Source organism: Xenopus tropicalis, chromosome 1, assembly GCF_000004195.4.
Source record: "Xenopus tropicalis strain Nigerian chromosome 1, UCB_Xtro_10.0, whole genome shotgun sequence".
NCBI classification, from domain to species: domain Eukaryota; kingdom Metazoa; phylum Chordata; class Amphibia; order Anura; family Pipidae; genus Xenopus; species Xenopus tropicalis.
Genome location: NC_030677.2, coordinates 142,067,316 through 142,138,257, shown reverse-complemented (window position 1 = coordinate 142,138,257; position 70,942 = coordinate 142,067,316). Strand labels below are relative to the sequence as shown.

The window sequence follows — 70,942 nt, the reverse complement described above, 5'->3', positions numbered from 1 at the left end:
CCACTGTATATGTAAAAACAAATGAGATACATTCATGCTTGCCTAGTGAAACGAAGAAAAGGTAAGGTAGGGTTTAAAGCCATAGGGGCACATTAACCCTATGGGTCCCTACATGACCTCTTACATGTAGATGTATAAAAGGCAAAGCCATGATTTCTGGAGGTTTCTGTAATATGTATGGCATGTTGTGTTACTGACATCAGGGTGGATGCAGCATCACTTCCTGTCTCCCAAGATGCAACAACTTCTACTTAGAGAATAGTTTATGGCTCACCAGCCAAGCAGCCACTCTCAGAATAATGAATGATTTGTGTGGCTGCCCCCCCCCCCCCATACATACCTTGTATAGAGCATTTCCCCAATTAAAGACAAAGGTCTTCCTATTGTTGGGGCTGAGTGTAACCCCCTTCTATACCCACAATTCAGGCTAAGGAAGGGACTATGGGGTGCCGTTTGTCCAAAGTACATTTTGTCTACATAAATACATTCTATAAACAAAGGACAATCCCCAGGACACAGAATAAATGTGTGGCCATATACACTGGTTACAAATATACAAAAGACATAGTTCTGCGAAAATAATGATTTTTTTGCACAAAAGAATATAATTATATTACAAACCCCATTCTGTAAATTTAAAAAAGCATTCTGTCTCACAAATGTATAACATCCATACAGCAGAACAAGTTTTTTACAGAATGAATTATGTAAAACAAAACTTTGCACAAAATATATAATGGTGTAACTGACTAGCTTATTCCAAGCTAGATTTTATGACAAAATAGATGCTTGTTACAAAAATGAAGATTCTATAGCACAAACATCATTCTATCAACAAAATGAATACTGAGTTCCACAAAACCAGGGATACCCAACCTTTTATACCCGTGAGCCACATTCAAATAGAAAAAGTGTTGGGGAGCAACACAAGCATGGAAAAAGGTCCTAGGGGTGCAAATAGGAGCTATAATCACTACACAAAACTGTTAAAATATCCATTCTGTGAAACAACACTGTCAGTCAAATTACTGAACCAATAGGAAGCAAGTATATTCATTATCCAATAACATGCAAGTTTTAATTGAAGTCCATTTACTGGTCTTTCTTCCTACTGTTTGAATTGTTTCTATAAAGTGTTGACCCTGCCCCCCCCCCCCCCCACATACACACAGACACACAGACACACAGACACACAGACACAAAGGAGAATTTGTTTGTAGGATTTATTTAACAAGGTAAAAAACTGCCAGCTCTGCCCCACATGGCTGCACCATCCACAGTGTATAGATGTGTGGCCTGATATAGAGGCGCCCTCTAATGGCTGCTGTGCTGCATAGCAATAACCATTAACAAAGAACAAACACTCTTAAAAGGGCAGCTGTTAAACTCTACAGGTTCTTAAATGGAATGTCTTACAGGGGGATGAGAACTATAAGGGTGAAGACACACAGAGCTTTTAGTAGATTTTTTGCCAAATTACCCCCAAAAAATGGGGGTAAATAGTTGGATGCTGCCCCCAGACTAGTGCATGTTGTTCCTTTTACTGATTTTAGTGAATTTGGAGGATTTTCCCCTGAAATGTGCTTTGGAGATGCCTTTAATCTTAGTGCTGGTCGGCAGGGCTGGATTTTATATCTGGTTGGGAGACACAGACCTAGGATTTGGCAGCTACTGTATGCAGGGCTGCCAGCAAATATACACTTTTCCCACTGGAAATCCCCATAAAAAGATTTGCCACACCAAAAAATACTTTAAAATACAATATTTACAGGCTTCATAGAATTTTGCCCCTTTGTCCCCAGGTACCTGCCCTGCTCTTATATACCAACCTTAACATATAACTGAATGTAATTGAATAAATACCAATAATTTGGTATGTTTTTTTCTATGTCCTTTCCCAGCATTAAATATTTCCTATGGCAGAGGGGCAATTATCAACACTGGGCAGTAATCTTTTAATGCTTTCCTATTGCCGGAACAACTGGAACAGCTAGAGAGGATTTATTATATCCTGTCCATCACAGCATCTCTATGTCTAGTAGGTGCCATTATTATCAAAGGTAAGGTAAGTAACAAAAATATAAAGTGCAGCAAGAGGATTTACCCACTAAGGTAAGTGACCAAAATGTTAAGTGCAGCAAGAGGATTTACCCACTAAGGTAAGTGACCAAAATGTTAAGTGCAGCAAGAGGATTTACCCACTAAGGTAAGTGACCAAAATGTAAAGTGCAGCAAGAGGAAAGAAGATTTACCCGGCCCCCCCCTCCTCACCAACACACCCACCCCCTCACGGACACAAGCTCCCACACACCCCGTCACGGACACACGCTCTCACCTACCCCCTCACCGACACATGCACCCACCCACCCCCTCACGACACACAACCACCTGCCCACGCCCTAACCGACACACAAACCTACCCACCCCCTGGCTGACACACGCACCCACCCCCTAGCCAACACACCCACTAGCCGACACACCCACACGCCCCCTGTCAGACACAAGCACACACCAACCTGCCCCCTGGCCCACACACCCACCCGCCCCTGGCCGACACGCGCACCCACCTACCCATCCACCCACCCCCTGACCGACACACGCACCCACCCCCTCACCGACACAAGCACCCACCCACCCCCTCACCGACACAAGCACCCCTCACCGACACAAGCATCCACCCACCCCCTCACCGACACAAGCAACCACCCACCCACCTCCTCACCGACACAAGCACCCACCCACTCACCCCCTCACCGACACACACACACCCTCACCGACACACCCACCCACACCCTAACCAACAAAGGCACCCACCCCCTGACCGACACACACCCACACACCCCATGACTGACGCGCAACAACCCACCCACCCCCTGAGCAACACACGCACCCAACCAACCACCCCCTGACCGACACACGCACCCAACCAACCACCCCTTCACCGACACATGCTCCCACCAACACCCTGACCGACCCCCTGGGTGGGTGCGTGTGTAGGGGGTGGGTCGGTGCGTGTGTAGGGGGTGGGGGGTGCGTGTGTAGGGTGTGGGTGGGTGCGTGTGTAGGTTGTGGGTGAGTGCGTGTGTAGGGGGTGGGTGCGTGTGTACGGGGTGGGTGCGTGTGAAGGGGTGCGTGTGTAGGGGGGTGGGTGCGTGTGTACGGGGTGAGTGCGTTGGTGCGTGTGTAGGGGTGGGTGCATGTGTAGGGGGTGGGGAGGTGGATGCATGTGTAGGGAGTGGATGTGTGTGTAGGGGTGGGAGGTGGGATCGTGTGTAGGAGTCGGGTGCGTGTGTAGGGGGTGGGTGGGTGAGAGCGTGTGTAGGGGGTGGGTGCGTGTGTAGGGGGTGGGTGCGTGTGTAGGGGGTGCATGTGTAGGGGGGAGGGGGTCCGTGTGTAGGGGGTGGGGGGGTGCATGTGTAAGGGGTGGGGGGTTCATGTGTAAGGGGTGGGGGGGTTCGTGTGTAAGGGGTGGGGGGGTTCGTGTGTAAGGGGTTGGGGGGATGGTGCATGTGTAGGGGGGGTGGGAGCGTGTGTAGGGGGTGGGTGCTTGTGTATGGGGGTGGGTGCGTGTGTATGGGGGTGGGTGCGTGTGTATGGGGGTGGGTGCGTGTGTATGGGGGTGGGTGGGTGCATGTGTAGGGGGTGGGGGGTGGGTGCATGTGTAGGGGGTGGGGGGTGGGTGCATGTGTAGGGGGTGGGGGGTGGGTGCGTGTGTATGGGGGTGGGTGCGTGTGTATGGGGGTGGGTGCGTGTGTATGGGGGTGGGGGGTGGGTGCGTGTGTATGGGGGTGGGGGTGGGTGCGTGTGTATGGGGGTGGGTGCGTGTGTATGGGGGTGGGGGGGTGGGTACGTGTGTACGGGGTGGGTGCGTGTGTACGGGGTGGGTGCGTGTGTAGGGGGTGGGTGCGTGTGTGGGGGTGGGTGCGTGTGTAGGGGGTAGGGTGGTGGGTGCGTGTGTAGGGGGGGTGGGTGCGTGTGTAGGGGGTGGGTGCGTGTGTATGGGGTGGGTGCGTGTGTAGGGGGGTGGGTGCGTGTGTAGGGAGTGGGTGCGTGTGTATGGGGGGTGGGTGCGTGTGTAGGGGGTGGGTGCGTGTGTAGGGGGTGGGTGCGTGTGTAGGGGGTGGGGGGGTGGGTGCGTGTGTAGGGGGTGGGTGTGTGTGTAGGGGGTGGGGGGTGGGTGTGTGTGTAGGGGGTGGGTGCGTGTGTATGGGGGTGGGGGGTGGGTGGGTGCGTGTGTATGGGGGTGGGTGGGTGCGTGTGTATGGGGGTGGGTGCGTGTGTATGGGGGTGGGTGCGTGTGTAGGGGGTGGGTGCGTGTTTAGGGGGTGGGTGCATGTGTGGGGGTGGGTGCATGTGTAGAGGGTGGATGCGTGTGTAGGGGGTGGGTGAGGGCGTGTGTAGGGAGTGGCTGGGTGTGTAGGGGGGTGGGTGCGTGGGTGGGTGCGTGTGTAGGGGGTGGGTGTGCGGGTGGGTGCGTGTGTAGGGGGTGGGTGGATGGTGCTTGTCTAGGGGGTAGGTGTGTGTGTAGGGGGGTGGGTGCGTGGGTGCATGTGTAGGGGGTGGGTGTGCGGGTGGGTGCGTGTGTAGGGGGTGGGTGCGTTTGTGGGTGCATGTGTAGGGGGTGGGGGGGTGGGTGCGTGTGTAGGGGGGGTGGGTGCGTGTGTAGGGGGTGGGTGCGTGTGTATGGGGGTGGGTGCATGTGTATGGGGGTTGGTTGCGTGTGTATGGGGGTGGGGGGGTGCATGTGTAGGGGGTGGGGGGGCGTGTGTAGGGGTGGGGGGGTGGGTGCGTGTGTAGGGGGTGGGGGGTGGGTGCGTGTGTAGGGGGTGGGGGGTGGGTGCGTGTGTAGGGGGTTGGGGGTGGGTGCGTGTGTAGGGGGTGGGTGCGTGTGTAGGGGGTGGGTGCGTGTGTATGGGGGTGGGGGGAGGGTGGGTGCGTGTGTATGGGGGTGGGTGGGTGCGTGTGTATGGGGGTGGGTGCGTGTGTATGGGGGTGGGTGCGTGTGTATGGGGGTGGGTGCGTGTGTACGGGGTGGGTGCGTGTGTAGGGGGTGGGTGCGTGTGTAGGGGGTGGGTGCGTGTGTGTGTGTGTGTGGGGGGGTGCGTGTGTAGGGGGGGGTGGGTGCGTGTGTAGGGGTTGGGTGCGTGTGTAGGGGGTGGGTGCATGTGTGGGGGTGGGTGCGTGTGTAGGGGGTGGATGCGTGTGTAGGGGGTGGGTGAGGGCGTGTGTAGGGAGTGGGTGGGTGTGTAGGGGGGTGGGTGCGTGGGTGGGTGCGTGTGTAGGGGGTGGGTGTGCGGGTGGGTGCGTGTGGGGGGGGTGCGTGTGTAGGGGGTGGGTGGATGGTGCTTGTGTAGGGGGTGGGTGCGTGTGTAGGGGGGTGGGTGCGTGGGTGGGTGCGTGTGTAGGGGGTGGGTGTGCGGGTGCGTGTGGGGGGGTGCGTGTGTAGGGGGTGGGTGCGTTTGTGGGTGGGTGGGTGCATGTGTAGGGGGTGGGGGGGGTGCGTGTGTAGGGGGGGTGGGTGCGTGTGTAGGGTGTGGGTGTGTGTGTATGGGGGTGGGTGCATGTGTATGGGGGTGGGGGGTGGGTGCGTGTGTATGGGGGTGGGGGGTGGGTGCGTGTGTATGGGGGTGGGGGGTGGGTGCGTGTGTATGGGGGTGGGGGGTGGGTGCGTGTGTATGGGGGTGGGGGGGTGCATGTGTAGGGGGTGGGGGGGTGGGTGCGTGTGTATGGGGGTGGGGGGTGGGTGCGTGTGTATGGGGGTGGGGGGTGGGTGCGAGTGTATGGGGGTGGGTGCGTGTGTATGGGGTGGGGGGGTGCGTGCGTGTGTATGGGGGTGGGGGGGTGGGTGCGTGTGTATGGGGGTGGGGGGGTGGTGCGTGTGTATGGGGGTGGGGGGGTGGGTGCGTGTGTATGGGGGTGGGGGGGTGGGTGCGTGTGTATGGGGGTGGGGGGGTGGGTGCGTGTGTATGGGGGTGGGGGGGTGGGTGCGTGTGTATGGGGGTGGGGGGGTGGGTGAGTGTGTATGGGGGTGGGGGGTGGTTGCGTGTCTATGGGGGTGGGGGGGGTGGTTCCGAGTGTATGGGGGTGGGGGGGTGGGTGCATGTGTAGGGGGGGTGGGTGCGTGTGTAGGGGGTGGGTACGTGTGTACGGGGTGGGTGCGTGTGTGGGGGGTGGGTGCGTGTGTAGGGGGTGGGGTGGTGGGTGTGTGTGTAGGGGGTGGGTGCGTGTGTATGGGGGTGGGTGGGTGCGTGTGTATGGGGGTGGGTGCGTGTGTATGGGGTGGGTGCGTGTGTATGGGGGTGGGTGCGTGTGTAGGGGGTGGGTGCGTGTTTAGGGGGTGGGTGCATGTGTGGGGGTGGGTGCATGTGTAGGGGGTGGATGCGTGTGTAGGGGGTGGGTGAGGGCGTGTGTAGGGAGTGGGTGGGGGTGTAGGGGGGTGGGTGCGTGTGTAGGGGGTGGGTGTGCGGGTGGGTGCGTGTGTAGGGGGTGGGTGGATGGTGCTTGTCTAGGGGGTGGGTGTGTGTGTAGGGGGGTGGGTGCGTGGGTGCATGTGTAGGGGGTGGGTGTGCGGGTGGGTGCGTGTGTAGGGGGTGGGTGCGTTTGTGGGTGGGTGCATGTGTAGGGGGTGGGGGGGTGGGTTCATGTGTAGGGGGGGTGGGTGCGTGTGTAGGGGGTGGGTGCGTGTGTATGGGGGTGGGTGCATGTGTATGGGGGTTGGTTGCGTGTGTATGGGGGTGTGCATGTGTAGGGGGTGGGGGGGGCGTGTGTAGGGGGTGGGGGGGTGGGTGCGTGTGTAGGGGGTGGGGGGGTGGGTGTGTGTGTAGGGGGTGGGTGCGTGTGTATGGGGGTGGGGGGAGGGTGGGTGCGTGTGTATGGGGGTGGGTGGGTGCGTGTGTATGGGGGTGGGAGCGTGTGTACGGGTGGGTGCGTGTGTAGGGGTGGGTGCGTGTGTAGGGGGTGGGTGCGTGTGTGTGGGGGGGGGGGTGCGTGTGTAGGGGTGGGTGGGTGCGTGTGTAGGGGTTGGGTGCGTGTGTAGGGGGTGGGTGCATGTGTGGGGGTGGGTGCGTGTGTAGGGGGTGGATGCGTGTGTAGGGGGTGGGTGAGGGCATGTGTAGGGAGTGGGTGGGTGTGTAGGGGGGTGGGTGCGTGGGTGGGTGCGTGTGTAGGGGGTGGGTGTGCGGGTGGGTGCGTGTGGGGGGGGTGCGTGTGTAGGGGGTGGGTGGATGATGCTTGTGTAGGGGGTGGGTGCGTGTGTAGGGGGGTGGGTGCGTGGGTGGGTGCGTGTGTAGGGGGTGGGTGTGCGGGTGCGTGTGGGGGGGTGCGTGTGTAGGGGTGGGTGCGTGTGTATGGGGTGTGCATGTGTAGGGGGTGGGGGGGGCGTGTGTAGGGGGTGGGGGGGTGGGTGCGTGTGTAGGGGGTGGGGGGGTGGGTGTGTGTGTAGGGGGTGGGTGCGTGTGTATGGGGGTGGGGGGAGGGTGGGTGCGTGTGTATGGGGGTGGGTGGGTGCGTGTGTATGGGGGTGGGAGCGTGTGTACGGGGTGGGTGCGTGTGTAGGGGGTGGGTGCGTGTGTAGGGGGTGGGTGCGTGTGTGTGGGGGGGGGGGTGCGTGTGTAGGGGTGGGTGGGTGCGTGTGTAGGGGTTGGGTGCGTGTGTAGGGGGTGGGGTGCATGTGTGGGGGTGGGTGCGTGTGTAGGGGGTGGATGCGTGTGTAGGGGGTGGGTGAGGGCATGTGTAGGGAGTGGGTGGGTGTGTAGGGGGGTGGGTGCGTGGTGGGTGCGTGTGTAGGGGGTGGGTGTGCGGGTGGGTGCGTGTGGGGGGGGGTGCGTGTGTAGGGGTGGGTGGATGATGCTTGTGTAGGGGGTGGGTGCGTGTGTAGGGGGGTGGGTGCGTGGGTGGGTGCGTGTGTAGGGGGTGGGTGTGCGGGTGCGTGTGGGGGGGTGCGTGTGTAGGGGGTGGGTGCGTTTGTGGGTGGGTGCATGTTGTAGGGGGTGGGGGGTGCGTGTGTAGGGGGGGTGGGTGCGTGTGTAGGGGGTGGGTGCGTGTGTATGGGGGTGGGTGCATGTGTATGGGGGGTGGGTGCATGTGTATTGGGGGTGGGGGTGGGTGCATGTGTATGGGGGTGGGGGGTGGGTGCATGTGTTATGGGGGTGGGGGGTGGGTGCGTGTGTATGGGGGTGGGGGGGTGCGTGTGTAGGGGGTGGGGGGGTGCATGTGTAGGGGTGGGGGGGTGGGTGCGTGTGTATGGGGTGGGTGCGTGTGTATGGGGGTGGGTGCGTGTGTATGGGGGGGTGTGGTGGTGGGTGCGTGTGTATGGGGGTGGGGGTTGCTGTGCGTATTCGTGTATGGGGTGGGGTGGTGCGTGTGGTATGGGGGCGGGGTGGTGGGCGGTGGGTTTGGTGCGTGTGTATGGGGATGGGTGCGTGGTATGGGTGGTGGGTGCGGGCGTTGTGTTAAATGGGCATTAGGGTGGGGTGGTGCTTGTATGGGGGTGGGGTGGGCGTGTGATGGGGGGGGGGTGGTGCGTGTGTATGGGGCGTGGGTGGTATTGCGTGTTCTATGGGGGTGGGGGGTGGTTGCGAGTTATGGTGGCGGGTGGGTTGCTGTTAGGGGGGTGGGGAGGTGTAGGGTGGGGGGTGGCGTGCGTATGTGTAGGGGGTGGTGCCTCAATCGTGTGTAGGGATGGGGGTTGGTGCGTTGTGTATGGTGGTGCGGTCTAGGGGGTTTGCGTGTCTAGGGTTGTGGGTATCGTGTCTAGGGGTGGGTGCGTGTGTAGCGGGGTGGGTGCGTGGTATGGTTCGTGTGTAGGGTGGGGGGTGGTGCTGTGCTTATGGGATTGGGGGGCGTGAGTATGGCGGGGGTGCGTGTTTAGGGTGGGTGGGTGCGTGTGTAGGGTTGGCCGTGCTGTGTAGGGTGGGTGCATGTGTGGGGTGGTGACGTGTTAGGCGGTGGATGCGTTTAGGGGTGGTGAGCGTTTGTGAGGGACGTGGACTCGTGTGTACGGTGGTGCGTGGATAGGGGGTGGGATGCGTGATGTTGTGTGGGATGTGCGGTAGGGGGGTGGTCCGTGCTTTAGGGGTTGGGTGCGTGTGTAGGGTGTGGTGCATGTGTCGGGAACTTCAGGGTGGGGCGGTTTAGGTGATGCGTGTGTTAGGGGTGGGTAGCGTGTGTAGACGTGGTTAGGCGTTGTAAGGGTCTGGGTGCGTGGGTGGGTGCGTGTGTTAGGTGGGGTGTGCCGGTGGGTGGCGGTGGCGGGTGCGTGTGTAGGGTGCGTGTTGTAGGGGTGGGTGGATTTGTGCTTTGTAGGGGTGGGTGCGTGTGTAGAGGGGGTGGGTGCGTGGGGTGCGTGTGTAGGGGGGTGTGCGGGGTGCGTGTGGGGGGTGCGTGTGCTAAGGGGTGGGTGCGTTTGTGGGTGCGTGGCTGCATGTGTAGGGGTGGGTGCGTGTGTAGGGGTCGGGTGCGGGTTGTAGGATGGCGTGCGTGTGTATGGGGGTGGTGCGGGATTAGGGGGGGTGCGTGTGTAGGGTGTGGGTGCGTGTGTAGGTGGGGGGTGAGGGCGTTAGGGTGGGTGGTGCTGTGTAGGGGTGGGTGTGTGTATGGGGTGGGGGGTGGTTGTTGTGTAGCGGGTGGTGCGTGTGTATGGGGATGGAGGTGGGGCGGTGTTATGCGGGTGGGTGAGTGCGTGATTATTGGTGGTGCGTTTGTATTGGGGGTGCGTGTGTGGGGGGGTGCGACATGTTTAGGGGTGGGTGCATGTGTGATCGGAGTGGGCATGTGTAGAGTTGGAGTGCGTTGTAGGGGGTGGGTATGGAGGCGTGTGTAGGGAGTGCTGGGTGTGTAGGGGTCGGTGCGTGGTGTTAGGGGGTGGGGTGCGGTGGGTGCGTGTGTACGGGTGGTGTGATGTGCTTGTCTAGGGTGGGTGGTAGGGCGTGTGTGCGTGGTGCATGTGTAGGGTGTGGTCGGGTGTGCGTACATGTTGTAGGGGGGGTGCGTTGTGGCGTGCATGTGCTAGGGGTGGGGGTGGTGCTGTGTAGGGGTGGCGCGCGTGTAGGGTGGGTGCGTGTGTATGGGGTGGCGTGCATTGTGTATGGGGTTGGTTCAGCTGTGTATGGGGTGGGGCGTGCATGTTAGGGGTGGGGGCGTGTGAGGGGTGGGTGGGCCTGTGTAGGGGGGTGGGGTGGTCGTGCTGTGTAGGGGGTGGGGGTGGTGCGTGTGGAGCGGGGTGCGGGGTGGGCCGTGTGTAGGCGGGTGGGGGGTAGGCGTGTTAGGGGTGGGTGCGTGTGTAGGGTGCGTGCGTGTGTATGGGGTGGCGCGGAGGGTGAGCGTGTGTATGGGGTGGTGAGTGCGGGTGTAGGGTGGTGGGTGCGTGTGTATGGGGGGTGGGTGCGTGTGTATGGGGTGGGTGCGTGTGTACGGGTGGGGGTGTGTAGGGGGTGGGTGCGTGTGTAGGGGGTGGGTGCGTGTGTGTGTGTGTGGGGGGGGGGGGGGTGCGTGTGTAGGGGGGGGTGGGTGCGTGTGTAGGGGTTGGGTGCGTGTGGTAGGGGGTGGGTGCATGTGTGGGGGTGGGTGCGTGTGTAGGGGGTGGATGCGTGTGTAGGGGGTGGGGTGAGGGCGTGTGTAGGGAGTGGGTGGGTGTGTAGGGGGGTGGGTGCGTGGGTGGGTGCGTGTTTAGGGGGGGTGGGTGGTGCGGGTGGGGGGTGCGTGTGGAGGGGGGGTGCGGTGTTGTAGGGGGTGGTGGATGGTGCTTGTGTAGGAGGGTGCGTGTGTAGGGGGTGGGTGCGTGGGTATGGTGCGTGTGATAGGGTGGGTTGCGCGTGCGTGTGGGGGGGCGTGTGTAGGGGTGGGTGCGTTTGTGGGTGTGGTGCATGTGGTTAGGGGTGGGGGTGCGTGTTAGGGGGGGTGCGTGTGTAGGGGTGGGTGTGTGTGTATGGGGGTGGGCATGTGTATGGGGTGGGTGGGGCGTGTATGGGGTGGTGCGTGCGTGTGTATGGGGTGGGGTGAAGGGGTGCGTGTGTATGGGGGGGGGTGCGTGTGTAATGGGGGGGGTGCGTGCGTGTGTAGTGTGTGTGGATGCGTGTGTATGGGGGTGGGGGTGGGTGCACGGTGTGTAGGGGTGGGGGCATGTGTAGGGTCAGGCGGGGGTGGGTGCCGTGTGTATGGGGTGGGGTTGGTGCGTTGTGTATGGTGGGGTGGTCCAGTATTGGGCTGGTGGTGTATGGGGGTGGGGGGGGTGGGGTGGGTGCGTGTGTATGGGGTGGGGGGTGCGTGGCGTGTGTATGGGGGTGGGGGGGTGGGTGCGTGTGTATGGGGGTGGGGGGTGGGTGCGTGTGTATGGGGGTGGGGGGTGGGTGCGTGTGTATGGGGGTGGGGGGTGGGTGCGTGTGTATGGGGGTGGGGGGGTGGGTGCGTGTGTATGGGGTGGGGGGGTGGGTGTGTGTGTATGGGGTGGGGGGGTGGGTGAGTGTGTATGGGGGTGGGGGGTGGTTGCGTGTCTATGGGGGTGGGGGGGTGGTTGCGAGTGTAATGGGGGTGGGGGGGTGGGTGCATGTGTAGGGGGGGTGGGTGCGTGTGTAGGGGGTGGGTACGTGTGTACGGGGTGGGTGCGTGTGTGGGGGGTGGGTGCGTGTGTAGGGGGTGGGGTGGTGGGTGTGTGTGTAGGGGTGGGTGCGTGTGTATGGGGGTGGTGGGTGCGTGTGTATGGGGGTGGGTGCGTGTGTATGGGGGGGTGCGTGTGTATGGGGGTGGGTGCGTGTGTAGGGGTGGGTGCGTGTTTAGGCGGTGGGTGCAATGTGTGGGGGTGGGTGCATGTGTAGGGGTGATGCGGTTAGGGGTGGGGAGGCCGTGTTGTCAAGGATGGGGGGGGTGTTGAGGGGTGGGTGCGTTGTGTAGGGTGGGTGTTCGGTGGCGTGCGTGTGTAGGGTGGGTGGATTGCTTGTTGGGGGTGGGTTGTGTGCTAGGGGTGGGTGCGTGGGTGCCATGTTGTAGGACTGGTGTCGGTGGTGCGTTTAGGGTGGTGCGTTTGTGGGATGGGTGCATGGAGGGGGTGGGTTCGTGTGTAGGGGGTGTCAGTTGTAGGGGTGCGTGTGTATGGCGGGTGGGTGCATTGTATGGGGGTTGGTTGCGTGTGTTGGGGTTGCATGTGTAGGGGTGGGGGCGGTGTAGGGTGGGGGTGGCTGCGTGTTAGGGGGTGGGGGTGGTGCGTGTGTATGGGGGTGGGGTGTGGGTGCGGGTGTAGGGGTGGGGGTGGGTGTGTTGTAGGGTGTGATGCGTGTTATGGGGGTGGGTGAGTGGGTGCGTGATGTTCCATGGGGGGGGGTGCGTAGGTATGTGGTGGTCTGGGCGGTGTACGGGTGGGTGCGTGTGTAGGGGTGGGTGCGTGTTAGGGTTGGGTGCTGTGTGTGTGGGGGGTGCGTTATTGTAGCGGGTGTGGGTAGCGTGTGTAGGGGTGCGTGTGTAGGGGGGTGGGTTGTCATGTTGTGCGGCGTGGGTGCGTGTGTAGGGTGGATGCGTGTGTAGGGGTGGGTGAGGGCATGTGAGGACGGGTGGTGTGTGGGGGTGGGTGCGTGGGCACTGGCGTGCTGTGTAGGGTGTGTGCTGCGAGGTGGTGCTGTTGGGGTGCGTGTTAGGGTGGGTGGATGAGCTTGGAGGTGGCGTTGTAGGGGTGTGCGTGGTGGCGCTGTGTAGGGGTGGGTGTGCGTGTGCGTTGGGGGGGTGCGTTGTGTAGGGGTGGGTCGTTTTGGTGGGTGCATGTTAGTGGGGTCGTTGTAGGGGTGGGTGCGTGTTGGGGGGTGGGTGCGTGTGTATGGGTGGTGCATGTTATGGGGTGGTGCATGTGTATGGGGGTGGGTGCATGTGTATGGGGTGGGTGGTCATGTGATGGGTTGGGGGGTGGTGCATTGTGTTATGGGAGTGGGGGTGGGGCTGTTGTATGGTGGGGGTGCATTGTAGTGGGTGGGGAGGTGGTCTTGTATGGGGTGGTAGCGGTGTATGGTGGGGGTGGGTGTTTGCGTGTATGGGGTGGGGGGTGGGTCGTGTGTATGGGGGTTGGGGGGGTGCGTGCGTGTGTATGGGGTGGGGTGGGTCGGTGTGTATATGGGGGTGGGGGTGGGTGGGGGTGGGGGTGGGGTGTGTATGGGATGGGTGCGTGTGTATGGGGGGTGGGGGGGTGGGTGCGTGTGTAGGGGGTGGGGGTGGGTGCGTGTGTATGGGGGTGGGGGGTGGTTGGTGTCTATGGGGGTGGGGGGTGTTGCGAGTGTATGGGGTGGGGGGGGTGCATGTGTAGGGGGGGTGGTGTGAGTGTGATAGGGGGTGGGGGGTGGTGCGTGTGTAGGTGGTGCGTGTGTATGCGGTGGGGGTGCGTGTGTATGGGTGGGGTTTGCGGTGTATGGGGTGGGTGCGTGGTCGAGGGGTTGGTGCGTGTTCTAGGGGTGGTGCGTGTCTAGGGGGTGGGTGCGTTCTAGGGGTGGGTCGTGTGTAGGGGTGCGTGCGTATGTGTATGGGGGTGGGCTGCGTGTTTATGGGGTGGTGGTGCGTTGTGAGTATGGGGGTGGGCGTGTGTTATGGAGGTGGGGGTGCGGTTAGTGGGTGGGTGCGTGTGTAGGGTGGGTGCGTGTTGTAGGGTGGTGATGTGTGGGTGGGTGCGTTGTAGGGTGGATGCGTCGTTAGGGGTGGTGAGCGCGTGTGTAGGATGGGTGCGTGTGTACGGTGTGTCGTGTTAGGAGGGTGGGTGTGTGTGTGTGGGGTGGGGGCGTGGTAGGGGTGTGGTGCGGTTAGGGTTGGTGGTGTGTAGGGGGTGGTGCCATGTTTGGGGTGGGTGCGTGTGTTAGGGGGTGGATGCGTGTGTAGGGGGTGGTGACGGGCGTGTGTAGGGAGTGGGTGGGTGTGTAGGGGGGTGGGTGCGTGGGTGGGTGCGTGTGTAGGGGGTGGGTGCTGGCGGGTGGGGTGCGTGTGGGGGGGTGCGTGTGGTAGGGGGTGGGTGGATGTGCTTTTGTAGGGGTGGGTGCGGGTGTAGGGGGGTGGGTGCGTGGGTGGGTGCGTGTGTAGGGGTGGGTGTGCGGGGTGCGTGTGGGGGGTGCGTGTGTAGGGGGGTGGGTGCGTTTGGTGGGTGGGTGGGTGCATGTGTAGGGGGTGGGTGCGTGTGTAGAGGGGTGGGTGCGTGTGTAGGGGGAGTGGGTGCGTGTGTATGGGGGTGGGGTGCATGTGTATGGGGGGTGGGTGCATGTGTATGGGGTGGGGGTGGGTGCATGTGTATGGGGGTGGGGGTGGGTGCATGTTATGGGGGGTGGGGTGTGTATGGGGGTGGGGGGGTGCATGTGTAGGGGGTGGGGGTGTGGGGGTTAGGGGGTGGTGCGTGTGAATGGGGATGGGGGGGGTGGTGACGGTGAATGGGTTGGGGTGGGTGCGTGCTGTATGGGGTGGTGCGTGTGCATGGGAGTGGGGGGGCGTGCGTGTGTAATTGGGGTGATGTGCGTGTTATGGGGGGGCTGTGTATGCGGGTGCGGGGTGGTGCGTGTTAAATGAGGGTGGGGGGGGTGGTGCGTGTGTTATGGGGTGGGGCGTGTTGCGTTGTCATGGGGTGGGTGGTGACGAGTTATGGTGGGGGTGGGTGCATGTTAAGCGGGGGTGGGTGCGTGTGTAGGGTGGGTGCGTGTGTTGGGGGTGGGTGCGTGTGTATGGGGTGGGGCGTGTGTTGGGTGTGGGGTGGTACGTGGGTACGGGTGGGTGCGTGGTTGGGGGTGGGTGCGTTGTGTTGCGGGTGTAGGGGTGGGTGGCGTGTGTAATGCGGGTTGGGGGGTGGGTGCGTTGTGGGGTAAATGCGGGTGGGGCGGTGGGTGCGTGTGTCATGCGGGTGGGGGGGTGGTGTTGCGGGTGGGGGGTCCTTGTATGGGGTGGGTGCGTGTCTAGGGGGGTGGGTGCGTGTGTAGGGGGTGGGTGCGTGGTTATGGGGTGGTGTGCGTGTGTATGGGGGTGGGTGCGTGTGTATGGGGTGGGGGGTGGGTGCGTGTAGTATGGGGGGGTGGGGGGTGGGTCGTGTGTATGGGGGTGGGTGCGTTGATGTAGCCGTGGGGGTGGGTGCGGTAGGGCGTGGGGGTGGGTGCGTTGTGTAGGGTGGTGCATAGTAATGGGGTGGGGGGTGTTGCTGTGTATGGGGTGGTGCTGTGTATGGGTGGGTGCTGTGTATGGGGTGGGTGCGTTATGGGGGTGGGGGGTGGGTAACGTGTGCTACGGTAGCCGTGTGAGGTGGGTCGTGTAGGGGTGGCGGTTGGGTGCGTGTGTAGGGGGGGTGCGTGTAAGGTGGGGTGCAATTGTAGAGTGGGTGGGTGCGTGTTTACTGAGGGTGGGGGGTGGTGCGTGTGTAGAGGGTGGTGCATGTGTAGGGGGTGGGAGGGTGGGTGCGTGGTGTAGGGGGGGGGGGGGTGGGTGCGTGTTGTAGGGGGTGGGGGGAGTGGGTGCGTGTGTAGGGGGTGGGGGGGTGGGTGCGTGTGTAGGGGGTGGGGTGTGCGTGTGTAGGGGGTGGGTGCGTGTGTAGGGGGTGGGTGCGTGTGATGGGGGTGGGGGGGGTGGGTGCGTGTTGTTATGGGGTGGGTGGTGCGTGGTATGGGGGTGCGTGTGTATGGGGGTGGGTGCGTGTGTATGGGGTGGGGTGCGTGTGTACGGGTGGCGTGCGTGGTGTAGGGGGTGGGTGCGTGTGATAGGGGCGTGGGTGCGTGTGTGTGGGGGGGTGCGTGTGTAGGGGGGTGGGTGCGTGTGTAGGGGTGGGTGCGTGTTTAGGGGTGGGTGCATGTGTGGGGTGGGTGCATGTGTAGGGGTGGATGCGTGTGTAGGGGGTGGGTGAGGGGCGTTTGTAGGGAGTGGGTGGTGTGTAGGGGGGTGGGTGCGTGGTTGGGTGCGTGTGTAGGGGGTGGGTGTGCGGGTGGGTGCATGTGTAGGGGGTGGGTGGATGGTGCTTGTCTAGGGGTGGGAGCGTGTGTAGGGGGTGGGTGCGTGGTGAGTGCATGTGTAGCGGGGGTGGGTGGCGGGTGGGTGCGTGTGTAGGGGGTGGGTGCGTTTGTGGGTGGGTGCATGTGTAGGGGGTGGGGGGTGGCTGCGTGTGTAGGGGGGTGGCTGCGTGTGTAGGGGGTGGGTGCGTGTGTATGGGGGGTGGGTGCATGTGTATGGGGGTGGGGGGTGGGGTGCATGTGTATGGGGTGGGGGTGGGTGCGTGTTGTATGGGGGGGGGGGTGCATGTGTAGGGGGTGGGGGGGCGGGTGCGTGTGTAGGGGGGTGGGTGCGTGTGTATGGGGTGGGGGGGTGGGTGCGTGTGTATGGGGTGGGGGGGTGGGTGCGTGTGTATGGGGGTGGGGGGGTGGTGCGTGTGTATGGGGGTGGGGGGGGTGTGCGTGTGTATGGGGTGGGGGGTGGGTGCTTGTGTATGGGGGTGGGGGGTGGTTGCGTGTGTATGGGTGGGGGGTGGTTGCGTGTGTATGGGGGGGGGTGGTTGCGGTGTATGGGGGGGGGGGTGGGTGCATGTGTAGGGGGGTGGGTGCGTGTGTAGGGGGTGGTGCGTTGGTATGGGGGTGGGTGCGTGTGTATGGGGTGGGTGCAAGTGTATGGGGGTGGGGGTGGGTGCGTGTGTATGGGGGTGGTGCGTGTGTATGGGGGTGGGTACGTGTGTACGGTGGTGGGTGCATGTGTGGGGGTGGGTGCGTGTGTAGGGGGTGGGGTGGTGGGTGCGTGTTGTAGGGGTGGGTGCGTGTGTATGCGGGTGGGGGTGCGTGGTATGGGGGTGGGGGTTCATGTGTAAGGGTGGGGGGGTGGTGCGTGTGTAGGGGGTGGGTGCGTGTGTACGGAGTGGGTGCGTGTGTAGGGGTGGGGGTGTGTATGGGGTGGGTGCGTGGTGTGGGGGGTGCGTGTGTAGGGGGGGTGGGTGCGGTGTGTTGGGGGTGGGTGCATGTTTAGGGGGTGGGTGCATGTGTGGGGGTGGGTGCATGTGTAGGGCGTGGATGCGTGTGTAGGGGGTGGGTTAGGGCGTGTGTAGGAGTGGGTGGGTGTGTAGGGGTGGGGTGGCGTGGGTGGGTGGGTGCGTGTGTAGGGGGTGGGTGTGCGGGTGGGTGCGTGTGGGGGGGTGCGTGTGTAGGGGGTGGGTGGATGGTGCTTGTGTAGGGGTGGGTGCGTGTGTAGGGGGTGGGTGTGCGGAGTGGGTGCGGGTGTAGGGGGTGGGTGCGTTTGTGGGTGGGTGCATGTGTAGGGGGTGGGGGTGGGTGCATGTGTAGGGGGTGGGGGGTGGGTGCATGTGTAGGGGGTGGGGGTGGGTGCATGTGTAGGGGGTGGGGGGGTGGGTGCGTGTGTAGGGGGGGTGGGCGTGCGTGTAGGGGGTGGGTGCGTTGTGTATGGGGTGGGTGCATGTGTATGGGGTGGGGGTGGGTGCATGTGTATGGGGGTGGGGGTGGGCGTGCATGTGTATGGGGGGGGTGGGTGCATGTGTAGGGGTGGGGGGCGGGTTGCATGTGTAGGGTGGGGGGCGGGGGCGTGTGTAGGGGGGTGGGTGCGTTTGTATGGGGGTGGGGGGTGGGTGCGTGTGTATGGGGGTGGGGGGCTGGTGCGTGTGTATTGGGGGTGGGGGTGGGTGCGTGTGTATGGGGGTGGGGGGTAAGTGCGTGTGTATGGGGGTGGGTGCGTGTGTATGGGGTGGGTGCGTGTGTACAGGGTGAGTGCGTTGGTGCGTGTGTAGGGGGTGGGGAGGTGGGTGCGTGTGTAGGGAGGGATGTGTGTGTAGCGGTGGGAGGTGGGAGCGTGTAGGGGTGGGGGGTCCGTGTGTAGGGGTGGGGGTGCGTGTGTAAGGGCGTGGGGTTCATGTGTAAGGGGTGGGGGGGTTCATGTGTAAGGGGTGGGGGGGTGGGTGCGTGTGTAGGTTGGTGGGGTGCGTGTGGTAGGGGTGGGGGGCGGGTGCGTGTGTAGGGGGTGGGGGGCGGGTGCGTGTGTAGGGGTGGGGGGGCGGGTGCGTGTGTAGGGGTGGGGGGGCGGGTGCGTGTGTAGGGGGGGGGGTGGGGGGGGGGGGCGGGTGCGTGTGTAGGGGGATGGGTGTGTTTGCAGGGGGTGGGCGGGTGGGTGCGTGTGTCGGGGTGCATTTGTCAGAGTAGGGGTGGGGGGTTTGATGCCTGTGTCGGTGTGGGGGGTGTGTGTGTCAGTTTAGGGGTGGGGGGTAGGTGCGTGTCGGTGGGGGTGCATGTGTCGGTGAGTGGGGTGGGTGTGTCGGCTAGGGGTGGGTGGATGCGTGTGTCGGTCAGGGGGTGGTTGCTTGTGTCGGTCAGGGGGGTGGTGCTTGTGTTGGTCAGGGGTGGGCGGGTGGGTGCTTGTGTCGGTCAGGGGTGGGCGGGTGGGTGCGTGTGTCGGTCAGGGGGTGGGTGGGTCAGGGAGTGGGTGCGTGTGTTGGCCAGGGGTTGGGTGCGTGTGTTAGCTAGGGGGTGGGTGGGTGGATGCGTGTGTCGGTCAGGGGGGTGGTTGCTTGTGTCGGTCAGGGGGGTGGGCAGGTGAGTGCTTGTGTCAGTCAGGGGGTGGGCGGGTGGGTGCTTGTGTCAGTCAGGGGGGTGGGCGGGTGGGTGCTTGTGTCAGTCAGGGGGTGGGCGGGTGGGTGCTTGTGTCAGTCAGGGGGGTGGGCGGGTGGGTGCTTGTGTCAGTCAGGGGGTGGGCGGGTGGGTGCTTGTGTCAGTCAGGGGGGTGGGCGGGTGGGTGCTTGTGTCAGTCAGGGGGGTGGGCGGGTGGGTGCTTGTGTCAGTCAGGGGGGTGGGCGGGTGGGTGCTTGTGTCAGTCAGGGGGTGGGCGGGTGGGTGCTTGTGTCAGTCAGGGGGTGGGCGGGTGGGTGCTTGTGTCGGTCAGGGGGGTGGGCGGGTGGGTGCTTGTGTCGGTCAGGGGGTGGGTGGGTGCTTGTGTCGGTCAGGGGGTGGGTGGGTGCTTGTGTCGGTCAAGGGGTGGGTGAGTCAGGGGGTGGGTGCGTGTGTCGGTCAGGGGTACGTGTGTCAGCCAGGGGGTGGGTGGGTGCGTGTGTCGGCCAGGAGATGGGTGGGTGCGTGTGTGGGTCAGGGGGCAGGTTGGTGTGTGCTTGTGTCTGCCAGGGGGCATGTGGGTGTGTCGGCTAGGGGGTGGGTGTGTCGGCTAGGGGGTGGGTGGGTGTGTCGGCTTGGGGGAGGGTGTCGGCTAGGGGGTGGGTGTGTCGGCTAGGGGTGGGTGTGTCGGATAGGGGGGGTGGTTGTGTCGGCTAGGGGGTGGGTGGTGGGTGTGTCGGCTAGGGGGTGGGTAGGTGGGTGTGTCGGCTAGGGGGTGGGTGGGTGGATGCGTGTGTCGGCCAGGGGGTGGGTGGGTTTGTGTGTAGGCTAGGGGGTGGGCGGGTGGTTGTGTGTGTCTGCCAGGGGGTGGGCGGGTGGGTGTGTGTGTCAGCCAGGGGGTGGGTGCATGTGTTGGACAGGGGGTGGGTGCATGAGTCGGTGAGTGGGTGGGTGGTTGCGTAAGTGGTTGAGTGAGTGGGTGCGTGTGTTGGTGAGTGGGTGTGTGTCGTGAGGGGGTGGGTGGGTGCGTGTGTCGGTGAGGGGGTGGGTGGGTGCGTCTGTCGGTGAGGGGGTGCGTGGGAGCGTGTGTCCGTGAGGGAGTGCGTGTGTCGGTGAGGTGGAGGGGGGTGGGTAAATCTTCTTTCCTCTTGCTGCACTTTAAATTTTGGTCACTTACCTTAGTGGGTAATTCCTCTTGCTGCACTTTACATTTTGGTCACTTACCTTAGTGGGTAAATCCTCTTGCTGCACTTTACATTTTGGTCACTTACCTTAGTGGGTAAATCCTCTTGCTGCACTTTACATTTTGGTCACTTACCTTAGTGGGTAAATCCTCTTGCTGCACTTTACATTTTCGTTACTTACCTTAACTTTGATAATAATGGCACCTACTGGACATAGAGATGCTGTGATGGACAGGATGTAATAAATCCTCTCCTGCTGTTCCAGTTTTTCCTGCAATAGGAAAGCATTAAAACTCAGTTAATACCATAAAATAAAAAGTAAGTTTGCTCACAGTTGCTGATCAGAATTGAACATTGGTACAGCTAGGGATATATATATATCATGCTGTGTAAAAAGTGGAGTGAAACATTACCAGTGATGTTGCCTAGAGCAACCGATCAGCAATTAGATTTCAACAGTTAGAAAACCAAAGCAAAGCATCTGATTGGCTGCTATGAGCAACATCACCGTTAATGTTTTGTTCCACTCTTTACACAGCATAATAAATATACTTCTTAGAATAAGGACAGGACACGGTGCACCCATCTATAGTGCATTGGTGCTATTCTCTTAGGAAGAAACCATTCTAAGATTAATAGTAATTTGACAGATAACAAAGCTTTGTTTCATGTTACCGGGGCTAATGACTATAGCAACCAGTTAATATTTTATATTTTTGCACCACAGGCACCTTAATACCAAAGTGATGTTGCCAGTAGCAATAAATCAGCATTTAGCTTTGATCAGTCCTCTAAGGGGCATCGCCATAATTTCTGATCCACTGATTGAGGAGGAAATAGTAAATTAGGCCCTGTGTCTATAATAAGTAAAAGTGCGTGTTGGAGGCAGAAAGGGAAAATACAGTTGGGCTCATTTATTAACACTGGGCATGATTGCCCCTGGGCAGAAGGTAGAACTATATAAATTTTACTGGTTGCCAAGCATTACTGCCCAGTGTTGATAATTGCCCCTCTGCCATAGGAAACATTTAATGCTGGGAAAGGACATAGAAAAAAACAGACCAAATTATTGCTATTTATTCAATTACATTCAGTTACATGTTAAGGTTGGTATATAAGAGCAGGGCAGGTACCTGGGGACAAAGGGGCAAAATTCTATGAAGCCTGTAAATATTGTATTTTAAAGTATTTTTTGGTGTGGCAAATCTTTTTATGGGGATTTCCAGTGGGAAAAGTGTATATTTGCTGGCAGCCCTGCATACAGTAGCTGCCAAATCCTAGGTCTGTGTCTCCCAACCAGATATAAAATCCAGCCCTGCCGACCAGCCCTAAGATTAAAGGCATCTCCAAAGCCCATTTCAGGGGAAAATGCTCCAAATTCACTAAAATCAGTAAAAGGAACAACATGCGCTAGTCTGGGGGCAGCATCCAACTATTTACCCCCATTTTTTTGGGGTGATTTGGCAAAAAATCTCTCAGAAGGGCTGTGCTCTTACCTCTCACCACTGTGACAACCAACGGACTGAACCAACTGTCACATCCCTAGGCTTGAAGTGACCTCTCATCACATGACAAGTGCTGCTATTAGAATATAAGTGCACCATGATGAGTCAGGTGTATATGGCATTTATTTGGCCGTAGATGTGCAGTACATACATAGCTTATTCTACACACAGAGCATTGCTTTGTATGTGTGGCCTATTGAGTAAGTGTCTCCCAACCAGATATAAAATCCAGCCCTGCTAATCAGCACTAAGATTAAAGGCATCTCCAAAGCACATTTCAAGAGAAAATTCTTCACATTCACTACAATCAGTAAAAGGAACAACATGCGCTAGTCTGGGGGCAGCATCCAACTCTTTACCCCCATTTTTAGGGGTTATTTGGCAAAAAATCTCTCAGAAGGCTGTGCTCTTACCTCTCACCACTGTGGCAACCAACGGACTGAACCAACTGTCACACCCCTAGGTTTGAAGTGACCTCTTATCACATGACAAGTGCTGCTATTGAAAGGGAAGTGTACCCTGATTAGTCAGGTGTATATGGCATTTATTTGGCCGTAGATGTGCAGTACACACATAGCTTATTCTGCACACAGAGCATTGCTGTGTATGTGTGGCCTATTGAGTAAGTGCAGTTACTGTGCTGCCATATCTCTTGGCAAGATCTGCTCATTCATCAGCCTTGGTTTCAGTCAGTGCTGTTGCTATTGTTAAGTCTGGTGAAAACAAAGGGGTCCTTAGCTTGTAGGGAGTCCCTTCCTTAGCCTAAATAGTGGGCAGAGAAGGGGGTTACACTCAGCCCCAACAATAGGAAGACCTTTGTCTTTAATTGGGGAAATGCTCTATACAAGGTATGTATGGGGGGGGGGGGGCGCAGCAGCACAAATCATTCATTACACTGACAGTGGCTGCTTGGCTGGTGAGCCATAAACTATTCTCTAAGTAGAAGTTGTTGCATCTTGGGAAACAGGAAGTGATGCTGCATCCACCCTGATGTCAGTAACACAACATGCCATACATATTACACTTAGATTGTAAGCTCTACGGGGCAGGGACCTCCTTCCTACTGTGTCTCATACCACATGGCACTTATATATATATATATATATATATCTATTGTATTTATTTATTATATCACTTGTCCTCCCTGTGTGTAATTTTGTATTCTGTAAGATTGTACAGCGCTGCGTACCCTTGTGGCGCTTTATAAATAAAGTTATACATACATACATACATTACAGAAACCTCCAGAAATCATGGCTTTGCCTTTTATAGGCATCTACGTGGGAGAGGTAAAGGGTCACTTGCCATTCCCCCCAAGTTCTCCCCACAAGTAGAGCAAGTGCCTCAGTCTCTGACAGCAGCTGCAGCCCCCATATTTGTTTCTTTTTACCTGGGCTGACTCACAGCCTGGTCACATGATGCTGCGTGTGAGAGGAGAGTGTTGTACAATATGGTTCTGCCTTAGTGTGGACAAATGGCTATTTGCACTTGTGTATATTTTAACCCAGTAGCATAACTTCTAGGGGTACAGTCGATGCAATTGCACCAGGGCCTGCAGGAGACGTGATTGGGGATCTCATTGTGGCCAAATCTGTGTATAAGTTTGCGCACCCTCCCATCAAAAGAAGATTGGGTGCTCTTCTGGAGGCGAGGGGGCTCAGGTTCATATCCTCCACCCAGCAGTAGTTTCGGTAACAGACTGGAGGAGAAATTGATGGGAGCCTGAGGTTTTATTAATGCAGGTATTAGTAATTATTTAAATTATGACACTACTTCCATTATATCTTAAACAAATGCTCAAGGTGGACTGAGAAATTGATTGGTCAAGGTCAATGCAGTTAACAAAATAGCAAAAAAAGGAGGTATGGGCTGACACCAGGATTACAGCAGGATAAGTGGCTAAGATTATACATAGGGGTCATTTATTACAAGGGCCAGAGCAGTGATGGATGCCCCTTTGTGCATGCCTTTTAAGTACCTTATAGTATAATGTAGACATTGATATTTTGAGACTAACTGTTTTTGTTCTATTTAACTTTTCAGTTTGGTATTTCAGCAGATGTCTGGTTGCTAGGATCATTTTACTATAGCAACCAAGCAGTGGTTTGGACAAGAAGCAGGATTATAAATAGGAGAGGGCCTGCATAATAATATTAGTATTAAAAGGTAACAATAACAATAAAATTATAGCCTTACAGAAAAATAGATTCTGGCTGCAGGGTTAGTAACCCCCATTTGAAACGCCCTTAAAAGAAATACTTTTGGGCATCACAAGCATGCATTAGGGGGTCAAAAATTAATGACTGCAGTTGTGTGCTTGTATTGCTCACTTGCAAGGTTACCAATTATGCGTTAATTGTAGAGTGAAAAGCCGAACTTTAACAGAAGAGTCGGCTTTTCACTCTACTGCGCATACGCTGACCGCTGGCATTTTAGGAAAAGGAAGCAGGAAGCGCTCCGCTACAGGTATCCCGGGCTTGTGCTGTTTTCTCCGAACAGGGGCACCAGCCTGGGGTTCAAGGTAAGCGATTAAAGTCACAAGGGGGTGCCTAACATTTTGGCACCCCCAAGTGACTTTGCCTTTCCTTCTCCTTTAAACATTAAATAAACCCAACAGGATTGTTTTGCCATTAATATGGATTCATGCAGTTTAGTTACCATCAAGTTCAAGCTACTGTTCATTATTACAGAGAAAAATTGCACTTTGCCCCATGCTTGAATGCATTTTGTGTGTTGCATCCTGATGTGTAACTTTTTACACAACTAGAACAGAGCACACCTGATTATAGCAGCCAGGGCTTCCTTGTGCCCTTATGATTTACACTCTGCATATTGTGTTATAATCCGGATGCAGATTGAGATTTACACCTGCCAATGCTACAGTCACAAGTGTTCCATGCATGGGCCCTGTAGCACACCAGCACTTGTGTAACTGTGGTAAATAAGGCCTATTATCTTGTCTGAAAACTTATTTTTCTTTTTTTTCTAATTAACCTTTTTTTCCAATACTCCTCAGTTTGGCATTAAATTATGATGGTGTGCTTATGTAACTTTCTACATAGTCTTTATTCTTATTTGTACTGTAATATTTATATTTGTAGGGTGGGTGCACTGTGTGTGCAGTTTAAGGCATCCAGTTTAATTGAGTTATTAACATTATATATGACTATGAATGCATCAGTGACAGGATTTGGCTCATCTCTGAGACAGGCTAATGCCCTCAGTAGATTGGCTAGTGTTCTTTTTTCAGCAGATGGGCCAAAGGATTAACAAGGGCTTAATGCAGCAGTGACAGGGAGGAAGGTGCAAGAAAGAACAGGAAGAGGAGCTTAGGCACATAAAACTCAGGGACTGAATACTAGAAGGAAGACAGAAGTCATACAATAAAGAGAGATCTGAAAAAGGGGAGCGCCATATCTGCCGGAAGGACAAGGTCAAAACTCAGATGTGTGTAAACCAACAGTATGTAAGATGCCAGCAATTGCCGGATCTTTGGACATTGGGACAAGTGCTGTAGCTTTCAGAAAACTGATTAAATGCTTTGTAGACTTTCTGGCAATGAATAAAAGCCTGGCATGATAGTGTTAGAGAAACCCCAGTTCCTTTGAATATATTACTATCGTATATGTTTGACCAAGAAACAGATTCAAGATGTCTGTGCTCCTGCTGGATGAGACGTGCTCAGATCTTCCTGTGAGGGACACAGACTGTAAACCAGCAGTGTTTAAAGCAATACAAGGTATTACTATTATTTACTCCCCCATATCCCCTTTATGACCTATCCCCCATCCTTTATGTTATCTGCTATCCTACCCAGTTTATTTGGGTTACTTATTAAGTGCTGCAATAATCCATAATTCTTTTGTAGATGTCATAGCTGGTCCCTATTCTCGGAAACAACATGGTCAGAGAACAATGAAAGTAAAAGGTAAGGAGTTTTCCACTATTTAGTATATTTTAGTATTTTAGCATAAATAAGCTTTATACTTGCTTTTTTGTCTGTAAATGATTAGTTAAACCTAATGGTATAAGTTATGCTGTACAGGCAGCCTTTTATTGTGTGTCTGTTTATGCTGAATTTAGCTGTCATACTGTTCCATACCAGAGCAAGTAGGTATTAAATGCATAGACTCCAGTGAGTAATTGGCTTCCATTGTCCAAACTGTAATAACAAAATGGAAGAATAATCACATAGCCCTTTCAAATTATCTAATTTTGAACACAGCACTTTTCTTCTTAAGAGAATACCCATATTGTACTCAAAAAGAAAATATACACTTGATTTCCTTTTTAATTGATCGGTGGGTCAAATCTTTTGGTTGCCAGTGTGAGGCAGCCAGCCAGGCGCCCATACAAAAGAGGTGGGAAGCATTAGATTGGGAGGCAGTGTGACGGAACCACCTAAAAAACTCAATGTGTCAGAAAGTAGCTTGGAGCATTTGGAGTAGACTAGCATCACAGCAACTTGTCCAGAGATGCCCAGAATACCTGAATGCCTATAGTTCAATAAGATAGCTCAGCTAGAGCAACCTCAGTCTGTAGAGGGACACTACTGGAACATTTTAAAGGAAATTACAGGTATTTGCATAGGGAAGCCTGCCCTTTTTGAGCATCATGATGAATGAAGGGAGAGTAAAGATCCTAAAATGCCAAGTGTCATTTTAATATTGTTCTTTCATTTCCTTAATTTTCAGGTAAATTGATATTTGGTTTGTACAATGCAGTATATTCTGTCTCAGGGATCCCCAACCTTTCATACCCGTGAGCCACATTTAAATTGAAAAAGTGTTGGGGAGCAACACAAGCATGAAGAAGGGTCCTGGGGGTAGAAATAAGGGCTTTAATTGGCTACTTAATAGCCCCTGTGTGAACTGGCAGCCTACAGAGTGCTCTGTTTGGCATTATTCTTGGTTTTTATGCAACCAAAACTTGTCTCCTTACCAGAAATTCAAAAATAAGCACCTGCTTTAAGGCCACGGGGAGCAAGATCCTAGGAGTTGGGAAGCAACATGTTGCTCATGAGCCACTAGTTGGGGATCACTGTTCTATCTGGTAGTTTAATTTTCCTCAGTGTATTACTAGAACCCACTAGATGGAGACTTAATGAATGTAAAGTATTGACTCTTTGGTTTAATATTATGATCAGAGCTGTTCCAGAAATTAGTATTTCCCATTCTCTCATATACTATCAGTAACTTTGTGTTCAGTGTTATGGGCTAATGCTCTCCTATTTTTACTTTTCAAACAGGAGAACTGCAGTTTATAGTTCTGGTATCTACTTCACTGATGTATATTGATCTAGTGGCTTTACTACAATAAAATGTAATTTATTATGTAATATTCATTTTAGAGAAGGATCTAAAGACACACCGAAGGGTCTCACATATCAGTCGAGAAGAACTAGAGGACAACTTCATTCGTATTCACGAGGAAAACATACTGCTTAAGGACCATGCAAGAAAAATGGAAGACAAAATAAAAAGGTTATAAGTGCATAAATATCAATATACATTTTTAGGATTATTAATAGAGAAAAAGGATACAGCACTTTTATCAATTTCTCCACCATTATGATGAAGCTGTTATCTTTTTGGAATGCTTCAACAAAACAGCTACATTTATTATTCTTATCCACATATATACATATATTATCCACATATATATAACTCCTCCCATGTAAGGACTGTTAATGCTTATGAGGAACGCATAAAGTGTAGGTCCTTTGGATGTACATATGCTTCATATGCTTCATTTTTATATTTTTTTACATTTTTCTCCTTGTGGTGCTCCGCTATATTTCGAATTCTCTTATTCTTATCCACAGAATGGGCACCAAACTGCTCCGGGTAACTTCAGATCTTGCGCAGACAGGAAAATCTTTTGGGGCGAGGCATGATGGGCGAGATTTAGAAGCCGAGGAGACTATAGAAGACTTACAGGATAGAGTTCGAGACCTAGAACATAAAAATGAATCCCTTAGGCACAAACTGGTTACATATAAGCAGCGGTTACAGGTACAAAATGGATGCAGGCATTGCCCCTACAGCACAGTGGCTGCACGAACAGACTCTGGAGTCAGAAAGAACATTGTTCTGCCACATAACATTAAAAGAGGTGAGGAGTTATTAAAGGACATAAATGTGCATGTGAACAACAGTTCAAAAATGGAAAGAGTTGGACACACAATAGGCTTGGGACTGATTTTAGCATTTCCAAGACCAATAGCTATATAGTATCTATTTTATCTACATTTATAGCATTATCTAAAGGCAAAAAGCCGAGCACTGAAATATAACGCTAGTTGAGCAAGTTAAGGAAATGGTGTGACCCTAAAGCTGACCCTTGCAAAAATTGTAGCTGTACTCCTACTTAATACACACAAACATGTTAATGCTGTATAGGATATACCTACGTGAAGGTGCGTATGATCAGGAATAACTTGCATAAATAGAACATTCAAAGAATCAGTGTTATTTGTAAATATCTGTATTTTAGTATAAAAATACTAAAGTTTCAAGTATCCATTTTACATTTCTGGCTGAGGCCACTCTGGAACCATTTTCACTGATCAGAAAAGAATGTAGAAAAATACAATCTATAAGGAGTTATTTACTATTAAGAAGGCAGCATGCAAAGATCTGAAATGGGTGCAGTGTGCACTACCTTCCATCTATAAAGAACCATATCACTAACCCCATGAATACAATGCTATATTCATTCCGCAGCACTGTATTCATGAGGAAAAAGCGGGGCCCCCTAGTTCGGGGGCAGCAGAGAACACAGGCACAACAGGGCCCTGTCCTTACTGTGCTACCTGAATGATCAAGCGCTTGCATCCCTTAGTACTTTTGCACTTCTTCATACAGTCTCTGTAAATGGCTTCTTATGTTTTTGCCAATCTACGTTGTTGGCAGGGAAAAGGTTCATAGATGAAAAATGTATTGTCTCTACTTGGCCTGCAGGCATTGGGTTCTCAAGAACAATAAGGCATGAGGTCTTCATGTTCTTATTGACAGCAATGCAACTTTGAATGATGAATCAATCAATGAATTTCTACAACACACAGGACAGCAATATTTTACATACAATTGGTCCTGCATTAGCCTCAAAAAGCATAATTAGGAACAAATTAGGAAAATGTGCTATTATTTCTAATGTATCATTTTAGGTCTGCGGGTGCAAAGTCTGGAAGCAAGGCCCCCCCAAGTATGCCAAGTCCAGGCATGTGGAGAGACTCTCAGTGATGAAGCCAGAGAAGAGATAGAGAGGCTGTATGTAACCTTTTTGTACTGTCACTAGGAAATATATTTATCAAACTGTGTAAAATTATGCACACCAAAAAATATGGTGCAATATTGTATATTTATAAATCAGCATAAATTTGCCTGATTTCACACTTAGCCTTTAGACAAAGATGTGGGATGTATCTGAATCACTGTTTCGTTATATACTTTGAGAAATAAGCCTCTTATGGTCATTTTCTTTGAACTATAAGACACCAGTTATAAGTAATTTTACAATGTCCTTTCCATCCTGTCTGTGTATTATCATCATGGTTAGTGATGAGCGAATCTGTCTCATTTCAAAACTGCTAAAAGATGGTTAAAAATCTGTCAAATGTGGCTACTGCACTACTTTTTTGATGCGACCGCAACTTTTCTGATGTGACCGTGATGTGTGAAACTTTTTTTCTCACGCGAAATAAATTAAAGTCAATGGGCGTCAATGTTTCACCCATCACTATTCATTGTGTATTTTTGTTTGGAAAACCTGATGTAAATCTTTTGCCCCTCAGATTCAATTTAATTGAAAGTCAGAATAATAGGGTTGATGATAAATCCACCGTTGTGTTAAAGAGTATGGAGTCCATGAGGTCAAAGGATGCAGAAATGATGCTTTACCTGCAAAAAATGCAGCAAGCTGAGAACCAAAGGTAAGTGTAGTGGCTTTGATCAAAAGAATATACAATGTGTGATCTGGTTATCATCAGGTTTTTCTTAATAGCAAACTTGGTAGTGCCCCCTGCTTAGCTCAGATAGGAATACTTGTATAGCCACACAAATAAAAGGAAGGAATGAAAGCACAGTGCACACAATAATCTGTACCCTTATACCCTTTTAAGAAAATAAATGATTGGAAATCTCTTTGAAATGCCAGGGCTTATTTTTTTAACCCCCGTTTGTCCATAGTAGCAAAGTACAGTTAATTAGTATTGATGTTGGTATATATGGTTTATGTATGTGAGTAAATAGATGGGTCATTATAGGTTTGTGTGTGTGCTGGGTTTACTTGGAAGGGTTGAACTTGATGGACTCTTTTTTCAACCCTATGCAACTATGTATGTACTTTAACCATTATATGTGCAGGAATTCTATCCAGGAGAATGTAATGCTGATTCGTCTTCAGAAAGAGCTGAGGGAAAAGAACACAACTCTTTGTGCTCTAAAGGAACAGTTCCACCAGCTAAAGGAAGTAAGGAATCTACATATGATTATGGTCTATTTGTACAAACTGCTTTGGCTGACAGTAGATTAGCATGGGAGTTTAGTTCTACATTTTGTTTGGTTCTAATGCTGGTTTATTGCTAAATGAGTTTGCAGTTATGTTTTTCATGTCTACTTCTAACTAAATAATGGTGCAGTGTTTATGGATCAGTACAATACTGGGGTTGCTTATTTCTTACTTTTCTATTTCAGTCCTATGAAACAGAACTACAGCAGGTAAGTGTAACTACTAGGCTTTTTTTTCTTTATTGCTTTAATTGAGACATGCTGAACATTAGAATTGAACATTAGCCTGTTATGTAAACAACTAAGGACCAAAGTTGCATGTGCGTGGTGGGTACTGATTGTGTGAGGTCTACACAACTGGCTGCCGTGTATCTCTCTATACTGCTGTTTCTGACATTTGATCACAATTTTAGAATCAGAAGTCCCTGACACTGAGTCATGAGGCTGTCCTGACCCAGCTGGAGGACCTCACATCTCAACTTAAAGCAGAAAGGGCAAAGGTGGTGGCAATGGAAATTGAACAGCAAAGTGTCCTCAACTTGCAGAGGTCATTACAAGAGGTAAGATCATAATGATACTGGTCCATATTTTAGCAAAATATTGACTGGACATCCTAACTCCAACTATGTTGCAGCTAGACTTCTCTTTGTGCGTGGTTTCAAAATAAAATACTGTGAACGTTTCTACTGAAGTCTTTTGCTCAGTGTGTACTGTAATTAGATAACTACCTCTAACTCTGAGCTTGTTCACAGCAACTACATTTAAAATAATGCTGTTTTTATCACTAAGTTAATACCAGATCACCAAAATGGGGAAAGGATGGGGAGGGTAGAATCTGTATAGGATCCTTTTGATTATGGGACTAACTCTGAAGTCTCAAAATGGGATGTTCTTTTGAAATCAATGAAGTAAGAATGTATTAAAGCAATTTTTAATTTTAAAACATGAGTCTCTACTGTAAAGTTACCTTGATGCAGAACAGTAACAGTGATGTGATATTGCTCTGCTCAGTAGAGATCAGAAACCACAGATCCCATCTCCTTCCTGAGCAGAGCAACCTCTTAACACCTGTTTTCCTTCTGAAGGGATATCTTTTTGACTGTATAATTACACAAACTGACCAGCAGGTGGTGCTGTTGCCACACAATGAATTATAGTGGCATTTAATATAATGAATAGCTCTAAAATGGTAAAAAATAATAATAATTCATGTAAATTGCATGAGTGCTTAGAAAAGCACCCTGAACAATTTTACATTCAAACTTTTTAAGATTTACTTATCCTTTAAATCACTTGTATTATTTATAAGACCATAAATTGGTGCGAACACAGTCTTGTGCTTTCTTTCCTTATTGTGAGCACAAAATCCCTCTCCACAGCTTAAATAGGTATTTCTATTAATTATTTGTATATAAATCCACACAATATTATAAGGCAACTTTGGGTGCCTGGGTTCACTGTAGGGGAGTAACTTCAGGGACACAGGCCCACTTGCAAAATATTTTTCAACCACAATTTGTTCAACCCCAACCCCCTCACCTATTCTTGCATGCCCCTTCCTTCCCTGGGCTTTGCTGTGGTTGTGGGCTCTGTGCCCTCTATAAGTATGCCACTGGTTTACTAGCCCCAAATGTACAACAAGGGGGACAATTGGACATGGAAATGTACTAGGAGTGGGCTCCAGTTTTAATTAAAATAACCATGTATTCTGTGAAAATTTAAACTAAGCTGACTGGCTGTGGCACTCTGCATTGTCCTGAGAACTGATCAGTAGGGATGTAGCGAACCTCAAAAAAAAAGTTCGCGAACCTGTTCACGAACTTCCGCCGAAAATTGCGAATATTCGCGAACTTTGCGAACCCCATAGACTTCAATGGGAAGGCGAACTTTAAAACCTAGAAAACCCATTTCTGCCCAGAAAAGTGATTTTAAAGTTGTTTAAAGGGTGCCACGACCTGGACAGTGGCATGCAGGAGGGGGATCAAGGGCAAAAACCTCTGAAAAATTGACACACGCCGTTTTTCGAAATGATCGGTAATTTTGCGACTTTTTCGTATTTTCCGGCGCTTTCGTAAAGTTATCGTAAGTTTTGCGACTTTTTCGGAGCTTTCGTACCGTTATCGTAAGTTTTGCGACTTTTTCGGATCTTTCGTAACGTTATCGTAAGTTTTGCGACTTTTTCGGAGCATTCGTACCGTTATCGTAAGTTTTGCGACTTTTTCGGAGCATTCGTACCGTTATCGTAAGTTTTGCGACTTTTTTGGAGCATTCGTACCGTTATCGTAAGTTTTGCGACTTTTTCGGAGCTTTCGTAACGTTATCGTAAGTTTTGCGACTTTTTCGGAGCTTTCGTAACGTTATCGTAAGTTTTGCGACTTTTTCGGAGCATTCGTACCGTTATCGTAAGTTTTGCGACTTTTTCGGAGCATTCGTACCGTTATCGTAAGTTTTGCGATTTTTCCGGTGGCGGCGAACCCAAATTGCGAACATCACGAAAAGTTCGCGAATTTGCGGACTTGCGAACACCCGATGTTCGCGCGAATTAGTTCGCCGGCGAACAGTTCGCTACATCTCTACTGATCAGTGAATTCCAATGGAAACCTTTGGCCACAGTACCAAATTAATCCAAAACTTTCTCTGTAGTTCCAGGAGCGTGTTACTGACCTGGAGAAGGAGAATGCGCTCCTCAAAGAAAATTATGACAGTCTACTAAAAAGGTGAGAATGGGAATACATATATAGGATATATTTATTTACTTTGGAGCAAAGTGGTTTTAACTTTTATTGCAGCTTTGTCTCAGTGACATGTCTGCAACTATAAACTTCAGGGGCAGAGAATTCTCGTTACCTCTCTTGCTCATAATTATGTAATAGTTTATGTGAGACATAGATTACTTTTATGTACTGTATATGAATTCTGCCCCCTCCAGCAACAACATCATATTTCGCAGTTCCCCTCTTGCAGTGATTCCAAAATGTCTTTATTTTAGACCAAAATTATACTTTCTCTATACAGCAAGCTCTCCTATTACTTGGCTCTTGAGCTGCTAGATTAGCTGTTGCTGACTAAGCTGGAGACTGAGAATGAGTATCAGTGGGACACGGAAAGATTTACGGCTGGTTAAGCAGCTCAAACCAAGGCCTTGAAGAGCACTAGAGGGGGAGTGACATGGTAACCTTTGTGCACTGTGTATGTTACTTGGCCAGTGATAAATGCAATATGCAAGCCAAGCACACCATTGGTTTTAGCACAGTTATTGTTTTGCTCTAGGTGTGGCTCTCAGCTCATGATAAAAGAGCATACTGACTAACTTTCAGCTCTGCAGTGTTTCAACCAATAAAGGCATGATTGTCACACTAACTGCATGACACTTGGCAGGGCTGCAAGAGTCTTACAAGGGAAAAGCTGTACCAGATGTAGATGTCCAAAGAATATATATATATATGTGGACATATATATAAAAAATGTCCACACGACAGCACCACACTCCGAATGTTGCTACAATGTAGCTGCACCTGAGCACGGAATACCATATAGATACCAAATCAAACACAACCAGCACCAAGGGTCTTGTGGTTCAAACAAATATTAGTGTATTATAATTGCATGTACAAACAACGTTTCGGTCCCTGCCTGTGGGACCTTTTTTTGAAAAAGGTCCCAAAGGGGACCGAAACATCGGTTGTACATGCAATTATAATATACTAATATTTGTTTGAACCACAAGACCCTTGGTGCTGGTTGTGTTTGATTTGGTATATATATATATATATATATATAATGTCTCCCCAGACATAATACATTTATTATAATCTAATCAATGTATATGTGGCTTATTACATAAATTGTACATGTGGCTTATTATATAAATTGTTATTGTTTGTTTGTTTTAACTTACTATTACTCTATAGTTCTCTTAATGAAGACAACATCAGCTCAAAACAAGCAATAGAGAGTGAATTGAGGGGGAAGATTTCACTCCTGGAGGAGCAAATCCACCACCATATATCTGACAAAACACTAAATAAAGAACATCTTCAGCATGAAAGAGGTAAGCGACTTCCTGGCCAAATATCTCTCCTTTAAATGATTATATATGATGGACCTTGATCAGTCATGAGCAACTAGCAGGCTCTTTAAGGCCTTATCTGTAATAGGGATTTAGGGGGGTGTAGACCAGCAACATCTGGGGAGCCACTGGTTGCCTATAATTATTATTATTATTATCATGTAATTATAAAGCGCCAATATATTCTGCAGTGCTGTACAATAAGCATGTAGCCGATATATCACCAATTACTTATACTATCATGCAATAAGTACTACATTCCACCTTTAGTGAGTACACAGTGACAGAAGCTTCACCTCATTTTTTATGTACACCATGAGAAATTTGTGTTTTTAAAAGCTGTGATGCGATATGAAGTTGAGTTTCAGCTTTATCCCATAGCTTTCCTTCTGTAAAGTACAAACATTTTGACAGAAGCTCCTATTTATCTTAATGGCATGGATGTATTTACCAATTCCATTTCAGAACAAAACGAGCATTTAAAGAAGGAAGTCTCACAACTACATATGCAGCTGCTGGAAAAGATTCAAGAAGTCAAAAGTTATCAGGAAAAAGTGTCAGCCATACTGTCGTCCTCATTTAACAACACTGTCCCGGAGCAACTGGGCGTGACCTTGCCAAGAACCTCGGTGGGAAATGCTTGGAGATTATTTCATCTTGTGATTCCTTTTTTGCATTTTCAGTAGATTCCCATTTTACTTATTAAATTACTTGATTAATCATCAGTCGCTTGTAGTTTATAATAGAGATAACTCATGTAGAAGCAAAGGAAAAACCATATTTGTACCCATAATGCATACTTATTTGCCACAATTATTGAATCTTTAATGTTCAAGGCACAAACTGTGCATCAATACTGACACAAAATGTACATCCTGCTGTAAATTGCATATCTAGGCATCAGTGAGCATCATAAGGGCTTCCAATAGTTTGAATGTTTAGAACACTTAAGGAACCTTAAATTTAAAGGGTGCTCAGAGGCAAGATCCATGTTCCCAATAACACAGCACTTTTTAATTTAATATATAAGTATATATATATATTATAAAGAGTTTATCCCTTATCCCTTATAACCTGTTGTCCAGAAAGTTCCGAATTATGGGAAGGCCATCTCCCATAGACTCCATTATAAGCAAATACTTCTAATTTTTAAAAATGGTTTCCTTTTTCTCTGTTATAATAAATCAGAACCTTGTACTTGAACCCAACTAAGATTTAATTAATCCTTATTGGAGGCAAAACAATCCTATTGGGTTTATTGAATACTTAAATGATTTTTAAAGTTATGGAGATCCAAAATTATGGAAAGATCCCTTATCCGGAAAACCCCAGGTCCTGAGCATTCTGGATAACAGGGTCCTTACCTGTATAATATTAATTTGCCAATCAATAAGTAATGTGTTTTGTACAGCACTGCTGTGTATTCCTGATGTTGCATTTATTTATAACAGATTCATTTTATGACTAATTTCTTAAGCTTTAAATTTTATATTTTCATACACTAGACACCAAGACCAGAAGGTTCCTACCAGATGAGGGAATTAGAAGCAGTTATGGATAGATGGTTTGATGACAGAGAAAGACGAAAAAAAACGGATGAGAAAAAACACCAGATGGGATGTGAAGATGAACAAAGGCAAAGTGAAGACAGTGAAAAGCGAAGAGAGGAAGAGGAGCAGAAAAAGGCAGAGGAAGCAGAGAAGCAGAGGCAGATTTGCAGGATGGATGCAGATCATGCAGAGACAATCTTAGAGCTGGAAAAGACCCGGGAAATGTTGTTCTTGCAACATGAAATTAACAATGACTATCAGGTACTGGTACAAGTGGGAGGTAATTTAAAACATTTGTAAAAACATAAAAAAAAGATTATTAAAATGTAGGGAATCCATATGCCTTATTTCTAAGCCTAACATATGTAATATAAATTCAAATTCAGATCAATTAAATACTTGGGGGCTATTTAGCAAAATTTGTAGTTGTGATAATTTTGTATATTTTTCTACTTTAAATAACCTCAGAATTTAAAAAAACATGAATGTTACAATTGCAAGCTTTCTGATGCCATAGTTTTACATTGGCCTTTTGTTTTGTTTTAGATCTTTTTTCTGTTTTAAGATTTTTAAAACATTATTTAAATTCATGATTTTTGTCGCAAAAACCTTAAATCACAGGAAAAAAGTGTTTTACTGTAAAAGTGTTTTACTGTATTGTTCTTAGTACAGGAGGATTTTTATTTTAGCATAGCTTTATGCTATCTCTTTGTACAGGAGCTTTATCAGCAAACATAAGGGCTCTGGCACACGGGGGAGATTAGTCGCCCGCGATAAAACTCCCTGTTCGCGGGCGACTAATCTCCCAGAGTTGCCTACCCCTGCCATCCCACCGGCGAACATGTAAGTCGCCGGCGGGATGGCAGACGCGGCGGGGCAATTTCAGGGAATCGCCGAAAAAGAGATTTGCGCAAAATGAAGACACACTGGGCTACTAATACCCTGCCATAGACAATACTGAGAATTGACTCTGCTCAAACACATGTAGAGACAATTATCAGTAAATGATCAGCATTGTCTTTCTTAGTAGCCTAAACAATTAGCTGCTATTAGTAGCTCTGCGTGTCTCCACCCTAAGGGATGTGGCACACAGGGAGATTACTCTCCGTGTGACAAATCTTCCCTATATGCCATCCCACCAGCGAGAATGTAAATTGCCGCTGGGATGGCATACGCGGCACCACGATCACCGAAGTTGCCTCTAAAGGCGATTTCGGCAAATCGCCGCACTGCGGATGCCATCCCACCGTATGCCATTCTCGCCGGCGGGATGGCATATCGGGGAGATTAGTCGCCTGCGACAAGGGAGATTTTTCGCAGGCGACTAATCTCCCCGTGTGCCACAGCCCTAAGGATTGTTTCAGATGCAGCTATGCCTGTATCAATAACTGCTGTTTCTTTTAGCTAGCAATGCCCTAGGGGTATCATATAAACCATTGTCTTTTATTGGGATATACAGGAGAATGGGAAGTAATAAAGAATTGTCGCCAGGAAATCTATGCATATTCAGAGATGAAACTCCCTACTATAATAAAAGGCACAAAGTTTGCCTAGGACACTTATAGCAACCAATACGATTTTTGCTTTTAACCATGTGACCAGTAAATGTTTCCTGCGGATTAGTTGCTATGTATTATTAGAACAGCAGCAAACTTTAGCCTTGAAACATAACCCCATAAAAATAACCCCAACATTTTCTAAAAAGTAAAAAAAAAGAAAAGAAAATGTTTGACTGATATATGACCAATAAAACCAATTATACACAGTATTTTCATTTCTCTTATGAGGTAAAAGCACAAACATATTCCTATAAACATGCTAGTACTGTTTTACTGTAACATTACCTTTGCTCCGACTGTCTTTTCTTATTATGTTCCCAATTGTATTTCAGGAGGAACTGAAGACATTGAGGCTTAAATCTGAGAGTGAGAGCAGAGACAAAGAAGAAAGGAAATGTCACTATGAGGCTAGAATTATGAAGTACAGAGCCAGGATCCAGACTTTAGAAGGTAATATTAGCCTCATTTACTCCCCATACAACTGTAAAATCAAGTCTACCCCACACCCAGGATATAGGAGTCTGCTCACTGCTCAGAGGACAGTGAGCTCTGTCAGGCAGGATTTATTGTGCATAAAGTCATGCTGGCTCATCACAGTGCTGTGACTACCCTATACCTTAATATTCCCTCCAAATGTTGTCTACTTTAAGCCTATAGTTACCTGAGAACGATCCCTTTTTTGAATAATGACACCACATTAGCATTTTGCCCATCTGTTGTTATGATTGCAGACATTAAAGGATTATGGAAGATTCAGTAAAATTGTCTGGCAGCTACAAAGCTAAGCTCCTTCAGTACCCTGGTGTCTTCAACCTTGGTTTTTATGTACATGAACTACAGTACATCATCCAGCCAGGCATGCAAGCAATAAAACCCTCAGAATGTCCCCTTCCATCCCCATTAATTTATATCGGAATTGAAAATGCATTAGCCAGAGTTTTATAATTTCTGTCATATATTATTTCACAGCTCAGCTCAAAGACATTGCATATGGAACATTTCCTTCCCGATATGAATCTGAGTCTCCTGATGTGGATATGTCACCTGTACCATCTCTGCAACGGGGAGAGACTCTCTTTGAAGTTCATATAGGAGCTGTCTGCTTCACACCACGGGGTCTAAGGGAAGTCAGTGACTCTCAGCCACACACTTTCTGTGTTTATTCTTTGTATGACTATGAAACACACGCCACTCCAGTGGTAACTGGCACCAGCCCTCAATACAGCTTCACCTCTCATTATGCAGTTACTCCAGATGCTGAATTTCTCCGCTTCTTAAGAGTTGGCACCTTAACAGTGGAGTTATATCAAGCCCTAGGCGGAGAGCATAGAGAACTGGCAAGGGGGCGCATTAAACTGGAAGCAACATTGCAGAGCACTGAAAAGATACATGGAGCAGTTACTTTGACTGGTAATATTCATACATTGCTTTCTAGTATTTCATGGGCACAATTAACAGAATGCATTTAAAGGGCACTTATCACCTAAGGGAGCTCCTGTGCAGGTGAGCATATTGGGGTACACACATGTGCAAAATAAGTGAGTGCCTCAGCTCACCTGTTCACACATTCATGAGACCTTGGATCTGGTAAAGCGCCTACATCACACGGATGTGTATAACAAGGGAGCTGGGGTACTGGCTCAGACATGATTATGACAGTAGTTAAAAACACTGCCAAGGAAAATATTATTACAGAGACCCTGAAAAGAAAAAAATTGTAACTTTCATAACCAACATTTCCAGCATAATGCAGCAGCCTCTGCCCCAAAGTCATGGCTCAACAATAGCTGTGTTGCAGGGCAGGATGTAACACAAATCAATAATATCATTTGTACTTTTGCCAAAGATATTTCCTAATCATGATCCCTTCCATAGAGCTAGTTACTTGGTCTCTGTCCTGCAGAGAAAAAGAGCCCTTAGAATGGCTACATTGTATAATTCTGCAAAGTCTATATGTCACTGGGGAGTACAGAGGGCATTGAACAGTAATGACTAGAAGAGGTATTCTGTACCACTAAGTTTTGTGGCCTGATTTCATTCTTTTTAAGATGTCAGTGGGGAAGATATTGGAGAGCTGGATTACTGGATTTGTCTACATGGATCTGTATCTCAGACGCAGCGTGTTCATAAACAGAGCAATAAAGCACGTAGCTACCTTTCAGCTGGCAGACTTTGCCGTTCACAGAAGGTGAGGCCCATAATGTTGCTGATACAGATCAGAAAAAATGCAGCACCAAGCAAATTGCATTTATGTTATATATCAAAGGATTTCAAGTTTTTACATGGGTACATTCAGTGCTACCTTGAATTTCTTGTAAGGTCAATATTAAATTTGTGTGAATATCATATTTTGTGCATTACACAAAAGAACACAATTTATAAAGATTAGGCAAATTTGCACCTGGGCAGTAACTTATGGCAACCAATCAATAATTAGCCCTTTTGTTCCAGCTACAGGTAAAGCAATGAAAGCAAACATCTGATTGGTTGCCATGGGTTACTGCCTAGGTGCACATTTGCCCAGTCTTTGTAAATTACACCTTTTTTGGTGGGCCCTAGGAGACCCAGCCGAAACTTAGAGAACAGCCTATAGATTAAATCCAGAGTATGCTTTACATTCTGTATGTTCTTTAATGCCAAGTAACAAGTAAATGAATGCCCCAATTAATGCCCATATTGACACAGATGGAATTTACAACAGGACACAAGTTTTTCCCCTGTATTTTTTGTGGGTAACAACAGGCATAAAATTCTGTTGTGCATTTAATGAAACCGAAATTGTGAAAAAGAGCTGCCAGAATTTGCCTTCTGTTAGTAAATTTGTGAACAAACTTCTGAATGTAGCAACAACCTAAAAAGGCAGAACCTTTAGTTAATTAGCTGCAAAAGTTATAGCGCATACCATTTTACTATATGAGAAAAGGATGACGTTAGAGTAAGATCCAGGAAGGGATAAATGAGATCTAACAAAAGGTTCAGTTTTAATTTTTCGTGTTACAGTCATTGGCATCACCTTTTTCTACTGGACCTCAAAATGAACTTACCATCAGAATATGGGGCTGTAGAAGCCTGAAGGTGGGTTATTTGGGATACCAACCAAGCCCTTATACAATGTACCGCTTCTACCATCACCCCGACCATTCTACTGCTATAATACCATGCAGTAACAATCCCCAGTTTGGAGATGAATTTGTCTACCAATTACAAATAACAAATGACCTTGAGCGATATCTTCAGAAGGAGTGTTTATATGTGTATGTGTTTGATGATGAAGATATGCAGCCTGGAGTTTACCTGGGAAGAGCTGAAGTGCCTTTAGTCAGACTAGCACAAGGAGACAACATTCAAGGTGAGCCATACTAAAGCCAAATGCAACTTTGATTCATTGTAAAAGAATCACTTTACAAAACCATCATTTTAAATGACTAACTATTCAGTGGGTAATGTATATTTAGGACACAGTCAGCGTTTCTCCATTTACCTTACAGGAGATTTTGCACTGCTGGACCCTTGCGGTAAGTGCTCTGGATCAATACAGATCAGTATGGAATGGAAATTTTCTTACAAGACTACCAGTTATCAAAGTACTCAAGAGATCCCACTTTCACAGGTAGAGAGGCTAATCTCCAACACTGTTCCAACAATAGTAAGACTATAGAACGTTTATTGAATTTTTACTGTGTTTTGTTATTGTACTAGCATTGCTCCCATATAAAATTGCAGCCCAGCGTTGCATCAAAAGTGAACATGACACGAGCAAAGCAGTTCAAAACTCGCAAGGCTGAGGAAGATCAACTAGATGACATAACCTCCAGCAAAAGGGGACGCAAGGACTTTCCATCAACATCCAATCAAAATCCATCAGCCTTTCAAAAATCTGATCTTCTGCCAGCTGGATACAAAAGCAATGGTCTGGACACACAACAGGAGGTAGGTTGGCAGAAATTTGAACAGGGGGTCATATAAAATGATGAAATGCTTAGTTTAAAAAAAGAAAAGAAAGTAAAAAATTCTTTATCTGCAGAAAGGTGTACAAGCACTGAAATGTGCTCAGGACAACATGGAAGAACATATGGAAGAGAATGGAATCAGTGGTAAGTGCAAACAGTGTACTATCTGAAAATATTTATACAAGTTGAAAATTATATTCTGATAAGTAAAGTTCTACCACATAATAGGTCAGATTCAATACAGTTAAAAAATGATTTATCACCTGAAAAATCCTGGTCAGGATGTAATTTGATTTGCAATTCAATTCAGAAAACTTATCTCGTGATTTATGAAGTGAAAACTCTATTTAAGTCTAAGGGAAAAAACTGGAAATGAATTAGGGGAAAAGTTTTCACATGATAAACCATGAGATAATTTTTTTTTCTCACTGAATTGAATCTGGCCCATTGTTTGTAAGGCACAGATTCTTTAAGGGCTCTGGTACACGGGGAGATTCGCGCAAATCGCCGAAAAAGACTCGCGAGGCTTTTTCTGCGATTTCCTGAAATCGCCCCGCCGCGTCTGCCATCCCGCCGGCGACTTACATGTTCGCCGTTGGGATGGCAGGGGGAAGGCAACTCGGGGAGATTAGTCGCCCGCGAGCAGGGAGTTTTGCCGCGGGCGACTAATCTCCCCGTGTACCAGAGCCCTAAGAAAACATCTAGTTGATGAAGGTAAACAAGCATATTATTTATTTAGGGGAGCTCACAGCAGATGCAAATGACCAACAAAGTACAGATAATGAGGACGACATCATTTTAGTGGTAAAACCAAGTGTTCCAGAAAAACCAGTGAGTATGTAAAATAAATACGGCTATGTACAGAATGTTTTCTCTAGGTGAATCTCATTTATTGTTCACAAAAGAGAAGAAATGTCATTGACCCACCCTTTATTTACAAAATTCATCAAATATTTAATAATAGTGGGTGGCAGCTCTAGTTACACATAGCAAAAGAAACAGCAGACCAACAAATTCTAAACATTGATGAATGAAATGGGTCAACAGACCTAGAACAAACTTTGCCCTGTTATTTTATTACCCTATAAATTCATTTCATTTGTATGTGATATCATGCATAGAGACTTTAGGCAGACTTGGTGGTAACAAAATGTATCTGAGAGCCATATCTATCTCAGATCCTTGATTAGTCTCTGTCTAATATATTCTTCCTCATCACAGCCTTCATCCATGATCCGTGTGGAAATTATGTCTCTGACCTTAAACCCATATTCAGAGGTGATGGGGGACAGTGCAGTACAAAGGTTGTTTGTGGAATTCCGCTTCGCTGGGGTCCCTCCAGAGGAAACTGAGACCCCTGTGTCACTTCGCAAGCCCAACCAAGGAGAGGAGCTATATTATCACTTTAGCAAAGGTTTGCTTAATGGTGTATTATGTCCCCTTTTCATATCAAGATAAAACCTACTTAAAGGGACAGTAACACCAAAAAATGAAAGTGTATAAAAGTAATTACTATATAATGTAATGCTGCCCTGTACTGGTACAACTGGTGTGTTTTCCTTATAAAGACTACTATAGTTTATATAATAAAGCTTCTGTGTAGCCCCGGGGGCATCCATTTACAGGAGAAAAGGCACAGGTTACTTAGCAGATAACAGATAAACTCCCATTATATTCTAAAAAGCTTATCTGTTATCTGCTATGTAACCTGTGCCTTTTTTCCTTTTTCCCAGCTTCAATGGCTGCCCCCGTGTTGACATAGCAGGTCATTTATATAAACTATAGTAGCGTTTCTGTTGCAAACTTACCAGTTTTACCAGTGCAGGGCAACTGTACATTATATTTGAATTACTTTAAAACACTTTCATTTTTTGGTGTTACTGTTTATAGTTATCTGCAAAAGTCTAAGTTTCTTTAACTTCCATTAACATTTTATCTTTACCCAGTAATACATCTGGATGGGTCAGAACATGCAGAGCGCAGAGATTTTCTCTACATGCTTTTAGAAGGATCAGACTCAAATGGAGATATTGTCAGGTAAAATTTGATTGTGGGAAATAGTACAGCTACTAGCTGGAATCCCTCTCTCATCTCATTTAATCTGGTGTAACATACTAAAAGTAATTTATGTTAAAACAGAACACTTATTTACTGAGTTCAACCTTTTTTGCCTAAGTGAAATCTACCTCACTGCTAGTTGATCCAGAGGAAGGCAAAACTCCCCATCTGAAGCCTCTTTAACTTGCCTCAGAGGGGTAATAAATCTTCCAGACAAGATGCCAATCCAGTTCCTGGATCAACTTTGTACTAAAAGAAAATTACTCACTTGCTAAAATGCCATCCCACCCTTTCTTAAAGCTATCTAATGTATCTGCCAGTACATCATCATTCAGAGAGAGAATTCCACAACATCACACCCCCACTGTAAAAACCCTTTTCAAATATTAGGTTGGAACATTCTTTATTCTAATCTGAATGTATGTCACTGTATCTACTGAAAGGACCTAACTAGTAAAGAAACCATCTCACAACTTATTATATGGTCCCCTTATATATGTATAGTTATCAACATTAAATCTCATCTACCACTTAGCTGCCCTGATTGCCAGTTTTCAAGATACTGCTGCAGGAATGCTGTATCTTGCTCTGCATAGTTTTGTGTCATCTGCAAATACTGATACATTACATTATGTCCTTCATAAAGCCACACTGATCATTACTTATGTTGCCATTCTCTAGAACAAGGGTGTCAAACTCAATCACATAAGGGGGCCGAAATCTAAAACACAGGCTAAGTCGCGGGCCAAATTCTTTATTAATATACTTAGTAAGATACTAAGGGGTATATTTATTACAATGTGTAAAAAGTGGAGTAAGACATTACTGGTAATGTTGCTCATAGCAGCCAATAGATGCTTTGCTACCTTACAGCATGATAAATATGCCCCTTAGTCTTAGTTACTATGTGAGGAGAATGGCAATTGATCAGGCTGGATGGTCAGACACACTCACCAAGGGCCACATAAAACAGCCAGGTGGGCCGGATTTGGCCCCCGGGCCTTGTGTTTGACATATATGTTCTAAACAATGCTTTACAACTTCTGTGGTACTGAGGGCTGGAATTTTTCTGCCTAGCAGCATCCACCTGAAACACACGCATGTTATCACAAGAGCATTTAAGACCATACCCACATTAATGGCGGTAGCACAGCAAAAACCCAAAAGTTTGGTGCTCACTGTATGGATATCACCCTTAATATGTAAAAGAACTCCCTGCTTCCCCACTGTGTCCTGTGGCTCCCCCTCTCCCTGCTGTGCCCTCTGGCTCCCTGCTCCCCAGCTGCATCCTCCAGCTCCCTGCTCCTCCACTTCCCGTTATGCCCAGAACAAGCCCCTGCCAGGTTTACCTCCCACAGGCAGCATAGGGTAGGCAGAGTATGGCACACACAGGCAGCATAGGGCAGGCAGAGTATGGCACACACAGGCAGAATAGGACAGGCAGAGTATGGCATACACAGGCAGCATAGGCAGACAGAGTATGGCACACACAGGCAGGGTAGGGCAGGCAGAGTATGGCACACACTGTCAGCATAGGGCAGGCAGAGTATGGCACACACAGGCAGCATAGGGCAGGCAGAGTATGGCACACACAGGCAGCATAGGGCAGGCAGAGTATGACACATGCAGGCAGCATAGGGATAGGGCAGGCAGAGTATGGCAGGCAGACTGGTGTCTTGTTCAAATTAACTTTTAGTAAACATTTATGTATCATATTCTGCATTAGCCACTGACTTGATTGAACTAAGCCAGAGGTGCTCCTATAGAGTGGGCGTTGAAACTCTGAAGCTTTATTGTGTACATTGAAGAAAAGAACTGGTTAAGTATATTTGCTTTTTCTTAAAGGAGAACTATACCCCCCAGGCTATAAAAGCCCCCTTAACTAGCACTGCCTTGACTGCCCTCACCTCTCCCTTTTTGCATAATTTCTAACTTGTAAAACTGTCCCTATTGCTAACCCCAAGCTAAAAGAGCAGAGTAGCGTAGCTGCGTACCTGGCCAACATCTTCTCTGCAACTGAACAGTCTACGGGTCTCTCCGCCAATACGAACCCTGCTTGCACATGCACAGTTGGTGATAGCAGGAAATCTGCTTAAACTATGCATGCGCAAGCAGGGTTCGTAGCCGGGGGGGCGGGGTTTAGTTCTCCTTTAATTTGTTATAACCAAATTATTTCCATTGTGTAATAGATGCAGACACTCACGCTGCATCTTCTTAATATGAATATACTTTAAAAACAATTAAGGGGTTGGACTTAGCCTACAAGGCTATCAGCTCCTTTTTCTTATATTTACCATCCTGATTGCTGGGTTACAACACTTGTTCTAGTGTTTATATTCTTTATGTTTATATTGTAGCTGTTTGTGTGCCTTCTGATGTGTAGTCTTTAAATTCTTTCCTATACATTCCTATTCATTCTTCTGAATTAAGCCACATAGGGTGGTCCTTAACACTCTTACATTTCCTTGAAAACAGAAATTTATTATAATAAGCCTTTCCGTTGCCCTTGTGTATATTTGGTTTTTGCAATAAACATTTAATGAGATAACATTGTGGTCACTATTACCCTGAGGTACGTTCTGGCACAATAACAAAGGAACATATACTGATACTGTCAGGGTATTTTTCAGGCTTAAGTTCACTGTGGTAAGTGACCCAATCAATGAGGATGAAGAAGAATGTTGTGATGTGGGCTATGCCTATATGGACCTCCGTCCTCTACTAAGAAGAGCTGAAGACAAAGCTGAGGAAACATTGCAAGGTCAGTGTTTTTATCATTTAAATACATATGATTAAAAATGTAAGCAGCTATATATAATAATGTCAATATACTTACTGAATTCCCCTGTTAAGTGATGTGAGAATGCATTGGAGTCAATAGATGTTTTTTTGCAGCTACCGCCATTTTTTTTCTTACGCCAAATGCATTAAAAAGCCAGTGGGTATTTTTTCATTCCTGCACTGCAACTTTTTCTGGCAAATTTTTTTTCGCTGCAAATTTTTGCTACAGTTTCATGAAAAAATATGTCAAACAAATCCATCTTTACTACCTTTCTGTTTTTAATGGTAGTAAAATTAAATTTGTACATACAAAGATCAGGTCCAACCTACCTAGGTCTCATTTGAACCTAATATTGACCTTTGTGATATGCATAAATCTGCAGGGCAGTATGAACCCCCATCAGCTGATTTTGCTTTTTTTTTACTAAATATTCTTGTCTTCTATTCTAGTTCTGGATGTAGCAGATCAAGAACAAGTCATTGGGGCGCTGAGAGTAGCAATAGAAGCAAAAGAAGCAGCTCGGACAGTGCACAGAATAAAGAGAGCAAAGGAAATACGGTGAAGATTATTTCCCATCATGCCAAAATACATTCAAGTCGCAAAATAGAAAAATGCAATATGAGAGGACAAAAAGTGTAGGGTTTGATGATTTCATCAGCACTGGCTTTCAGTCTTTGGGAAAGGTCCACCTATGGTGTTGTAGGGATATATGGAGTTACTGTAGAAATTACTGGCTTAAAAAAATTGCACAAAAACTGTATAACAAAAAATATATCCTTGTTTGCATAATAAAAGAAAATGTAATTCTAAACTTCTCTCCAGTCTACATTACAAATAAGCCTAATCGTTTCAGTTATTTGTAAATGTAATTGCTATTGAAAGCAGTAACCATGTGTCCCTTGAAATTCTCTGCACTACTGGTTCTGCCAGCTGATTAACAGATCAGAGCATGGTTGGAGGAAAGCTGGTTAGCTAAACTGGGAAGAAAAGGGTCTCCCAAACAAGTTTATTGCTCAATAGAGGATAGTCCAAAAACTTTGGAAGGATTGTGATATCCAATCTGTAGTGCTACATAAAGGTCACTGTTGACCAATTCACCATTTTTTTCATAGAGATGCACTGAATCCACTATTGTGGGTATTTGGCCAAATCCCACAACCTTTGTAAAGATTTGGTCGACATAGAAGTTGAAGGGTTTTTTTTTACCTTTGACTCTCCTAGGTTCATGTGACAAAAAGTCGCATGATTTTAAAGATTAGGATTCAGTTTAGCCAGACACTTGGATTTGGCCGAATCCTGGCTGAATTCCAAATTGAATCCTGTATTCGTTGCATCCCTACTTATTGACTCAGGCAATACCCTTTCAACAGATGACTAAAACGTTCCACTGCTCTAGTTGAGTAAATAGTGAACTCAAATGGAAGCCTCAGTACCACATTCCACGGTTTTAATTGTTGCCCTGGAAACCATTCAACACTTTTGATGAAATGTCCCATTCTGCTCTTTCATTCTCTGGAGCTACATCAAAGGATCTAGAGCAGGGGTAGTGAACCTATGGCTCAGGAGCCAGATGTGGCTCTTTTGATGGCTGCATCTGGCTCGCTGCCAAATCTATAATAAAAAAAAATAACAGGGGGCGTGGCCTGCGCTCGGTGGATAGAAGACATGTTCTAAGCCTTAGAACACGTCTTCTATCTGCCAAGTGCAGGCCACGCCCTCCTCCGCCTTTGCATCCGGCATCCTTGGCACCCACCCTACCTTGTTCGTGCGCTCGGCAGATAGAAGACGTGTTCTAAGCCTTGGGATCCACCCTACCTTGCCCTGCAGCATCCGCGGCCAAACATATTGTATGGCTCCCACGGAATTACATTTTAAAATATGTGGTGTTTATGGCTCTCTCAGCCAAAAAGGTTGCCGACCCCTGATCTAGAGGCTGCAGTGGTTCTTTTTTCCTTGCATATTCTAGAGAGAAGACAAAGTAACCTCTCGATTCAGATGGAATGATGAAACCACCTTAGGCAAGGCAGACGGCATGGGTCAGCTTTCCCTACATAACATAGTTATGATGATCCTACTAATGTCCAACAAAGATCCAAACTGCTAAAATTGCTGCTGGCAAGAATGCTCCATAGAAGTCAAAGTATTCTGATTTATTTATTTTCACAGTTCAACTAGGGGTTCTGCTATTCCCTGCAGTACTGAAGATGTTACAGTGAAAGGTTTCTTGATTACCTCTGTTTCCCATCTTACACACCCAGTTCACTCCCAGAATGTAGAGTCTTTGGACATTACGTGTTTTGCGCACATTTTAAAGTCTTTATCAGCAGTGTGGTGGGTGGATTCTTGCCAATGCTGAATTGTGTATACTCCACAACTTGGTGAAAAGAAATATAAGTTGCACAACATTTACAAACAGGCCCAAGTTTTTCCAAAAGGCTGGTGCAAAACTTGGAACTAGAGGCACGCAATGTATTTCCAACCAATGGGGGTAAAAAGTTGGCTAGGTATTTTGACACATTGTAGGTCACAGAGATAATGCTACTGACAACTGGTCCGAGAGGGGTCACTTCCTTGCGTATCTTAGGAAGTTCATATATTGTGCATCTTCCTTTATCAGCGTGCAACATGGGAATACGTAAGCCTTTAATGAGTGACTTCTGCTCCTGCAACATCAGATTCGGTGGAGGTGGTTTGGCACTGGTTAGGGCAGGAGACACTTTGAGGCAAAATTGTTCAACCTCATTTTGTGGTATTTTTTTTATTATGGATGGAGGGTCCAGTGGCTGCGATATCTACAACAGGGATGGTTTTGGGAGCAATTTTAAAGTTTAAACCCTTGGCTAAGACTTCCATCTCTGGCTGGACAGATTCCTTATCCACTTTTTCTCCATTTCCTTCTATTCAGTTACAGGTTACTTTCTCCTTTTTGGTTGTTCCCAGAATGGAATAGCAGAATGGAGAACTAGTTTTGTTGCCTCTCCTTGTCCATATTGTGCTGCGATAACTGTGCCTCTTTTCCACATTGTGGTGGGTAACTCCGAGGTCAGGCTCCATTTATCGCATCAACTGTAAAATGGGTCTTACATGTTCGATTAGTAGTTGTTTTGGACATTCTGTAGAATCTGCTTGGCCTTTTACGGTGGAATCCAGGCGTATGGGGCATGGTATAAGACCATGTTGTCTGCAGCTAAGTTTGAAGCACAGGTTGTTTCTATTATCTGCCAGTTTTCTTGCTGTTTTTTTCATATTCCCATACAAGTTTGAAGGTTTTCTCCCAAAAAATGAGTTGCAATATGTCTGGTTCTCATTCATCTGGGTGATGGTATATGGCGCAGCAGCAAAGAAAAGTTAGCTCCTTGGGGCAGGACTCAGCTGTGTACCTCTAAAGGAAAAGGGACACATTTGAAGACTACCAAGTTCATGTTCTGGACAGGAAGGGCGACTGGCTCAGGTGGTGTTGGGGAAGCCATATTTATGTGAAAATGGTAAAAACCAAGCTTGAATAGAGGCTCTTACTTCTTGTTTACAAACATATTTATTGCAACTTAAAACTGGATAGTCTACACAACACAGAGAAGAGGTTGCTAAATTGCCTGAGAAATATGTTGTTCAAATTATATACCAAATTTAGATTAAATAGTTTTAACATTTTGTTGAGTTCCATAGAGGTGAACTCACATTAGGGCAACACATGAAAAACCATGGCATAAAACAGCAGACCCATGACAACATTTTATGATCTGTCAGCCCTTTACCTGGTGTCTAAGGTATTGCACACGCTCAAGTGTACTGTAAGCTAGTTATACATGTGTAACAATGTATTGAAAATTGACTGGAAAAGCTCACTGCGTATATTGGCCCATTCATGGGAACAAAATGACAGCACTCCTTTTTCAAGCCAATAAAAAGAGAGCATAGTAGTCCAAAAACTAAATGGTGTTTTGGCCCCTACTACTTTGTATGCGTGCACATCAACAAAAATGGAAACCATCTGTCACCACTTAGTGAGAAAACACCATGTGCCCTTAGCCATCAACAGGGAAAAAAATACAAAAGCACTGCAAATTGTAGCAATATAATTCGGCTCTTTTTGGATAGGTGGTAACAATGGATGAGATATTTGCTTTTTAGGCAACATTTAAAAAACAGAACTCTTTTTGAGATAGGTCCCCCCACTCATTAAGTCTCAAAGTTGCCCTGTGATAGAACCGGACATGCATAATTAATTCACTTAATAGTTTCAGGCGGTGTAATATTTTTATTGTTTGCAGCTGAGGAATACACTTAAGGACTTGATGGACAGGGGTATTTAGATGTCATTCTCTAAAACTTTATATGCATTAGGTGAATTAACGCACATTATTAGCAATTACAACTTTAAAGGTCCCCTGCCCCTATGACTGGTTTGCATAATTAGACCAAACATTTTGGAGTTATGTAATAAAAGGCACTAAGTTTGCATATGAGCAGTAACCCATAGCAACCAATCAATAGGTAGCATTTACTGGTCAACGGTTTAAAAGCAAACATCTTACTGGTTGCTATGGGTAACTGCTCCTGGGCAAACCTAAGGGGTTATATGTAATAAAAGACACTAAGTTTGCCCATGAACAGCAAACCACAGACAGCAATCAGCAAGTAGAATTTACTAGTCACATGTTTTAAAGAAAACACTGCTGCTTGCACTGGTTGCTATGGGTTAATAATACTGGGCATCAAGCACATTTTATTACATATGTGGAGGTTAGTGCCTTTTAGCAGTAGTATTTTTTTGCAAGTTATAAATGTACCGGTACATGCTGATTTGTCATATAAAAACAAGGAGAAAACAGCAAGAAAAAGTAGTGTCTTGTATCCCTGAGTCTTATTTTATTGTTTTAGAATAGAACATGCAGCAGCTCAACCTTTGTATCTTGCACGTTAATAACATTATTTAATTGTTTCATATACAGGTCCAAAAGATGGCAAGAGGAAAAATGTACAAAAAAAATTGTTTATTTTTTTGTTTATATTTCTCCAAAGTCTGAAAAAACACCGTTTACACCTCACTGCTAAGGAGACAATAAGAAAAAAAATATAAACACAAGAGAAAGGAGAAAGAGTAAAAATACACTACACATTTATACCAGCCCCCTAGCTGAGGGCAGGGGGGAAGGAAAGCATCAAAAAGCAATATATTTCAGTTTAGAGCAGCAGCGAGGAAAACAATGTCTGACACCTGGCATTTAAAACAAAATACATTATGCAAATATTTTTTTTTTCCTTTTTCATAAACTTTAACTGTAAATTTTGAGTAGCTCATGAAAGCTGACATAGGCAATAAAATAAGGGAAATGGTCAAAAGCACATGGGAAAGCAAAACAAACCAGCACAAGGGGCTGAGAGGGTTGCTGAAAAAGCTGTTCATTTACAGCTTGTCCTTGCAGAGTCCCTGACGCAATGAACTTATTTATAGATGCTGAAAGCATCACTCTCAAGAGCACTGTCCAGTTTTAGCTGTCATGAGGTTTGCAATACAATGCCATCACACTTCTCATTCTGGTTAGAAGAGTTTGAAATTGGGTAAAAAAAGTACATTTAAATAATATTGCATTGGTCCATTTAACCTTACAAAACCCCAACTATCTTCAGAATTCAGAAGCATCAAAGCTGAAAGATGAATCTCAAGCTATCAATGTGAAGGGCAGAAATTCTGACTGGGTGGGTGGTTAAAAGGGAGAAGAATGAATACAATAGAAGATCAGGGTGAATTTATAAGAAGGATGTCGGGCATGATGGTGTCACTTCTTCCTCTTTTTAGAAGGATTTGGAGCAGGCGCATGGACTTTCCTCTTTTTTCCTCCTTTCTGCTCCTCCTCTTCCTCATAACGGCTTTCCCGGTCAGCTGTAAGAGAGGAGGCCATAAGAATCAGTAAATCTGAGATTAATTGACATTACCTGACATCAGCGAATAGGATTTTACACAGTTAAGAACTAAAATCAATATTTTTCAGAGCTTATTTAATATATGCTGTGTGAACATGTATTTTTTGTACCTATTCCCTTACAAGGCTGTACAGATGGCTAAACAGATGAATATTTTTTATATGCCGTAGTTTTGTTTCTGAAGCAAAACACATTTTTACTATTGCAGGAAAAAGCGCTACTGGTCCTTTAACGGTAAATAATTCTGATTAAATAGATTATAAAACATATGGTATGCCAAGCAATTTCACCACTAGAGGAAGAAATGCAGAGATCAATAAATCCACCCCTGTCTGGCTTATATCGTTAAATATATTAGCCTATAAAAGACACTGGTGACAACAGACAGAAAACTATTTAGAATGCAAAAGAATACCAGGAATAAAAAGGATATATAGGGAACCTGAAGTATTCCATAAGAGCCACTACCCACAATAAATGTTTTGCAGCAAACCTGCTGAAGCTTTTTTCCTATTTTTTGGACTTTTACAATTGTATTCCATAAGAGCACTGCATCAATCTAATTGCCTGGTATGCCACAAAAATAACAATGCTATCAGAGAAAATACATTCCTTTAATAATAATCATTGGTTATCTAGAGCCAATCCTCACCCATATTCAACCAAAAGGGTGTAAAAAGTACAAATACACTTAAGGAAAGGACAACAATAAGCAAATAACAGATTTTTTTGTCATAATTTAGGAAAAATAAAGAGGTAAACTTTATTAACTGAAAAATACTTTACTACCTGGCATTAAATGGCAAATAACTCAGAAAATGGTAGAGTTTACTAACCTTTTCTGGCTTCCTCTTCTAGTTCATCCCAGTCCTTTCCACTCTCCTCATCAGTGCCCAGGGATTCTTCACTGCCAACTGTTAAAAGAAATGGTATATTATAGTGCCAACATCCATTCCCTTCCTTATTCATTATTAACTTTAAACTTCCACCCTTCATACCCGACTCCTCTGTCTCATCAGAGTAATCCTCATCGCTGTCCTCCTCCTCTTCTTCATACTCATCCTCAGAAGGATTAAATGTCTCATCTTCCATTTCAGACTCTGATTCGCCTTCCTCTGCACCACTGCCCTGTATAAACAAACACATTATGAATGAAAAAACTAATAAACTAAAAATGTAGTGTTAAACATTTCCAGTTAAAAAAAGCACAATTGGTCATGGTCTGATGCTATAAAATAAATAAGAAATACGTTTATCTCATCAACAACATGATCACCTTACAATAGTAATCATGCAATCAAGCAATAAGAGCACAGACCAAAATTTGTATTCTAGTTATCATTTTAAAGAAAAAAAAATTAAACACAAAACCAGCATGTCTGGTGCTTGTTGAAAAACTCCTCTGGTATGGTCCCAAAATAGGGTTTGTACTATAGCACTGAAACTAGCACAGTACACATAGATGCCTAATACACAAAAGCCATGAATAACCAAAAATATATAAGGAATAATGTAGCCACTATTGTAAATAAGTTGTGCACGCACAAGTTTTGGGTCCAGCACACAAATTGTAGAGTGCACAAATTTTTGTTTATATCAAAACACATAATCCACTCACTTTTCTGCACACACAGTTTTAAATAGAGGGATCACTTAATATAATTAGTGCGGTTAGTAAGGTTAACTTACTGAAACATGCATTACAACAAATAATGTACCTGGCCCTAGGGTGCTAACGAAGGGGGTTTATGGAAGTGGCCCTTTGCTGAGGAGGCTTCTCCCCACCCCACGAAGGGCTGAGAAGCAGATATATGCAGTGTGCCAATATCCTTAAGCTGGCAAAAAAGAATGGTACCTGGGCACCACCATTGCCAAACTAAAGTGTGCCATATTTGCTAACTGAAAAAAAAAAGAAAAAAAAAAAAAAAAAGAGGGAGGCTGCCCTTAGCAAGCAAGGTTAAGCTGGCAACACGAGGTAGAATTTAGCCAAACCCTTCTTCAGTTTTAAATCCTGTTTCTGCAAATAGGTAGCTAAATATAATTCATTATTCCTGTCTCCTGTCCCCAATAAGGCAAAAAAAAAAAAAAAAAAGTATATTCGCAAAATGAACAGATACAGTATGCCCAGAATAAAGATCTGCTTGGGATAAATAAAAACTATTTTACATATGCAAAAATATAAATTACAATTACAAATGCAACCACCAAACTCACCTCTCCTTCTGGCTCTAAAAATGACCAACCACCTTGTTCAAAGAAACCTTCAGGGTCATCTACAATGGTCTTCATAATTTTTGTCCAGTTTAGTGACTGTACTCCTTCAGTATATTTAATGTCACAGGAGCTGTAGAAGAAAGCTTTCAATGAGAACACTGCAAAAAGTAAAGTTACTAACAACTGTTATAAGCACAGTATCTTAAAGGTCAAGTAAAACCTTTCTAAACCCCATGCCCCATTACATTTATTGTTTTTTTTCATTACCTTTAATATAATGTTGGAGACTGGTTCCTATTGGAGATGGCGAGAAGAACACACTCTGGTTTTCTCTTATGCCCCTAGGAGTATTTGCCATTTTCAATAGACCTTACTCCCCTCAGATCTAGCACGTGTGCACTCCCTATGTTTACTTCCTGCCTGTGTGACCAGAAATGACGTCACTACCATGTCTATGTATATCATGACATAAGTTGCTCACCACAGCAATATATCTTTCAAGTAAAGATTATGGCTAGTTGAAAAACTAAAGTGTGTCCCCCAAGCACTAAAGCTCAGCTAGCAAATGTTCTGCTCTATTCTTTTATAGTACACAGCCATAATTTCCCCCATGCCTTTTCTCAACCAAAATACCTGCAAAAATTAAACACATCATTTTATAAAGCAGATGTCGAAGGTGCTTGCATCAATCTAATAAACACAGGAACTGATTTCCAGGTTGATCAAGCAGCAACCCAAGACAGGAGCAGCACATGGAGGCTCTTTGCTGCCTGACCATCCTATTATTGCTTTGCTTTATACTACTGTAAGAGACACCTAGTAATGACATGTATTCAAAAGTCACTTGTTGCAAAGATATTCCAGTATGATAAACATTAAAAGGGATATTTTAATAGAAAATTCTTGTGTCCCTGTATATTTAAGTGTTTTCTAAATAAAATTAAAATGCCCAAATGTCCCCCAGTCCATATACAGTTGTTCCATGCCTTGCATCACCAGCCTTTCACACAAGAGCAGCACCCCAATTATTTATCTGTCCTTTTGCACAGAGAAGTCTCTGCTGTCCACATCCCAATAGACCTGCTGTTGGAGCATAGCGTGTGAACGTAACAGTCAACATAAACCACTACTGGACCATGTGTAATCAGATTAACAGATACATGAAAAATGTGTTAACAGCAGCACTACATCTTTCATATTCCATGAAACACTTACTTAAGCCATTCTTTTATGGGGTCAAGTGAAGCCACAGGGATTGCATTAATCATGGTGACTTTCTTGCCGTACTCTTTGTAAACAATAACCATGTCAAAGTTTTTAAGATGAAATTGCACTCTCTCAAAGTGTACAAGCTCCACCTCATCAAGCGTAACAACAAATGGGGGCTGAGAGAAAAGAAAAATCAGCAGTTAGAAATGGTAACCTATTTATCCAAGTGCTTGGGCTATATCTATATACCACTTAAGCCATACATCAAACAATCTAGAAAAAAAATGATCAATTGACCACAACTATGTTTGAGATGCAATAACTGAAGAAAAAAAATGGATAGTTCTCAAGAATCTAAACACTTAAAATAAGAAAAAAAAATGTTAAAAACCACAGAGGGGGGAAAGGCTGGGAGTTGAATATAACTGGTAAAAAGGCATGAAAATTCAACAATAAAAGAGCAGGACACTCGGAAGAAAAGGATGTGAGTTAGGGTTAGGATTTATTTGTTTTTATTTGGCGCGGCCTATACTTTTACAGCTACAGCAGTTTGTTTTGTCCTCCTTTCAGTTTTTTAAATACTGGGAGGTATTCTTCTTTTAAAAGTTTTCTATTACGACTGTTAAATGTCTCTTAAACTACAACATTCAAAATGACTTACTACAGTATATATAGAAGATTAAACTTACCCACTCTGTGGTGTTTACCAGTGCACTGCTGGTGGGCTGAAGGAGGCAGGTGCTTCTGTATGGAGCTCCATTGAACCTATTATGGAAAAAAATAAAACTCAGCCCAAAACTGCCTGAAAGTTTTAATCTTAGGTTTATGGTTTTCCCTAGTCACTGTACGTATACCAATCCATGAAAAGTTGAAAAGTATGTAATGCTTTGTATTTTCTACGTTTTGTTGCATTAAATCCAGGGTGTAAAACAGTCCATAGTGGAATACAAAGTCTACATAAGTTTATTAAAAAATAAATGGAAGCATCTAAGACTCCATTAGAATTCACTTCCTTTACAAAACCCCTAAATAAGCTTTGAGCAACTAACTGCCTTCAGACATCACAAAATTAATTCAAGTCCAACTATGCATTTAAAAGTGTAAACACATATTTGAAAAAACAGCATCATTAAGACCAAGGAGTATCATGTGTCAGTATCCAGAATAAATTCTGGAAAATAGCAGGGTCTAAAATAAAATTCCTGGAGCACCACTAAATCAATAGCACAACTGTGAGTCAGCCTAGAGAAAGCTCTCTCCAAGGTTTGGTGACCAGGTAAAAGGGTAACTAGTCAAATGCTGATGGTAACCAGCTTTAAACTGTGCAAACAAAAAGCCATCAATTAGAGACCCATATGAAAATCCTTTCAGAGTTTGCCAAAAGGCATGCAAGAAAACCAGCAAGCACGGCAAAAGGTTCTCTGCTCGGATAAGACCAAAATTTAAATTGTAAACTACCAAACCCTACCTGGCTCTGGATAGACGCAGTCAAATAAAAGGAAATTCTAAAGAAAAAGCCTGTTTCAGTCAGCATGAGACCTGAGACTGGGAGGGAGCTTCACCTTTTAGCCAGACTCAGTGAAAGCTATACTGGAGTGATTTAAGACCAACAAGACTAATGGCTTAGAATGTTCCAGTCAAATCCAGACCTTAAACCTATTTGTGACAAAACTCAAACTTTGCTGTTCTCCTTCCAACCTGAACAGCTTAACTATATTTTGCCAAGAATGGCAAAAATTGCAGAATCCAGATCTGTAAAACTAGGATTCACTTACACCACACACACTACAGCTATAACTGCAGCCAAATGCGATTCTACCAAATAATGAATTGAGGTAAATTAGTTAAATCCATTTTAATTCCAAGATAACAGAACAGAAGTGCACATATCAAAAAAAGTATAGATACACATCAGTGGTTCATGGGGAAAAAAAAGTGATAGAGACACTAAAAACCAACTTTTTAAAATATTAATGTATATTAAAGTTACCTATAGTCACACTTTTTGCTGATAGGGCTGCTTTTGTAAGTAATTTCTGTAAAAAGTTCATAAACCTGTTTTGCCAACCTGACTGTCCCTTCTCAGCCTGTCAGTTATAGTTTCTAATGCTAATGGACTCCTGCAGCACAAATATGGCAGCCCCCTCATAGAGGAACATGGGGACCACGCATGTAATGTAAAAGCTTCGGGAAAATACTTTTAAAGCAAAATATAAGTAGCATGCAAAGACAATGTTATCATAGATAAAAAAAAAAAAAAAAAAAAAAAAAAAAAAACTTATTTCTGGTTTCAGTATCTCAATATTTCACAACAGTACAACAAAGAGCCAATGCTTACCCCAGGTCTCTAAAGGGAACCTCAAATTCCAAGTCCTCCTTTGTCAAAGATTCCACCTTTTCAATAAAATTTTTGAAAGCCGTTTTCAGCTTGTGCCTCATCTCTCTTTCCAGCTGTAAAGAAAAAAAAAGGGTTTCATTTTAAGTAGTGGACCCAAATGTCTCAAGGAGACTTCTTTAGCTTATACGGTAGCAGCCATACAAAGACTGACTCATACGTTATGCAGCCCTGATTGGCCTTTTGGCTGAACTGAGCTGCTCCTCTTTCATTTTCAGCAAATTTTCCATTGGGACTGACAATCCTTGAATCACAAGGATCGGGATCACTAAATAGTTGGTTTGATTGTACTGCCCGACCATTTGGCCGGACAGGGAGCAAGTCAAAATCTACCAAACCACTCAACCAAATCTGGACATATACAGACTGACTAACAGATAAAAGGTTTTGTTTTAATTTTTTCTAACTTCTAAACCCTTTAGTTTAAAGGTTTCCTTTAGCTTTCCAACATTTGTTTGGACACATATTACAAGCTGCAATTAGTCACCCTACCATAATTTTAGACAGTAATAAGAATGTGTCAAAAGCAGGGCTTCCTCTGCACTGGAATGCCCTTTTGGGGACAGTTTCACATTCTGGGAACCACCCCTCTAATTTAATAGATGAAACCAGTGTAGAGCATTAGGTAAAAATATAAAAGCAAAAAAGTCCAACTTAAATGACTTAAGCCATATGGAGAGAAATAGAATACACTCACAGGTTCTTAAAAATAATGGCCAGGCTTAATTTAAACTAAGCTGTACAGTTTAAACTCAAAATGGCAATTAGATATATAGTTGAACAATTAAGAAATCACACTCAAGTGATTCTCTGAGCACAGCATCATAAGTAGCAAATAGCATGGCTTTAGGTAAAAAATATATTACACAAGTATTCTTACTATAATGAAATACTTCACAGGAAATTAAGCTAGTGCAGCAAATACATTTTGCAAAGGTGCCCTTTAAACGGTTAACCCCAACATCTGCACTGACAGGAGGGCCGACTAGAGAAATAAAAAATAGAAATCTGGTGTACTATCTGAAAACAACTGAAGGTAACAATCTATGAAAAGGTTTATTCGTCCAGCTCATCTTATACAGTATTTAGTAAAATTATGTCTAAAGCAACTAGATTGAGTTTTTTAAAAAATGTTTTACCACTTATCCAAGTGACTTCTTTAGTTCAAATGAGTGGTAGGAAATTCCCTATACTTGTAAGCCTCTGACAACTCACCTGTTCAGCATATAAGTCATCACGATCATGCATGTGCTGGTGCTTTCCAAGATCTGTAGTAATTTCCCCAACTTCTGTGTAGAACTGAACATCAGTATGTCTCTTCTTTCCAAACATGATAGCATTCTACAGAATGAAGAACCGGACAAGGTTGCACAATAAACATAAGATGTTAAGCTTTAAAACTATAGACACCAGTTATTTTTCTACAAAATGTTTGAAGTTAACAAAGCTGTATCGTTACCTTAAGATGAAAATGAAGAACGATAATCATCTCTCCATCACAAGGCTGGAAGATGGCATGTTTAATGTTGTTGTACAAAATGTCTACCTTATCCCCACGGACTGATGTAAAGCGAAAGCCTGCGGACAGAGGCACGAGTAGGTGGTGTCAGAACAGTTTATGCATGTCACTGCTCTAAGGTCACACAGCCATTTTGCCTCACCATTAACATGAGCCTCCAGTGAGCCCTGCATCCTCTTCTGGGCAATATTTGGCCGTATGTATAAGTCCTTTAGCTTCGGGTTACTGCGGTTGAGATTTATGACTAAGGAGTCTTGCTTAACAATGCCCTATTGCAGCAGAAAAAATGTTTAATACTTAGTTTTATGTGACTAAATGTATTATTCTCTTCTAACAGCACTATTATCCATATACCTCCTTCTCCTTTTCTTCAGCTTCCCTGGTCTTGTACCGTTTTTGCACCTCCTTGATAATACGGAATGCATTTTGAAGGTTGAGTGATGGCACACTGGGATCTCCAGGAGTTTTCACATTAGAGGCTCTGTAAGTTCTGTATAGTTGAATAAAATAAAGATATGAAGTTCCCCGAATTCAAGGCAAGATACACAATATACTGACATCCTAGTGCCAAGTAAGAAATGTATGAAAAGTATGACATTAACCGGCCTGGGCATGTAAATGCAGGGCCAATTTGCAAACCTACAATGCAACAGAATGCAGGCTGATCTGTGGGGTTAGTGAGGGCCTGTGTAGTTACAGGTCAACTGATAACATCACACATGTGCTACTGATCATCTAATGTGCTTTTTTTGGCCTTTATTTTGGCAGTTTCAGCTGGCTTAATTCGTGATTTTAAAGAGGCCACACAAGAACAGTAAGTACAGTTTGGATGGGAACTGACTGTAATAAAGAAATATACATATATACGCAACTTAAAAAACACAAAACAGTAAAACCCTTACATTTCTTTGACAAATGTGGCTTCAGGATTGGGAAAGATGTTGCCTTCATTTCGCCCCAGAGCACTGCCTGGGCAGAAAAAATTGATTCTCAAGTAGGTATAGTCACCTTCAACAGACATACTGATATTCTGCAGGGGAAAAAAAATGATTTAATTAAGCAATGAAAACAAGTAAATTCCCTTTTTATCTTATAATTTAAAGACAAAGTTCCTCTTTTGCTCTCACCTTTATAGTGGCAATGTGGAAAGGAGTTGCGATTCCAAATACAGGCATGATAACGGTCTCGTATTTCTTGTCAATGTAAATCTTCATCTCGCGAATCTCCGACTCCTTTGGCATCTGAGAAGCATTCTTGTATGAAACATTAGATTTCCGAGCCCTATATGAGAGAGTACAACACAAGAGACATGTAGATTCAAAACACACAGAACCAAGCAAACACTGCAGTTATGGCTAGTTAATATTAGTGTGCTCTGTTCTTGGTATTTGATCTAAAAACCCAAATCTAAAAAATATAGTTTCATTTGTGACTTATCTACATTTTCTCAAGTTAAGCCTCTAAGTTCCAAGCATTATTTTAAGAAAAAGGAGTGGAAAAAAAAATGATGGAATTACTACAGAACTTTTGTTCAAGCACAAAGTAAAATCTCACTTCAATGTTTGCTGCTCCCCCTTCTGCTCTGTAAGCCTTCTCTTTGCCTCATCATTAAGCTGCGTAGCAAGCTCCTTCTGATGAGTACGCCGTTTTTCCTCTGCTGTCATTTCATTCTGTGGAAAGGTGGTAAAACTTTAAAGTAAATTTAAAAAAAAAAAAAAAAATCATCCAAAATTATTATTGCTACCCTTAAGTGATAAAAGTATTTCTAGTGCAGACTTTTATCTTTCAATATTTCTAAAAATATTTCTAAAAATGTATATCTCCTATATGTAGGAGAAAGAAAAAAAAATACCCTTGTCCTTTCCGTCAGCAGGGCTGCAGAACGAGCACCACGACCCAATATGTCTTGAGCTTCATCTTTATCTTCTTCCTCCTCCTCGTCATCTTCCTTCTACAAAAATTAACATATGGTAAATGCAAAACAAATATACTGTCTGAACAAAGGCATAACCAGTTCTATAAATGATAGCAAAATGATGACAAAGAGATTAACAGATTCCTATTTAATATATAATCTTTTAAATCAAAGAGTAAGTTCAGCTCACCTTCAAGAAAATGCCCACATTCTTCACCTTCTTCTTAACATGAGTAAGCACAGTTGCAGCTCCTTCCTGTGGGAAAAATAAAAATATTCATATTGGTGCAATCTTTAGCATTGACCAGTGAGGTGGTACAACTGTTTCCAAGTAAAATAAACCCTACATTACTTTACCCAATGGATTTACAATACCAGCCTATAAGTAAAGCAACCCTGTGACAGAAACCATGCATGCCTTAAAAAATTGGCAATAAAATGCAGTAATTGACCTATATTCGGTAGCACAAAACATTAAACCATTAAGAGTTTTTTCTAGCAGATACTAATTATACTAATTTAAGCATGTATAATCAATGACTGATTACATGCTCTCTGCCGTGTTCTCATCTAGTTATGACATCAGAACACAATATTTACACGGATTTCTGCACAGCCATATTAACGCATATTACGTGTGGTTTTTATTAGTGGCTGGATTGAATGTAAAATAGTTGCAAAATCATCTCTTGATTACTTTAAAACCTGATAGGCAGCAGACCAATATAAAATGGCTGAAAGCATATTAGTATATCCATCATTACCAAAGCCCCAGTTTTCTGCAAACTGGCTGCAAAATCAAAGAACTAGGATGCAGACAGAGACCACAATACTGATCTTCAATATGTCAGAAAACTAATCCTGCAATTGTAATTATGTTTAATGTTATTTGGCTGTAGCGGCAAAAAGTAATTGGAACCCTTAAAGAGACAAATACACATAAATCCCTGTAATAACAGAAAGGGAAGTCATTACCTCATTAACCAACACAGTATCTCCCACAAACAAAGCATATGTCTTTTCTTCAGGCTTCTTTCCTGCCTTGTTATTAAGTTCTGATAACCCCAAGTGAACACTGAAGACCATACCTAAAGCAAAGTATTTAAAGTTATTTTAAAGGCCAGAGGCACACAGCACATTTTAGGGCAAAGGGCTCTAGTGAAAAACTAGGTCAGTAGGTCAGTAAGCGGGGCCCTTAGAGTTTAAAGTCTGTTTAAGGGCTAGGGAACTTGACCTTCGATCAGTCCAAAGGAAAAATGTAATGCTTTCTTGCATAATTCTATTAATTATAGTTTGCTGGAAACAACAACTTACCTTTCTTAAGTTTATATTGATTTTTATTATTGATGACAAGTGATCCCTCTCTAAATTCAATACCCATTGCAAATCTGAGGAAGAAAAAAAAAAAAAAAAAAAGTGTTTAAAACTCAGGTTTAAAAAAACAAAAACCACACAGGTAAAGTTTGTATTCTGTAACATTTTTATCAGAATGATCATCACCCATATATTAATATAATCACTTTTTTCCGAGTTTCAATTCTATTTACATTATTTTTAGTTCATAATGATTAGAAAGTTCTGGCAGCCATGTGACCATCAATAAGGCAGCCACTTATATAACTTGCACTATAAGGTCAGGAGTAAACCCCTTCTAAAATTCTATGTACTCTGTTGGTACACTGTCAAAATCCTAACTTTCTCTGAGAGAAACATCAACAGAACAGATTGTTGCAAAAAATAATTTTTTTTTTCCCTTTTTTTTTTTTTTTAAATAAATGTTATTTTACGAAACCACTTGCATCAAGGGAAAACAGGTTGTGTTCATGGGGTAGTAGCCATAAACAGGCCTAACATAATCATGTATTATACAAAGTGTCTGCTGGAGTGGTGTAAAGATCTCCACCACTGGACTCTGGAGGAGTAGAAATGCATTCCATGGAGTGAGGAATTACAGTGAGTTTTGTGGATTTTAGGAGAAAGTTACTTGCTTGAATGATTAATAATCACTGTAATGTCTAGTGGAAAAAGATAATGGACTGGGGCTATTTTTCATGGCTTGCCCTAGGGGCCCTGGTCCCAGTGACATTCTTGATAATTCCGTACCTTATACTTTGTGGGAACAGTTTGAGGGAAAGGACATTTTACCATACACAAATTAAATTATACACCTGCCTTTTCAAGATAGGAGTAGATAGCCCTGATCTCAACCAACTTAACACCTATAGGATCTCTAACACGCAGATTTTGCAGAGCACTAAACATATAACACAACTGCCTTCAATTCAGTGCTCACCCCAGATTCTTCGTAATCTTGCTTAAGAGATCTGGTTTCTGTTTCTTCACCTGATCCATGATTATATGATAGGCATCACATATTTTGGCACCTAGTATGGAGAGAGCAGTGTATCTGTCAGTGAGTGCCAATGACATGTCCTTTCCCTGGCAGATTCCTGGCTTTTTTTTTTTTTTTTTCTCTTCTTTTTGTAGAGTAACCTTAAACCCGAAAATAGAGATTCTTCATAATTGGCAGGATGTTATGGTGCAGCCCTGACACATTATACAAGCTAGGATTTTCTACTATGTAACCATTTCACTTTATTCCAATATCCATTGTCTATAATTCTCATCTTACAGAAAAAGTAGTGGATAGATACAAAATCGCATCAGCCAAATAGATCAATGACCAACAACCAAGGGACTTGCGTAGATCTATACATCTATGCATGAGTGATACCATCTCAGTAAATGTATTAAAAACATTGCAAGTTTTTAAGGTAAAAAAAAAAAACAAAACTCAAAACTTACAGTGGAACTAATATCAAAGGCTGCTTTTGCTACAACATAGTAATTTGCGTAAATATATTGCCCCATTGAATACCGTGTTTAAGCTCCTTTAGCAGCTCTTCCTGCAACTGCAAAAGAAAGTTGTAATTGTCTTGCATTTCCTGTGTGGGATCCACCATGAGTGTTCGGACTAGATTAGAACAGTAAGACTTGTACCGGATACCCATAGCACATGTAATTGCTCCAAAATGCATGTGATTCTTGTCACTGTAAGTAAAACACAAGCAAAAGATGCTGGTATATAAACTAAGATCTTTCAATATATGTAATCATTGTCACCCACTTCATGATTCCTTTATGTTTAGTGTACAAGAACCCTTCAGCATAAACCACCACCAAAACAAATATGGCCTTGTAGACACTAACCTGACAACACTGAATTTAAGGTTATAGTTGCCTCCACTCTGTATTATGGGAGGATAGCACATTTCAATTGTGGATGGATCGGTCCCACCTAAGTATTTTTTGTCTTCTATGGCTTTCTCCACTGACTCCGCCAATTTGCTGTGCCGTACTTTCTGTAATGAGTGGCAACACAGTCAGAAGAGCAGCAAGATCTACTATTATCTCATAACTCTAAATCAGTGCACATTACAAACCAGAGACAAGCACAAAATGTGTTGATGTATTACCTACTCCAGAAAATCATGTAATCATCTGGTTTTTAGATAAAATGTGCTGTACATTACACAATTAACCTTGCTTACCTCATCTGCATCAACAATTTCCATGACTCGATCTTTAAAAAACTTGCTGAAAACATCAGATGTGATAGTAGCTGCTTTTTTCATAAGATTTAGTTCACCATCTTCTTTGACCGCTATGGTATATGCTAACGAAGCACTGATATCCACCTGTCAATACAGACTGACTATTAAAGGGATACTGTCACTATTTTTATGCTACACTTATTTGTAAGCTACACTGTTTACATATCAAATAATTCGCTCTGCCATTTAAAATGTTATTCTTGAACCAACCAATTTTTAGTTTGAATATTGGTGTGTAGGCAGCTAACTCCGTGCATTGTGCCTGAGTCTGAGCTTTCAGAAAGAGCCAGTGCCACACATTAGAATGGATTTCAGGTAACCTACTGTTTCTCCTACTTCCATGTAACTGGAGAAGCCCCAAGCTGGACTTGGATTTTTTGATATTGAGTGCTATTCTGATATCTACTGGGAGCTGCCATCTTGCTACCTTCCCATTGTTCTGCTGATCGGCTGCTGGGGGGGAAAGCAAGGGGGGTGATTTCACTTCAGCACAGCAGTAAAGTGCAACTGAAGGTTATCAGATCACAGGTCACATGGCTGTGGCACCCTTAGAAATAGGAATAAGAATATTGCTAGCCCCATGTGAAATTTCAAAATTAAATATAAAAAAAATTGTGTTTTTGAAAAACAGATTTCAAGGCAGGATTCTGCAGAAGTTCTACTACCTGATGCATTTTGGAAAGAAAAGAAAAAAAATTTTCCCGTGACACACAAAGATACGATATACGATAAGCTCATCCATAAGTCAGAGCACTAGAGGTCAAAAAAGAAAGACATATAATGCATAAGCCTATCAAATGTACACAGAAAAACTTTCAATAGTTTTAATGTGATGCCTAAGGATGATGGCACACGATCAGTCACCTGCAATAAATCTCCTTTAGAGCGGACAACTATCTCCAGCAAATGGTTTCCCACCAGCAATAATGTAAATCGCCGGTGGGAAAAGATATGCGTCTCTTTCTAAAGCTGTCCAAAGTTTGGAAAAACTAAGCGACACTTATGTATTCCCACCAGCGAAATAATTTTTGGGAGATTTGGGAGCATTATCTGTCTGAGTACTGACTTCTGCTACCTTGTTTCAAAACTTGAGACACTTTTTCAGATAAAGTGATAAACACATACTGCTGTCAAATGCAATTAGATTTAACAATAACAGAATTACTAAACATTTATAATGTATACTAGAATGTTGCTTAGAGTTTCATTTTCTTTCCTTACGCAAAAGACGGTTTTTAGGTGGACTTTGCTTTATTATTTTCAGTTATTCACACACAAACACAAGAAAAAGATTGAAGCACTCACCTTATCAAAACCCTCTTTATTCAGGGTGTCATACCAACTCTTCATATAATCCCCTGGGAATTTATCCTTTATGAAAACACCAATGTATTTGCCCTTCTTGCTACCCTTGATGGCTTCAATCACCTTCTCAAAGTTAGCCTTATTAGCTTCATTTTGCTAGAAAACCAAGAGAAACTATTTCATCTACTGATAAACAGAAAGGCAGCAACAAAGCATTCAAATGTTTACCTTATTTCTTTAAAAAATATCCATAAACAGGAAGATATGCAATATGCAGATATTCTTAATTTACTGTAGAGCTTTGGAAATATTTTATGGGTTTACAATATAAGTGTTGCTTTGGCCATAGAAGTATTTCAGATTTCATTCATTTCTTCTTGACTGCATAAGGAATGTATAGCAGCGCCATAATTAAGTGAGGCGAACAAACTTTGCTCTGAAATTTCATTTGTAAAAGCAAAATTATGAAACTGATAACCATCTCCTCACCTTCTCTCGGACGAGTAGTGTGATTGCTGGAGTGCCATTTGCATTTTCATTCCCTTTGGTGTTGGCAATCTGTTTGAGGAATTCCACTTTCTTTTTGCTGGCCATAAAGATGATTTTCTCCTCACAAAATACCATTATGGTGTCCGTAAGCTCATAGCCAAACAACCAGGTCTTAAAGACAAAGACATTGATAGTATATAATTTATACATATACTTAAATAGTTTGAAAATTATTACACTGAACTGTAAACAGCAGTCCAGGACACACAAGCAAGTGGAGACTGGCCTTTTTCCTGTGTGTCTATGTCCATATGGATAGCCCTGAGAAAGGGCTAAGTGCAGCCAGAAACATTGTCCATGACACTGAATAAAGTTTGCTACTTATTTTGTGCCCTTATCCTGGAGTTCACGGCACATGCTTCTTGTCAGTTGGAAGCTGTCATGAAGATGAAAAGGCCCCAGAGCAGGAGGAACATTTCTTAGTGTCCACTCCCCTTCCTTGAGGGACTTTACTCCATGGTGTATGTGTCTCCCAGTTCTAACAAACAGAAACTGGTGTGTATGTGGTCATCTAGTATGATCTGCATCTCACAAAGTTACCTACCTGTTCCATTTACCATTCCAAAACAATGAAGCAAAGCAATTTGGGCCTCGCCTCTCATGACCAGCAGGTCTGATATAACTAACAGCCGTTCAATACAGGATGTGCAAAACCTATTATATTTATTCTACACTCACCTGTAAGGCAGTAGATTTTGCATATACAATTTCTTCATCGACTCCCACAGATACCACAATGGCATCCACATTGGCAAATTCATCTTCTCCTTTCTGTTGAGAACATAGATGTCATACAATTACACATCACAGCCGAACAAAACACTAATTTTATCAATCTTACTGACCAAAAAAACAAAACAAAAACATATATATAGTTTCAGAATGTGCCAAAAACAGTATGTAAACTATGTTAGTAGGGTTTACTATACATGTAATTTCACTAACATATCCACTTAAGAGCACTATTTGTGTAACAGTAAATACCTTTTGTGAATATTAACATTTACAACAACCATTTCAACAGTTCCTTCTGTAAAGGCTGTTGTGACCGCCTCAAGGAGGGCAAACAATAACACAACCACATTTAGTAAAAGTCATATACAGACATTCATTTATCTGCAAGTTACATATATCCCCCCATGTCACTGTCCTCCGAAAATAATACAGTAGAACCCCCATTTTAAGTTTTTCAGGGGGCCAGAAAAAAAAATGGTGCAGAATCCTAGAAAATGTAGAATAAGCGAAGTTTATTATGTGTTATATATCAGTGGGACCACAAAACAGTGGTGTAAAATGCAGGAAAACGTAAAATCAGGGTTTTCACTGAAAATATAATCTAACACATACGGGTCTTAAGGCAGCCAAATACACGCCAAGATCCGTAGATATCATCTACGGGTGGGTGATATCGGGTTAATTCGGTTGTTTGGCCCAGGGGCCAAGTGATCGAATTAGAACAGCGGGTATGGGATGCCGATCCGACAAAAAATCAAACCTGCCCGATAAAGATCTGGCAGATTACAGACCAGATGTTGGTTGGGCAGGCCCATCATTAGTCCCCATACATGGGCAGATAAGCTGCCGAATCGGCCCGTGTACAGTTATATTAAGTGTAATGACCCTTTAAAAGTAGATGCATTTCTTACAATAAAAAAATATATTTAGTTGCAACTTGTAAGCTGTGTTATAATAGCGTCATATAGTGATGCTTCTGTGAGATGCCACATTACACGCTTGGTATGTGGTCTCACTGCTTGGCACCCAATAGAAAGCTGTGATGAAAAATAAAATATGCAGAAACATGCACCAGAACTGAACTGGATGTATAATTCCTTTTCACAAATAGGTTGAGGAAGCATGTTAGTCCACTATTTGTAACTTAAAAAAAAAAAAGCTAAGAAAACCTATCATGTATTGCAATCCTAGAATCAGCCATTCAGAGCAGGTGAAATCTGTTAGCAATACAAAGCTATAAAACAAGAGACTGCAGAGATCATATAACTATGGCTATTAAGAAATCCATAGGGCATTTTATGCTTAAATACAACTGCTTCCCTAAAGTTTTTAAAAACCTAACCATCTACAAACAGACTGAAAATGAAAGCCTTCTCTCTCAATTAATAAAGACATACAATAGCTTGAAAAAAAGTAGGAAAAGTGGATGGAAGCAGTAAAGTAGGCAATATTCAGGACAAGGATGGATCCTTACACGCACCAAAAAAAATGTTTGTACATTTATAGTGGGCTGTCGATCAGGTTGATTTCCTTGTACTACATTTATGCGCTGGTTCGATGATAAGGCAGGTTTGAAAACATCATCTGCACCATGCTGGCCACTGCATGGTGCATCAGCAGATCCGGAAGTGCAGAGATGCTGCAGCTCCTCTTCACTTCCTGCTGTTCTGATCATTTGTGCACAAATGATTAGAACAATAGAAAGTTGGCCATACCATGTCTCTCTGTACTTTGGCCTATGGGGTAAATATAAAGATCGGCCGATGTATGGGTGCCTTTTGTTTTTCTAAATGGTTATAGTTACGTTTCTAGTGGTTATAGGCCAGGGATCCCCAACCCTTTTTTACCCGTGAGCAACATTTCGGGGAGCTGGGGAGCAAAACAAGCATACAAACATTCCTAGTAGGTGACCAATAAGGACTCAAATTGGTTAATTGGAAGCCCAATGTGGACTGGCAGACTACTAGAGGCTCTGTTTACCAGTACACATGGTCTTTATGCCTCCAAGTCAGAAATTAAAAAATGGGCACCAACTTTGAGGCCACTGGGAGCAACATCCAAGGGGCTGGTGATCAACATACTGCTCAGGAGCCACTGGTTGGGGATCACTGATCTAGGCTATTGTGTAATAATGGGAGATGCAATTTAACATCAGGAGGACTACAGAATGGAGAAAGCTTTACAATGTTTGTGCAATATTTGCACAGGATTCATTACAAATACAGAAATCATGTTCTTGCACTACACTACACAGCAGGCTGGAACCAGAGCCATCATGCTGCAGGCTGGGCATCCCCTGCATACACACAAGCGGATATATGCATGGCCACAGCATGCTCTAAAGCAAATGTATCTAAGTGCAGCACCAAGACTGCTCACACAGGATATAGGGGAAACTGCATTAGGTCTCATTTGTCAGTAAGTACAAGCTAATTATCTGCCATGAGACAAACACAGGCCGAGCATCAGTTCTTACAGAGATTTATTACCGTGGGTCAGTACATCGGGGGCACAGCTCCTATCCCAGCATCGCTAGGGTTAAGGTGACAGATGTGCAACTATTCCAATACAGTAGGCACACGTGAAGTGGGTAAAACTGAAAACAAAGCGATGTTATTGCAAAAAGCTGCCATTCGTGGAGGTGCGGGGCAGTTTACACACAAACAAAACGCTAGCCACAATTAACACAAGAATACACGCATGTCGTTGTAAATCGCAGCTACATTCGCACGCAAACACATCATGCCTATTGTAAGGAGGATGCACACCTTCCAGTTGCCGTAGAAACGTTTGATTCGCCTATAATAGGCTTCTTTGTCAAGTGTGACCGCCATCCTGTACCCCGACCGGGACTTCTCTCCTCCCGCCCGGAGCAGGCCGGGCTTCCCGCGTGTCTTTCCTGCTCTCCTGGCCGGGGGCGCCCTCCCTCCTCAAGGGCTAGAAGTCTGGACAGGCTGCAGACTCAGAAAAGCCTGCCAAGGGGGGAGAACACAAATAAGACAAATGATGACAGAGAGAGCGGGAAAACTCACACCGGGAGCCTGACACAGGGGTACCGAGGGGGCGCAAAGGGCCGTGAGAGGCGGAGAAACCAGCAGCGACGCGCTAATCCCACAGCGCCCCCTAGCGTGTGGACATGTACACTTGGCGGAGGCATACGCGTTCCTGTCAGGTCTGAACTACAATTCCCAGAATTCCACAAACCAGCGGCATGGTGGGGGATGTAGTGCGCGAATGGTCGATTAGGTCGAGGTAAAAGATTCGTGGCCTGTATGTTTATCATTACTGGATACGTGTTAAACGGACGGTCTGTGAATGTTGCTGATATTGTCTCACCCAGGAGCTCATTCTGTCCAGTGTGGGAGCTGTAGTCCAATACCAGCTGCGCAGCAATAAAATGGTTTGTCCACGGCTATTCCAACATCTAGGCACCTTGTTTGTATTAATGTATTCTACTGTACAGCGCTGCGTACATATGTAGCGCTTTATTAATAAAGATATACATACATACACCTAGTTTCCCAATGCCATAGAGATAATACTTGTTTATCCTACGAGTATTTCGCTCATCCTCCGCTGAACGATCTACCCTAGTCAGAGACACTAGAAAAAAAAGTTATATATCCGCACGCTTGTTAAAAATGTTTGCCAGCAACATATTCTACCAGCAACATCAAACATATCTGGGGATTAATCCAAATGTACTCAGCCTGGCTACTAGAGCTATGGTACCACCATACAGTGAGGTGGTAACTATAGCTAATCACCAGCAGTACTGGTTCACCACTTCACCCATCTTTTATTCCCAATGGGTATTGGCAATTTTTTTTAACACACCCATTTTTGCAACCCCCTAAATACCACTCCCATTTGACTA

General features: G+C 45.6%; 2 protein-coding genes across 2 annotated transcripts; one reads left to right on the top strand and one right to left on the bottom strand.

Moving 5' to 3' along the window:
* The first annotated feature begins 24,393 nt into the window (after positions 1-24,393).
* On the top strand, positions 24,394-46,496 carry rpgrip1 (RPGR interacting protein 1). The gene is made up of 25 exons (XM_012971310.3): positions 24,394-24,946; positions 25,076-25,135; positions 26,558-26,690; positions 27,032-27,321; positions 28,376-28,478; positions 29,003-29,140; positions 29,574-29,679; positions 29,904-29,927; positions 30,131-30,277; positions 32,361-32,434; positions 33,629-33,768; positions 34,252-34,415; positions 35,292-35,597; positions 37,228-37,345; positions 37,865-38,305; positions 38,944-39,083; positions 39,896-40,244; positions 40,384-40,505; positions 40,619-40,825; positions 40,920-40,989; positions 41,585-41,676; positions 42,067-42,259; positions 42,792-42,882; positions 45,534-45,664; positions 46,135-46,496. The coding sequence occupies exons 1-25, from the start codon at positions 24,859-24,861 to the stop codon at positions 46,245-46,247; spliced, it is 3,840 nt and encodes a 1,279-aa protein (XP_012826764.2). The 5' UTR covers positions 24,394-24,858; the 3' UTR covers positions 46,248-46,496.
* Positions 46,497-50,822: 4,326 nt separating this feature from the next.
* On the bottom strand, positions 50,823-70,156 carry supt16h (SPT16 homolog, facilitates chromatin remodeling subunit). Its single transcript, NM_001375277.1, has 26 exons — positions 69,834-70,156; positions 67,009-67,101; positions 66,271-66,441; positions 65,782-65,937; positions 64,414-64,560; positions 64,073-64,224; positions 63,741-63,913; positions 63,156-63,246; positions 62,177-62,250; positions 61,838-61,950; positions 61,053-61,118; positions 60,800-60,898; positions 60,502-60,617; positions 60,075-60,228; positions 59,850-59,977; positions 59,302-59,437; positions 59,090-59,216; positions 58,888-59,006; positions 58,644-58,769; positions 57,372-57,484; positions 55,723-55,798; positions 55,040-55,209; positions 53,825-53,954; positions 52,609-52,738; positions 52,447-52,524; positions 50,823-51,569 (listed from the first exon to the last, which is right to left on the bottom strand). Exons 1-26 carry the CDS (start codon positions 69,897-69,899, stop codon positions 51,466-51,468), a joined length of 3,108 nt encoding a protein of 1,035 aa, NP_001362206.1. The 5' UTR covers positions 69,900-70,156; the 3' UTR covers positions 50,823-51,465.
* Between the last annotated feature and the right edge of the window lie 786 nt (positions 70,157-70,942).

Excerpts from the sequence above, each read along its gene's own strand:
- rpgrip1 (XM_012971310.3), top strand. The coding sequence starts at position 24,859 with ATGTCTGTGCTCCTGCTGGATGAGACGTGCTCAGATCTTCCTGTGAGG. Across the intron at positions 24,947-25,075 it reads AGTGTTTAAAGCAATACAAG|ATGTCATAGCTGGTCCCTAT; the intron begins GTATTACTATTA and ends ATTCTTTTGTAG. Across the intron at positions 41,677-42,066 it reads CAAGTGTTCCAGAAAAACCA|CCTTCATCCATGATCCGTGT; the intron begins GTGAGTATGTAA and ends TCCTCATCACAG.
- supt16h (NM_001375277.1), bottom strand. The coding sequence starts at position 69,899 with ATGGCGGTCACACTTGACAAAGAAGCCTATTATAGGCGAATCAAACGT. Across the intron at positions 58,770-58,887 it reads TTCTTCATTTTCATCTTAAG|AATGCTATCATGTTTGGAAA; the intron begins GTAACGATACAG and ends TTCATTCTGTAG. Across the intron at positions 55,210-55,722 it reads TGGTAAACACCACAGAGTGG|CCCCCATTTGTTGTTACGCT; the intron begins GTAAGTTTAATC and ends CTTTTCTCTCAG.